A 55,382-nucleotide genomic window follows, 5' to 3' on the forward strand; every position below is an offset into this window, starting at 1 on the left:
AGGACTAAACAGGGTTGCTTTCTTTTTTTCCCACTGGAAATGGCTGGTGCTGCTGTGCCTGTGTCCGTTGAAGCGCAGTGATGGAGAACCCAGAAGAGTCCGGGGTCCCCGAGCTCAGGGCACTGCCTGGTTATCAGTGCTGTATTCAGTCAAGCCAAAGACAAACACAGCACGGGGCATCGGCTCCCAGGAGTCTTTAATTTTTATTCTGCAACTTGGTCGTACGTCAAGAGGATTAAAACAGCCGATCTCAGAGTTGTTTTCTTACTTCGAAGTTCAATGCTCTCCCTGAGGCCCCGCGCCCTCAGCAACAGCCTCCAGCGGCGCCGCGAGAGCTGCGCACGCCCGGCCCCGGGTCCCGCCCGGCCCGGCGCACGCGCCGTCCACCCGCGCGCGACCCCGCCTTTCCCGTGCCGCCCCGCCCGGCCCCCGCCCCCAGCGGCGCCGCATCGCGGCGGCCATTTTGTGCGGCTGCGGTTGGTGGCGCGGGGCTCGGCGCGCCGCGGGCCCGGGCGGGGTGGCTCCATTCTAACCCCTTTTTCCCGTACAGATCCCTCGGTAAGAGCGCGGCGGCGCCCGGGCAGGCCGGGCTGCCTGCCCAGTCCCGCGCTGCGAGCCCGCGGCTCGGCGGGGAGATGCGGGGAGGGAGGCCGGGCGGGCGCGTCACCGCTCACAAAGGGCCGGGCCGGGCCGGGCCGGGCGGCGCCTCCCGCCTCGGGGCGCCGAGCGGGGCCGCTCGTGCCTCGCTGCGGCCCGGCGCGCTGAGGCCCGCGGCTCGGGCCGGCCTCGGCCGCTCCCCCGTCCGTGGCTCCCCCTCGCCGCCCGCGCACGCCGAGCTGCGCGGGCAGGTGAGTCTGTGCGGGCCGAACGCAGTCGCCACGGGCCCGTCCGGCGGGGACGGCCGAGTGACCTTGCGGCGGTACCGGGGCCCGAGGCGGGGATTTGACGGGTCCGGAGCGGCGTCCGGCGGGCCGGGTGCGGGGTGCTCTGCGGTCCCGTTGTCGGCGCGGGGCCCTGGCGTGTCTCCATCCCTGGGGTGCTCAGGCGGGGCAGCTGCGCCTTGCCCCGCCCCACCCCAGGGGACGAAGCGATGCAAGCACTCCGCACTTCGCGGGGAGGAAGGTCCCCAGTGTTTGCGGCGCTGTCAACGCTCGTCGGTGGTACCCTATAAACACCTGCAGAGTTGCTGTTCAGTAGTCTCTTCTGCTAGTAAAAGTTAGCTCCGCTAAAAAAACCCCAAAACAACCAACACCAACAACCAACCAACCAAAGTATCGCCCCGCTCCCCCAAAATCTCTAAACTAAAAAAAAAAACAAACAAGCCAAAACAAACTTAAAGCCACCCTTCCCAGAAAAGAAAAAAGAAACAAAACAACTAATTAGTGTTCAAATGAGCTCCGGAAATACACAGTGTGAGTTTTCTTTCCAAAAAATCTCATGGCTCTGGTTTTACTCAAACTTACCTGTTATTCTTAGTGGTTTACTTCCCCACCTTGATTTACTGGGGTTAGGCAGGCAAATCGGATGGTTGTTTCCTTGGTGGATTCCTCTGGTTTAATAATTTGTTGTGTGTCCAATGGATGCTGGACCTTTCTGTATAACGTACAGGGTGTTGTGGAGTTTCTCTGGAGAACTCCCAGAGATGCAGTGCCAGCTCTGTGTGGAAGCACCTGTGCTCTAGCCGATGCTCCTCTAGTTTCTTTGCTTTCGCGTATTCTGTTGATTGGAAAGGTTATTTTTGCCTACAGAAGGCATGGATAGCTTTTCTTAAAGTTGAGAGATGTGACACTTGAAATGAAAAATAGATGGTATTTGGTGGAGAAGTTAAAACATAGCAGAGTGGAGTTTTGCACCTATTCTGAATGCTGCCTGGTTTTGTTTGTGTTGTCTTAGTCCACTGCAGCTCTTCAGATTGTTTTCAGTTGCGAAGAGGAACATGGTTGCTATACTAGAAGTCCATCTAATGATTTAGGCTTTTCTTCTAAAGGGAAGTTCCTTGTGCTTGAAAGATTTATCTGCTGCTTGAAGCAGGTGTGGGTTTGCATGAAACAGTTTTTCAGGTTATTGTGTTTCTTTCTGTCATTGTAAACTTCTGGTTGACACTGCTATACATGAAAGTATATAGTTGAGTTCTTCTAATATAGGATTGCATGTTTCTCTTAAAGGTCTAATAAACAAAAGTCTTATTTTTCTAAATGCATTTGCCATTTTAATATAAGTGTAGTTTTATCTTTCTCACTTCTAAGTCTACCATTAATGACCTAGAAGATATGTGAATAGTTATGTTTGTTTTAGTTCTGTTAGGGAGTTTGTTAGTACTTTTTTTCTCTAAGTTCACTTTGGTAATGATGCTTGTAACTGAAACCAGGTTGTTGGGGTTGTGTGAGAAGGAGGCAGTTATCTGTTCTTAGTGAGATTCATTCCTCAATGGCTTTCCAAAGAATCACAGTTTTAGTGTGAGGTGGTTTGCCAAGTAATGATAGAGCAAAGGTTTTCCATCCCATCTTTAAATACAAAATATTTGTGTTGCCACTTAAAATGCTTCGCTTTTTTGTTGATCTGTGAACCTGTGAAGATATTTTTTATACAGGGATGAAAAAAATGGGCATTTGATGAGGATTTGGGTAATGAAATGGCAGATTACAAATGAAAGTAGAGCATCTTACGGGAGTTCTTGCTGTGTGCTCTGTGGAGTTGACTGCATAGATATGGCTGTGAAATGTCACTTAGTTTCACCCAGCTAGTGTGACTGTGACTCAAGAGTTCTTCAGGTGCAGCTCTAGGATAGTTTTCTTAGGCGTGGCTTACTCTACCTTACTTTGTTCAAGTAAGTAGATGCACAGTTGGAGAAAGGAATACCATTATTGATGGAGCAAGGGTTTGGTAAAATTCAGGACTTTCAAGTATTTAACTTTTGTTCTTTGCCTTTGAAAGAGAAATTTGTTCACTTATTGGTGATGGGAAAATTTGGAAGGCTCTTTAAATGCTTTCTGGCTTTTTCTATATTCTTTGTGGAAGGCATCTTTATGTTTTCAAACCATACAAAAGCTCTACAATGCAATTGCCAGTAAGTCATATAGAGATTATGTATAGAAAATGAACCCTTATGATTCATTTATGTTGCAGTGCCTTGTGGTGTTGCAGGTTTGAAATTCTGTGTATACAGTTCTTTGTGGACTGTTGCTGCTATTGTGTTGCCTGCATTGATTTTTGCCTCCATTTATTCTTTATTGCAGTCTAAAAGTTGGTTTTAATTGGTTGCCCACAGGATTGGCTTGGCTTCTGCTACTTGTTAAGAAAAAACATCTGTCTTTGCAGGTAAGAGCTTTTGAATTGAAGACTTCTTTATATGCATATTGAGTATATCCTAAGAAACACATGGAGCTTTTGGCATCTGTAAATTTATCAAGTCTCAAAAGACATGAGTCAAATAATCTGTAGCTTGTCTACTCACCACTGGTGGTGGTAGTTTTGGCAATGCTTTTCTTGTAAACAGAATTTTTTGCCAAACTAATACATTTTGTTGTTTCATCAGCATGTGGTAGTCTGGAGCACTCTGCCGTTTATTTTGCACTGTTGGAAAATGCAGTTACTTTGCTACAAGCCACAGGTCTGTGTGTTTGTAACTGTTGGAGTATAGAAGTGTACATCAATTGGTTATAATTAGGTTTTGCAGAACTTAAAGGGGTCAGATAGTTTTGAATTGGCTCCAAGATGACTGTAACAGGTTGATTTTAGCCTCAAGTAAAAGACAAAACTGTAGTTTGCAGTTTTAACTTTTGTGAGACAGTCTCATGCTTAAAATTCCTCCTACAGTACCAATGTTTCTGAGGTTCTTAGTCTTCATCCAAGAATTGCCAAATATGTTTTTAGCGTGTGTGTGTATCATGTGGGTATTGTGGGTATTCATCCCAGGGGCAAGGATGAATTTTCTGAACTTTTCTATTGCACAATCCATACATCTTAAAAGGCTAATCTGGTGTGCTCATGAATTTATATGTAGGACCCAAATTATTACTATTTTAGTAACTAGCACATTGATGAGATAAATTAAATAGTATTGTCATCTTTTACATCTTTTAGTATTTTGATACTATGACAATATTTTTTATATTGTCATCTTTTAGTATTGTCACCTTTTCTTCCAGTGTAACATCAACATTTTAAAAGATATTTCTGTCAATACATGTTAAAATTCATCAAATGAGTTGAATCACGTTGGTTGTCAGCAGCCTGTAAATCTCCAGCTTTGATAACAACTTGCTAATGGGGATGGATTGTCCATAGTACGCTCCTAGGATGTTGTCTTTCCACAAATATACGAAACACACAAAATGGCAATGAAACTCACTTTTGCCTTGAAGTACCTTTTTGTACTAGGAGAAAAACAGGCAGTCTGAGAACTGACAGCCCAACAAAAAAAGCTTTCAGTGCCTGTAGAACTGATGTGTGGCCTGTTTTGTGTCTGAAGTTAATGTTGCCTCTGCATGTGCTGGTCTTTGCAAGTGAACAGTGAAATATTTGAACAGGCTTTGCATTTTCATTACTTGGAAAATTTGAGCAAGTGGATTATTACCTCCTAAGTTAATTTTGGAAAAAATGTAGTTTGTGAGTGTTTAGAAATTTAAAATTTGGCCCTTTTAGTCCTTGAGATTTTTCTGTAAATAACAGAACAGACACTACTACTTTGTCTAAGTATTGAAATTCTGAAAAAATGAAGCAGCTGTGTTATGTGTTCCTTTGTTAAAAATATTTGATTAGTCAAGTCCTTAAAATTCTTTTTATTCAGACCATGTTATTATCAGCTCTTGCTTAATATTAAGTAAGCATTTGCTTAATACTCTGCATGGAATTAACTACACTGAAGTAATTGCAGATAGTTTTTTTAGTAACTATATGCCTAAGTGGCTCTTTAGATTTTCTTGTCAGTAGTGATTTAGTGGATCTGAATAGAGTACTTAGGAACAAGACTGCAGGTACTCTCTTAGCATTTATTATGAAGTTTTGAATTTAATGCAAAACTGAAAGATTTGCATTATCCCAGAAGTTTTGTAAATGTTCAAATGCGTGAACTCTCCTGTGGCTTCATTTGTTGGTTTGTCCTCTGAGCTGAAATAATTCATAAATGCAGTTATCTAGCATGTGTCAGTTCTGCTAAAGAATGTAAGGTGTTCCAAACCAGCTGACTTTAGTACAAGGTCTTCCCACACCTTCCCAGTTGCCTTTGTTCAACCAATGGCTATATCAGATTGTCAGCCCTTTTGCATTAAGGAAATAGCTAAAAGTAGTCTCCTGCTTAACACAAGATGCTTCAAATGTCTTTAACTTCTGATACATAAAATTTCTGAAACTAATTTCTATGCATAATAGGTAGTAGAAGAAATCTAAACCTCTTGGCAAGATTTGCTTTTAGTAGTATTCCAGTTTTGAAAGCATAGGTGCCAAGCCAGGGATACTTTTATACCACTTGCTTGCCTCAGGATCATCTAATTCAGAAGCAATTCTGTAGCACAACGTAAACCTTGGGTTTACAATATGCTTTAATATAGCTTCTTTAAAGGAGGCAGAAATTTCATTTTATCTTTAATTTCAGAGATTGTTATCAATGCTAGGCAAATTTAAAATAAAACAGAATCATTATAAAACACTGCTTTTTAAAACAGTGCAAAAAGTATTAGATATGTTTTTAGATGCTTTATATAGCATAGGTCGTCCTTACATTGATTTGTGTTTTTTTTCCTTTTTTATATTGGGCAAGTTATTTTGTTGTTGGAAAATGATTGGGCAATGAATTTTATTTTCGGATTAAATGTAATTCCACTATAAGAACTAAAAGCAAGGCTGTTCCTTCTGTTGCCTCACCATAGAGATGAGAAAGTTGCTCTCAAAAAAAAATGTCCCTGAAGCTTAGTATATAGTATAAGCCTTTCTGTTGCTTTCTTTCCTTGGTGGAATAGGGGTTTTCTTAGTGGTGTTATTTCTTTTTATTTTTTTTTTTTTAATCTTCTTACGTTATGAACTGCAAGTTCTAGTCTCTCAGCATGGTGTAGTAAGGAATCTAATATTCATGCACAGTGACTAGAGCAGCAGCGCTGACTTTGTGCAAATGGGCTTATTTGCTGTTTCCTTGAGGGAGAAAAGTCCTCCACATTTTTTCTGGTGTCTGGTAATAGTTGTGGGGCAATGCCCTGTAATACCCCAGGATATTGCTTGAGTTCATTAATGTGTTGAAGAATTTAGCTCTGGTGTGTTGGTCAACAGAACAAAGTACTTAAGGACTCATTTTAGTAATCTGAGATTCCATTACACAAACAAAAGAATTGCTGCTTCTTCACCGCATAGAAGAATTGCTGCTCTTGTTTTCATTAAGTACTGGATTCAGCCTTACCTGATTAAACTGTGGCTTTACCTAGTCATTTAAGACCTGTCTTCTCTGAAGTGTTCGGATGACCTGGCCAAGCAAATGGAGCCAACTTAGAGATTTTGCTGTATGCTGGGATATAGCTGAGTTCCTGGGAGATGGTTATTGATTGTGGTTGGTCAGAGCTTTGGTAGTGGCCGGAAGTCTTTGATGCAGAGCTTTGTGGTATTGCATTGGGGCATCTGGTTGGACTTGGTCTTTAAGGTCTTTTCCAGCCTAAACAGTTGTGTGATTCTGTGATCTGGTTCATCCTTGATTTCAAATGCTGAGTTAACACTTACTGGTATGTGACTTACGGGAGCCTTGGAGATCTTCCATATGGTTACTGAACTGGCTTGTACTTAAGAAGTTTCAGAGATTAAGTGGCTCAAGTGAAGCATGGTGCTGTTCCTGATGGTTTAGGATGAGAGACTGGCTTCTGACATGTTGAATTATGCTAATATTTAATATCATGCTTTAAGCCTTTGCTGAAGGTTTGCATAAGTGACAGGTATCTAGTTTCCTCTTTATCTTCAACTTCTGATATGACCTCAGACTTCTGAGGTCACAAAGTAACTGTTCAGATCTAGCTGTTCAAAATTACCTTAAGCATCTACTAATGCCAGCTGTGGAGATAAAATTCATTTACTTATGTCTGAGACGTAAGAGGTCATGCTAGACAGAATATCTGCAACTTATTTAAAAAATAACCTTGTTTTTGAAAATTGTAAAGGTCATATAGCTATCTAGATATGCATAGATGTTAATTTAATTTAGATGAGGTCTCTATTGTCACAAAATGTCTGGGGCTAGTTTATAATAGCAAGCTTCAGGTCACCTAGACCTCTTCTAGGACGGGTCCTTTTCTAGGAGAAAAAACATCAGGTCATCATAATATAGATGCTCCCTGTCAGGATGTCTTATGGATTTCATGGTTGCTAGTTGTCCATAATGGGTTTTTGTTCTTTACCAACCCACTGTTATGTTTCTTGTTGTCTTCAGGAGGTAAAATCCTTCCCCAAATTAAAAGGAATTGTTTGTTTCCTATAGCTGTGCAGAATTTTTCAGCCATGTTGTGAGGTACAGTGGATACCATATTGGCGTATAGTAAATTACTTTTGGTTTGTGTGGCTAAAATATTCCTTTTGCTTACATTCCATTAATTAGTGATGTAATAGTTCTGATTTTTGATGTTCCTTTGGTTTTTTTAACTGACACTTGTGGATCTTAGTATAACAGCTATTTTGGAATTTCTAGCGCAAAATGTATACTGATTATGTTGGTAAATGTTTAATACTTCAGTCTGTATGAAGTAAGCAAGCATGAATAAGGAACTTGGAATATAAACACGCTTAATCTTTGCAAGATGTTATTAGGTGTATAAAAAGAATTATAGTAGATGGTGTCTCTAGGTAATTGCATGGTGTCATGAACAGTAGTCTGACATAGCCGTTGCCTTTTCTCATCTGCAGGTGTGTGTTGTTTCAGCGCAGCATGGCTGTGGTCATCCGCTTGCAAGGTCTCCCGATTGTGGCGGGGACCATGGACATTCGCCACTTCTTCTCTGGATTGACCATTCCTGATGGGGGCGTGCATATTGTAGGGGGTGAACTGGGTGAGGCTTTCATCGTTTTTGCCACTGATGAAGATGCAAGGCTTGGTATGATGCGCACAGGTGGTACAATTAAAGGGTCAAAAGTAACGTTGTTGCTGAGCAGTAAAACTGAAATGCAGAACATGATAGAGCTCAGTCGTAGGCGTTTTGAAACTGCCAATCTAGATGTGCCACCAGCAAATGCTAGCAGGTCGGGACCACCACCTAGTTCTGGAATGAGTGGAAGGGTTAACTTACCTACTACTGTACCTAACTTTAATAATCCTTCTCCTAGTGTAGTAACTGCTTCTACTACGGTGCATGAAAGCAATAAAAACATATCCACATTTTCTACTGCCAGTATTGGCACTGCACCTCCAAATCTTGGGAGTACTTTTGGTAGTCCAACATTTAGCTCAACTATACCTAGCACAGCATCCCCAATGAACACAGTACCTCCTCCACCAATCCCTCCTATCCCAGCTATGCCATCTTTGCCACCGATGCCTTCTATTCCCCCTATACCTGTTCCACCTCCTGTACCCACACTGCCTCCTGTTCCTCCAGTTCCTCCGATACCCCCTGTGCCCCCTGTACCTCCAATGACGCCTCTGCCTCCCATATCAGGAATGCCTCCTATGAATCCTCCACCTGTAGCACCCTTACCCACTGGAATGAATGGGTCTGGAGCAGCAGTGAATATGAACAGCGGCTTGAATCCATTGTTTATTGGTCCCATGAATCCTGTAAATCCTATCCAGATGAATTCTCAAGGTAGTGTCAAGCCAATTCCAATCAATCCAGATGATTTGTATGTCAGCGTTCATGGAATGCCCTTTACTGCAACAGAATCTGATGTGAAAGACTTTTTCCTTGGGCTCCGTGTGGATGCAGTCCATATGCTGAAGGATCATGTAGGTCGAAATAATGGAAATGGACTAGTTAAGTTTTTTTCTCCTCAAGATACGTTTGAAGCACTGAAGCGAAACAGAATGCTGATGATTCAGCGCTATGTTGAAGTTAGTCCTGCAACAGAGAGACAGTGGGTAGCTGCTGGAGGCCACATAACTTTCAAGCAAACCATGGGTCCCTCTGGGCAGGCACATCCTCCTCCCCAGGCTCATCCTAGGTCCAAATCTCCCACTGGACAGAAAAGGTCACGGTCAAGATCTCCCCATGAGCACGGTTTCTGTGTTTATTTGAAAGGTCTTCCCTTTGAATCGGAGAACAAACATGTGATAGATTTTTTTAAAAAGTTGGATATAGTTGAGGACAGCATTTATATAGCTTATGGACCTAATGGGAAAGCAATTGGGGAGGGGTTTGTTGAGTTCAGGAATGAAGCTGATTATAAAGCAGCTTTGTGTCATCATAAGCAGTATATAGGTAATCGCTTCATTCAGGTACATCCAATTACTAAAAAGGCAATGTTAGAAAAGATAGATATGATTCGTAAAAGATTGCAGAACTTCAGCTATGACCAGAGGGAAATTCTGATGAATGCTGAGGGAGAATCAGGCTTGCCAAAACTGTGTGCACATATATCTAATATTCCATACAATATAACAAAAATGGAAATACTTCAGTTTCTAGAGGGATTGGCTGTAGAAGAAAACTCTGTACAAATTCTTGTTGATAATAATGGGCAAGGTTTAGGACAAGCACTAGTTCAGTTTAAAGCTGAAGATGATGCTCATAAGGCAGAACGCTTGCACCGTAAAAAACTGAATGGAAGAGATGTTAATTTGCGTTTGATAACTGTAGAAGAAATGAGAGATATTGAGAGAAACCCAGCATCTCAAGGAAAAAAGATCCTGAAAATACCAATCCAGGGAAATGCAGCTGTGCCAGGAGCACAGGGCCCTGGTGGAGATGAGCATGCCTTCTTGGGGGGAAATGCTAAAGACACAAACAATGGTCCTCCATTTAATTTCCCTGGTAACTTCAGTGGGTCTAGCACATTTGGTCCCCCTTTACCGCCACCTGGAATAGGTGGCTTTCCTGATTCTAGACCAGGAATACCCACAGTTGCAGCTAGTGGTTTACCTGGTGCAAGTATTGAGGTACCAGGTTTTGCAGGTGGTCCTGCTAATTTGAGTGGACCAGCAGGTTTTGCAGGGGGTCCTCAGACATTTGGTAATGGTCCTGGCAATTTAAGTGGGCCCCCTGCCTTCGGTGCTGGTCCTCCAGCAATTGCTAGTGGTCTTGGACATTTAAGTGGACCTCCAGGGTTTGGACCTGGACCAGGAAACATACATATTGGTGGACCCCCAGGTTTTGGAACAGGGTCTGGGAAGCCAGGGCCAACTGTCATTAAAGTGCAGAATATGCCCTTTACAGTTTCGGTGGATGAAATTTTGGATTTCTTTTATGGTTACCAAGTGATTCCTGGTTCCGTGTGCTTAAAATACAATGAAAAAGGCATGCCCACTGGAGAAGCAATGGTTGCATTTGAGTCTCGTGATGAAGCTATGGCAGCTGTTGTTGATTTAAATGACAGACCTATAGGTTCCAGAAAAGTAAAACTTCTATTAGGGTAGCTGTTCATCAAGTAGTTGTAGAATAGATATTCATAGTGCTGTGACAAACGCATCTGGATTGGTTTTTATAGTATTTCCAGGATAGAACCTGTGGATTGTTTAAATTGTAAAACAGAGGGGTTTTGATAAAACAGAGCACTGGGTTAGCCATTACATGAGAAACACTGCAATGAGAGAGGTGTGGTGGATTTTCCTCTTACAAATATGTGGAGAAGCTGGACAGATTCTTATTCGTCATAAAAGTTTGGTAAACTCTTCTGGATACAGTGCTTTTTGAGAAACTGAGATTGGTTTGACATAGTCTTGGATAAGGGAAATAGATGAAGTCAGTGAAGCTCTTCAGTGGTGTTCTTGTAAGCCATTGTAAATTAGATAGCTATTTTTAGATTTGGTTAAAAGCTGGCTGAATTTGCTTTGTTCACAGGTCAAAGCTTTGTTTAAAGTCCTAATTTTATTCTGCAACTGAATGAATTCTCAGTGTACACAGATCAATTGTTTTGTGTATGTATCTTTCTTTTTTCAAAAATTCTCACTGTATGAACAGTTGAATTATGCCCTTTGCTGATATGTCTACCAAACTAATTCCTATGAGTATGAGCAGAATCGTTCTGTAAAATTCAAGCTGTTCTGTGTGGTATAACCTTTAGTAATTTATATATTGCAATTATAACTGTGCAGAATAAGACTTTTGCCACAAGTATAGCTAACCTCAAATTTAAATCATATGAGTTTTATAGTACATTTTAAATGTTTTCAGTTGAAAATAATAATTATTGTTTAAGTAGCTTGATTTGTTAGGATTACACGAATCAGTTGAGAAAGGATCTTTGACACTAGTTGGATATTAGTGTTTCTCACATGTCTCTTGAACTCCTCACATAGAGTCTCTGCTAAGAGAACAAAAATGGTGATTATTAGTAGAAGATTGGAGTCCAGATAAAGTTTTAAATTAGGTTATAATGGAAGAAACTTGTATCTTCAGCAACTCTGTTGTGAATTACTGCTGTGGGTGAATTCAGAGATAAAATTTATTTTTCTCCAAAACTTGAAAGTACTGAGTTTACTATATATTTTTGCAATAAAGTTGTGCTGTTGTATTCAAAGTCTGTAAAGAATTACCATTTTCTTTGTTGTGCAGTGAAACCTTCCATGGAAAAACAGAGAAATGGAAAGGAAGTAATTACACAAGTGAAAAGTAGAAATTTTTTGGTTCATCCTTGCTTGGCTTATGATAAATTTTAAGATTTGGACATTGCCTGAAAAAAATCCTGCTATTCCCTGCAAATCATTGTACTTAAACACAGTAGACTTCAAAGTATTTTTGGTTTTTTTTTGACAAAGAAGAACAGTGCTTTTTGGTGTTGCATACCATGGAACACTGAAGTGTATGGGCAGGCAAAATTGAGAGGTGCACGTGGCAACAGTTTTATTCATGTGGTGTGTAGGAGAGATTTGCAAACCTGTGCAGCTCTACATCCTGAGAGGATTTCACAGTACAGGAATGCATGGAAGGATTGTATAAAGGTGTACTTCAATAAAGAGGCGGTTGCATTACACAGATGCTTCTGTAATTCATTAGCATAATTTTGTTTTGACAGATTACTAGGTGGTCCCAACTTTTGAAAAGTCATGTGATTTGTATATACTGTTTAAAATTAAGCCTCCTGTTAATAAAGCTGTCTGTTTCTGAAGCTTCATGTTATGCATTTCAACAGTCTTTGGGAGTAATGTTTCAACAGCAGATCTTTGTTTCTTTTTTTAACCCCGACAGTCTGAAAGTACTCTTCCTAATGTCAGAAAGATGTGTGTGATTAGGAGTCAAGTCAGTTTATTTTAAAATTTTGCTCTTTGTTTTTTAAGCAACTTTTATTAAAGTTTCATACTATATTGGAGTTTTTTGGGTGCTTGTTTCTTCATGTTTCATATTAGAATAAAATTACTGAAAAGGAAAACTTGGCTTCATTGTTCACAGAATTGATTTAAGATATTAGTGTGTGTTTACTCACCAAAACTGGTGATAACTGCTGTTTCAAGTTCAAATGCATCACAACAATGCTTGCCTTGTTGTGAAATGTAATTAAACTACAGGTGTCTGGAATTAGATACACAGTTCTGTATTACTGTCTTTTGATTTCACATCGTGATCCTCTTGGTAATGGATCCAAGGCTTCTAGTGTTTGGGTTAGACACAGCATATGCTGTGAAACATGCTTGTGTGCCTGTTCCTTTGGACTTGCTAAAAGTGCAGGTTTGTTTTGGAAAGCTGTTTTCCGATTCTTGATTTTTCGTTATGATCTAAAGATGTTTAAATGCTTATCTGAAAAAAGAGCATGAAACAGAAAGCCATGGGTGTTGGGAACATTGACTTGGATGGAATGTTTAAATGGAGGATTTGGGATGGGGCAGGGGCTCTTTGTTTTGCCGAGCAGTTGATTCTCCTTATAATTTAGCATAAACTAGTAAATATCCACTCTTCCTTAAGAGTAGGCTCTTGGAAAAAAATAGGAAGTCATAGCATGCTTAGGTTTTTTGTATCTATAAGAAACAGTACATCAACTGAAATAGTTACAGTTGATCCTTAAAACATAAACAGAGAAAAGTTCATTATCAAGGGTCAGTACAAAGTGTTTACTGTAACAATGTGATTTCATGTTAGAAGTAGCCTTAAACTGCATGTTACACTAAATTATGAGCAATACCTGTAGACTATATATCTAGAGTTCATAAAATTGCTTACTTAGCACTTGTCTGTATTCGTGAACAGCCTTAAAAATAGGGAGTAGGACCTCTGAGGTCCCATCTCCAATGTGGAACATATGAAACTGCCATTGGATGTAACACCCCAAGCTGATTGCAAGCAAGAGGTAGCCTGCTCAAACCCCCAGTTGTTTTGACCTTGATGCCTTGAGTGTCAGGAAGTTAACACCCTTGATGTCCCGATTTCTCCAAATAATGGCAAAAAGGTACTTTTGTTTATATAACTGGCTAAGCTGGTGTTTTTAGCAGTTCCTTATGCGTGTCTAAGTTTTACTGTTAAAAAAAAGTTGTGAATGTAACATTTTACCACGTCTTGTTTTATGTATGGGTTTTTTTCCCCATCCTAAATAGAAATTAATGCAATTAGTCAATGATAAAATTGTAACTTACATGAAAACATTTCAGTAGTTGGGTGACAGTGTGACTTAATATTACCAAATTTCAGGCAATTACCCGTTAATGTCACAGTCAGATTTTGTTGGCATTCTGCAATATCAGCATTAAAAGCAGTTCTTTACCAATGAATTGTTGCTATGGTCTGAACGTAGATTTATGAGAAGTTTGAGGCTTTGTAGGTTTAAAGAAACCTGAAGGATGCTTTATTTTAAGTAGCATTCCTTTCACAGCATGTAGTATTTTCTTTGAGTGTCTATGTTCTGAATTTGTCTTGAGTGGAGAGAAAGATTGATGCAAAAATGAAGATTATAGTTGTGTAGCAGATGACATTGAAGGTCTGCCTTGTAAAAATATATGTGCTGCTCAGTTCCACATTGCTCATGCTGTCCCTAAAGTCATGATAAAAAGTCAGGCTATACTCAGTGAAATCAGCAGCTTTTTTTGCTGAGAGTATTTTGGAGTGCTGAAGACTGTAGACTCCACAAAAGAGTATGTTTCTAGGCACACCAGTGGTGCATTAAATGTAAATAATTATTTGTTTAATTTATTATTTTGGTTTCTCTGTTTTGTTTCTCCTTAGTCTGCTGCTGTGGTGGTTCCTAAATTGCTGCTTCTCGTAGCAAGTGCTGTTGGCCCTCATTGGGTTTTTCAGCAGCACTGAACTGTGTTGGCCTTGTGATCTGCAAAACTGAAACTACTATGTATTATGGACCATTTAAAACATCTGGCTGGCCAATGGACCACTGTTTGAGAGCAGTTTATGTTCATTATTCAGATACATGGCTTAGACCCTGAAACAGGTTTGCAATTCCTGTTGAATATGGACTCTAGTGGAGAAGACAACTAGTTGCTGTATTTGCTTATTGGTTGGAAAGAAGCAGTTTTGAAACTGGACGTAGTAGGAGACATATAGTTGGAATTCAGGGAAGTTTACAAATTAGTTTTATGTCAGTTTGCTGCTTTAGATGTGCATGTCTTTGAAAAGAAAATTAGATGCTAAATTTTGTTGCTGCAAGGTTTTTCATAAACTCTGCTTTGGTCTGGAGGCAGAGTTGGCCAATACATTTGGTTGTCTTTGCTCTTTTCCAGGTTTGCTAATGCTCCTTGCTGGTCTGTGGCTGTATTTTTTTTCATGTTAGGAAAACTGATCTCGAGTTTGTGTACAGAGGGAAAGGAAGGGAAGCTGTTTCATGCTTCTGCAGGAAGAGTAACTTCAAAGTGGTCTCTTCCTATCTGTTTTTTTGCAGTGAGAATGTGATTGCAGTTCAGAGATTTTTTTTTTCCACAGTCTGGATTTTTCCATGGAATGAAAACTTGTTGGTTGGTAGTACGCACATTGATTTGTGTCTGTGTACTGAAATCCACCTCTCTTTCCCTAACTCATGATCAGGTAGGTCTAACTGTGGCTAGTTTTCTATAAAGATGATGTTAGTAATTTTCTTGGAGCTTTGTTACTATGTGGAATGTTTGGGTGTTGTTTGTGCAAGGAATGTTTCCCACCTCCCTGACTTGGATGCTTTTCACTCCTGGCTATAAACACCAAACGCAAAAAAAAAAGCAGCCCTAAAAGGGTCCAGCCTGAACATGGCTGTCAGATGGTTTAGCTGTGACTCCTTTTCACTTGCTGGTATTCATTTTTGTGCAAATTCCTTTGTTACCCTACTGGGTTTGTTTGTGTATTCACAGCATGACAGCTTCAGAGAGAATTAGCCAGATGAGTTCTACCTGAGTTCCTTTACTGCTTCTGCAGAGGCAAAGCTTATGTCTTTGTGGCTATCTTTCTTGTGTGTTCTCGTGTCTACAGCCTGAAATTCAAATGGTCTTACTAGTTGCTTCCCAAATACCTTTGGTAAGCTTTCAGAAACGGGGAATGTATCTTCTTTCAGCATGAGTCTGAATTCCACAAAATCAGTTTGTAACTCTGTATTTGCTGTTCTCATACCAGCTTCACCATTTTCCTCAACTTTTGAATGCTTTTGCAGTGAATCGCCAGTGAATTAGACCTAGTTGATCATAGCCAGGAAAGACTTTGGGGCCTGGAGTGGGGGTTGCCCTTGCAGTCCACAGTACACAGGGGTGTCAATTTAATTTCCCTGTAAAGTTTAAAACCAAAAAGAAAGGACTTTTAAGGCTTGGACAGGGAAAATAGCAATTAATCATGTCTAAAACTGTCTCTGGCATAGTGTGCCTTTTGTGCTGGTCACTACTTCAGGAAGGCTGGTGACTCTTTCAACTCTTCGTGTTGTAGTTACAGTACAGTTAAACAAGGAATTGGTTGGATTGTATGGCTGTGATTTCTTACCATCTGAAAGAAGGTGGAACTTCCAGCTGGCAATTTGAGAGTTTGGAACAAATAGTTTAATGTCTACTGTTTTCCATTGAATATGAATATGTGGATGTAGCACTGCTCTATGTGATTGTAGAAAGCTTAGAAATGCTTTTTAGTCACTTAGGCAGATTTGGGGAGGAAAACAGTGATATAATCAGAACATAAACTACTTCAATAGTTCCTTTTAAATAATGTTGAGTGTCTTTTATGATGAAATTCATAGGATCTCTGTTACTAAAATGTAAAGCCTCTGTGTAGCACTCATTTGTTAGTGACCTTGCTGTGGTGGCATTTGCTAGAATGTGCTTCCCAATGAGGTTTTTGTGAAACTTCTTTGTTTTCAGCAGTATAACCAAAGCATTGCTACTTGTTTTGACAGGAGGATGGATAGGGATTGTGGAAAGTCCTTGCTTGTTTGATCAGGAAGCTCAGCTCTGAAGGGAAAATGATGGTTGCCAATACTTTTTCATTATTGGGCAAATGTTTCCAATACAAGGGCAGAATTTATAAACCATGTGTGTTTGAGCAACACTAGTGCAACCAGCTATAAAAGTGAAGAGGCTAATTAAAAGTAACATTAGACACTGGCAGTTCACTGACTGAAGTGTATGGGAAACCCTGTTGCTTAAGGAGGGGAGGCAGAGTTATTAAATATCAAAATTCATCTGCTTAGGGTTCCCCCACTACATTTTAGCTTTGCTGCGGAGCCAGGTCCAGTCTTATATGAATACATGAGAGTGTTTTTAATAGCACTTAGAGCTCTCTTCAGATACTGACTTGAGTGCTTTTGGGAGGTATGTGTGCAGAGTGGTGGTGTTATAGCTAATTTGTCTCTCAGTAACTGGTATGCAAGTGGCAGAATGTTTTCATCCTCATTTTAAGGGAACTTCAACTTTATCATGAGAGATGAGGCCTTAGGGGGGAAATTGAAAGACAGAGGCCAAACTGTCAAGCTTTACCTATAGTGAAAACAGCCAAGTGCTGTGATCTAATGAAGAATGGACATGGATTCAGAAAGTTCAGCACTGAGTTTGTGTGAAAAGGAGCACAATAAATCAGGGACTAAATACTTATATTCTTAAACTGATCTGAAATGTAAAATCAGCTGTTATAGAATGTATGAGATAGGTAAATGATCTAAATGAGTTGCTGTTAAACAGTTAAACTTGAGCTCTGCAGAGTCTTATTCTTAGATTGTAAATAAGAATATTTTTGTTGGTAACTCTTTTTAAAGTTTGGGGTTTTTTTAAGACAACTGTAGTTGTTATCACTTACGTCAGTGTGTATATTTTAACTGGATGCATCTCTTAAAAAAGCTTTTCAAGTATATGTGGAAAATTACATGCACAACACCATGACCTACTGCACAAATGTCTTGAATTTTTTGAAGGCCTTTTTTTGTCTTCTGGACACTTAGCCCTACTTTTGGGTAACTGACACTAGTTTTGTTAAGCAAATAACCCAATTGGCACTTTTTCCTTGCAGCGCAGGCACTATATCATGCTACTTCTTTGAATGAATAGGCAGTATTTGGCTACTTTAATGTCTCCAGGAACAAAAGACTTTGTAGTCTTTTCCTTCTGCGTGATAGTTTGTGTTACTTTTTGTATCAAATTTTGCCTTAAGTTAGGTCTGTAAAAAAAAGCTTCAAGCAGAAAAACCAGTAAGTTTTCTGAAACCTAAAATGTTTAGTTTTAAACTAAATAATGAGTGAATGTACTATGAATCCTAATCAATCTGCAAGTAATGTATCTCTATGAAATACCAGCTATTTCAGTGCAGTGACTGGAATGAATATATAACCATAGAATCACTTAATTTTGTTATGAAAGGTGACAGGAATCCCTGTAACTGTGTTCTGTGCCAGCCATGGTGTGGTGATGTAGTATAACCTTCTCTGTCTTGTTTAAGTTTGAAGAAATAATTTAGGTAGGAAGAACCTGCTTTTTGTATTTTTTTTAGGCAGCTCACAGATACTGTTTTAATATTCTTGTGCTTTCCAAATCCCCCTGCTACTGCATTAGGTTCACATAAAAGCTCTGAATCTATGATGGACAAATGACTGTGGTGCCAAATTCAGTCTGATGTTTGTCCTGACTGCTGTCTGCTTGAGACAGGTAGTGCAGTTTGTAATGCAGTTTGTAATGCAAGTTTGCAGGTTCCACCTAATGGTGGTAACTTTGAGTCTCTCTGCTTGGAATGAATATAATTTATTTAATTCTTTTGTAGCTGTTAAATTTACTCTAGGTTTTTCATAGAGAGGTGGCTTGGAGAATTTGGTCTGCTTCAATTCAGTCATGTTTCTTAAAAGTTCATGGAAACTATTCATTTCATTCTGAGAAAATAAAGAGGGTCTCTGGTGGGAGTTGTAGGAGTTTTCAGGTGCTTGGCTTGCAGAGATGTGTTTTCTCAAGGGTGTGGAATACCTTTGTAGCAAATTCAAACCTGATGACAACAGATTTCTTCAGGGTATAGATTAGAAACTATTATAGTGCATATACTGTGGATAGCAAACGTGGAAGAGCATTGAGGAAATAGGTGTCTGCATGCATTTGTGTAGTCTCTTCTCCCTTAATGCAAGAAGATTGTGTCATCATTTGGCCCACTTGTCTCTGACATAAATGGAGTGGCTTGAACCCACTGTTGTAACAGGTTTGTGCTTTTGTGAAGGTGCACTGGCTAGAGAAGCTGGATCTGTAACAGAACAGAAAGAGAACATGAGGTCTGTTTGGTGTTTGTGGCCTTTAAATTGTTCTATTGTTAGTCTGGATGACGAGAAAAAAAACAACTTTTATAATCCCTTGCCATATCCTTCCCTTTATCCTACGTAATGTCAGGCTTTTGTGTGGTAGGATTTTTTTTGTTTGTTTGTTTGTTTGTTTTGAAGTGTCATTATTTTACAGCAGATAAGGATGGAGAAGTTAAGATGTTCATGCTGTAGGTGATAGTAATTAGTGACAGAAAAGTAATACCAGTGTGAATCTCTCTCTTAATAGGAAGCATACACTCAAAAGCAGAAAGAACTGAAAGAGTATTGGCAGTTAGGCTGAACTTGAAATTAATAAGTCAAAGAAATTAATTTCTTAGGAGTACTGCAGTTTGGGATTTTTTCTGGATTGTATTTCGTGAGCCAAATTCAGTAGTAAAGTCCATAAAGAAGAAAGCCTGACATATAATGTGAAGGGGTAATGTTGTTCTTAAAGTGTGAGAAATTGAAAGGTCACTTCTGCTTTATGTCCTTATTAATTTTTTAAGCAAGAGTTGTCACTGTGCCGTAATAACTGCAGGGCGACTGAGAATAGCATAAAGAATTCCTTGGTAGTATTTCAGTCTTTTCTGGTGATTATTCAACAAGTGCAATGAAAAGAAGCAGGTATGACAAGCTTTTCATTGATTAAATGGCTGTTGGTACAGTGTAGCCACCAAAATCCTTCCTATGAATTTGATAATAATAGCAATAGCAAAGATAATGATAACAATAGCAAAGATCAGTAAAATGTATTGCTAGCATATTTGTATTTAAAGTCTTACTTTGAATTCATGCTGTTCACACAGTACAGACTAGTCTAGACAGATGGACTTACTGAGTTTCTGCCTTGAAGTCACCATGCCTAGTTTTGGAGAAATGGGTAAAATTATATTGATGTAGTGTAGTATAGTAGTACTATAGTTTAGATTTCCAGAGTTTGGGAAGGGTAGAGGTTGTGAAGGGGAAAGCAGAATGAATGCTGAGGAATCACTTCAAAAATCATGGGTGCATGTAAGTAAGAATTGGTGTGTGGAGGTACTTGCTGGTGAAACAGAAATGTAGTTGAAGAACCAAAGAGGAGGAATATGGCGTAGTCTTTGATCTCAGCTTAATGAGTTTGGATGGAAAAATGGAAAACTGAGTGATAGCTGGATTTATCTGGGGAATGGGACAGAATGTTTAGGCCTGAAGTAGAAATAGCTGGCGTTTAAGGGAAAGAACAAGACCTTACTGGAGAAAGGCAAAGATGATTTGCAATGTAAAACACACGTTTGGGGTTGCTACAAACATGTGGTTGAGATGTTAAGTCTGTTTTCAATTAAGTTGTTATTCAGGTTTCAGTAATAAATACTTGAGAATCATGGTGAGGAGAAACAAAAAGCAGCTGAATAAATATGAAAGGAATGGGAAAAATGTCTTACTTCTTGGGAGGAGTCAGTGAACACTTCCAGGATTGCAGTTAACTATTGTAGCTTAAATCCAGTGACTGTAGCTTGTGTTTAGTTCTTTTTCAAGGAAATGGGTTTTGCTATTCTGCTGTTAAATACTATGAAGAACTGTGACATTTTTTCTTTGCATGAAGAAATTTGGTTTAGTAACAGGTTTGCGTGATCATTTTTTTGAGTTTATTGGTTGTGATTGAGGGGTATATTGGTGGTGTACAAGTTAATAGTGAACGTTGTACAGGTGGAAAGGTGAATTTGTAGAAGGTGCTTTCTCCCCAGAGTTGGGACTTGTCTCTTGGCTGGGGGGAAGCTGCAGTAAAGAAGATTAACTGATTGAAGTTCTTGTTTGCATTTTTTACTGGAAATTACCAAAATTATCATGCTATTTGTGATTGTTGAGCTTTGTTTCAGCTTTTTTTTTTTTTTTTACTGTTCTAAGCTTGTTATTTTTGTTGTTATAAATGGTAGCTGTACTTAGTCTGTTTTTGGGAGCTTCTTGGAGGTTGGATTGTCACAGCTTGTACCCATCAGCTGACTTTGGACACACCACTGCCACCCTCCCCTCTCCCCCCCGCCCCCCCCCCCACCATTGTCGTGGTGATATTGGAGCTTCAGTATTCATATGGCAACAGCTCAGTGGATAAAACCAGGTTGTACCTTCCTGTTGTTTAGCAGGTCCATAGGTGTGCAGTGGTCAATAAAGTGTTTGATGAGGTCTGCAGTCCAGTTCTGAGCTCAGAGGCTGGGCTGGGTGTCTTACCCTTGGTCATGGCTCAGAGTTTCAGCATCACCACAGCCTCTGCTTCACTGCTTCACCCTGTAGGATATGTGTCTGTCTTCCCTGGCTGCTCTCATCCCTGGAATTAAGGCTGGCTGATGAACCATGGGCACTCTTTATCAGGACTGAATCAAATTGACAGCATTTTGTTTAGAAAGTTGTTCTTCATAGTATTCACCATTCTTTTATAACAGTTAGGAGATGCCTTTTGTTTGAGGTTATATGTAAATTTGTAATAGCAGTTAATTAACCCCTTGTATGTATAGTGACAGCTTGGAACACAGTGTGGACAATAGTGATATATTCCCTGCCTGTAGCAGTAGTGAATTTACCACATTTGCTTCCTCGTTGCAAACTGCCACAAATAATGAAATTATAGAAAAAGTGCAGCCATTTATATTTTCTGCAGAACATCTAGGGCTGTGGAATGAGGTTCTGTAGCCCATGGAAGAGCTAGAGGGCTGGAAAAGCCCTTTATTGACTAATAATTTGTGGACTGTGGTCATTCTCATTAGACTCCCTTACTCTCAGTTTAAAATAAAGGCACATGTTGGTGTATCTGGTGTTACAAACCTAGCTGTATTATTTCTTTTAGAGCCTTATGCTGTTCAGGAAAGAAGGATCAAATTATAGCTTTTATTTTTGTAACATTCAGAAGTGATCCTGACCTCAGCACTAGAATCAGCTTTGTAATATCAAAACTCAAAATGTAACAGGCTGCCCCCTCAAATTGAACTAATAATTAGAGAAAGAATTGCTTCTGCCAGTCTGCATATTTTGAGATCACAGCAGAAAAAGAGAGAAAGAGCTTTGAAAAAAGCTGGGTGATAACTGGAAAACGTGTGATTAAACTAACCAAGAGACAAGGGGGAGAGGGTTTTTGCTAATTGCAAGATTAATTAACTGAGATGCTGTTACATGTGTTGGGTTAATTTCTTGAGTTGTTGGATAGCAAAAGGCCAAGATGGTGGAAATTGCAGTAGGGACATCCTGCAGGCACTATTGTTGACAGTTGTGCTGGGTTTGTAAGCAGAATGTAAGGCAGGAGTTATGGCCAATCCAGTAGAAAGTAAATTCTTTGGAAATCAGCTGTCCTGGACCATATGCATTAAAGCCTCAAGTTTTAGTTAAACAAGATGCTAAATTAATGTGTAAAATTTGGTGTACACTGCAATAGAGTTGGATGGGTATTTTGTACAGTATTTAATGTGAATTTATTAGTGTGTTTAAATACAAAAAACCTGCGGATTTTCCTGGGCTGAATCCTTGCTTATATTTCATTTTATGCACAGCAGCGAAACCAGGCTGACCCACAAGGATTGTATTCAGTGATAGTGCTACTGTTTTCTCTCAAGAAGATACCTCCTCCTGGCACTGCTAAAAATACTGCTGATGGTGTTTGATGCCATGAAGTTATTAGATTTTTTTCTTGTCCTCTGGGTGACTGTGGGTACTGTGACCTGCCATGCTGAGGTGATCGCAATGCCCCTGTTGCCTAGTGCTCACTGTCTTCACCTCATTCTTCCAGCCTGAAAAGGAGCCTCTGGCCTTAAGGCCTACTGAGGGATGGAAGTGTATAAAGCAAACTATGTAATTTTCAGAGTGTTCAGCAGTTGATCCTTAGCTGACTAAATGGTGGCACTCATATAGGAGGGATAAGTAAAGAGGAGTTTATGCTTCAGGCACCCGTATGTGGTGAAATGGGGGAATTTTGGGGAAATGCAAGACCCTGCAAAGCTCTGAACTGGGACACTTAAAGCCTTCAATCACACTTGGAGCTTTCTTCAACCATAAGTGTACAGTGCTTTCTTCTCTTAAAATTGACTTGCTTTAAGCTTTGGTTAAGCTCAATCACTAGAGGAATAATAAATTTAATATTATAGACTTGTCAATGTGTTCATTTTCTTTATGCTATAAATGTTTTTTTCTGTGTGAAAGGAGGTTGTTTTTTCTGCAGAAATGTGCAAAATTTTGGAAGTTCTGAAATACCTATATGAAACTCCATAAAGTAGCAGGTAGTTGCTTATTATTTTGTGCAGCGTAGATGTCCTATGTAATTTTCCTAGAAAGCAGCTTTTTTTTTTTTTTTTTTCATCTTGGTTTGTTTAGGACCAACTTCATTAATGCTGTACTTCATTTCAGTGTAGAAAAGCTCTATTGAAAAGTTGAGATTTATCTTTTTGTCTGTATTGTACAGCTATTGGAGTTTATGATCATCTTTGCAGGTAAAAGCTAGTATGCATAGTAAAAATAATTTTGACCTTTTAAACTGGACTTCATTTTGGTTGTCTGAGCATTTCTTAAAGTGTACCTAGTATGGAGCCAATCTGTGTTTTACTTAAACAACTGGGAATGATACCTGGTTGAGCAGTAAAAGACTTCTCTGGAGTATGTGCTTGAGATCTTGCAGATTTCTATGGATAGTATTTTGGTAGGGATAACATGGGTGATGTATTTTTTTTCTTCAAAATGTGGTGTTATAGCATGCAATTCTAAATAAGAGCAAAAAATAGAGGTACCTGATGGATCTGAAGCTGTATGTTGGAAATTCTTCCCTTGAAGGAATGATTTGCCTCAAGATGAAACTTCACAGGTGATGCCTCTCATCAGATAGATCCCCAGGCTGTGGGAGCAGTGGATCAGATGTTTGTGGCTATTGTCCATATAATAATTGATCATGGGGGTGTAGCACAACCTCAGCTGTATTTTATAAGCTCTTTCAAGCAACAGCACTTACCTGGTGGCTTGCTTGTTGCCTTTTTGTTTGAAACCACAATGATGGGATGTACCCAATAGGTCTGCTTTCTGTATTTTGGAGAGAGTTTGAATTTATTACTGCTTTTGGAGTTCATTTTCACTTGGTAATCTGGATTTCTGTGGCTAGAATAGTTTTGAGACTTCCAGACCATGTTGTACTTTAATTTACTAATAACAGGTGGTGGTTGTTAAACTGTTATTATTGCAAACTGATCAGGATCAATGTATAATAAATTCTTTATAAATTAAATAGCATTGTGATAACATTGTGGAAAGTAGTTTGCTCTAGCAGCTGGTTTTGCTTTGGAAATAGTTACTGTCTTCTGTAAACCAGAAGGTTCAAGTAGTAAGCATCAGTACTAATTATCAAGGATGGTTGTGAGGGGGAAAATAGGAAAACAGTGCATTTTAGAATTTCTGAAACTGTTGGAAAAAAATGTGTTGCAACAAATATAAATAATATTCTGTCATTATAAATACTGTTGCAAGTCTAAAAACTAAGTTTGTGTGGTTTTGAAATGCTGATTCCAGTCTGCAAACAGAATACAATTGGTGCTCTTGAATTCATGCTGAGGAAAAAAAGGAAGACTGTTAATAAACATAATAAAACCCCAAGTTCTTTCAGTGTAATTGCAGCAAACTGTATGCTTAGCCTGAGATCAGAGCCTTTGTACACTGTTTGAGCTTAGTAACCACTAGAAGATCGTTCTCTGATCATGTGGCTATTGCACAGCTCCGGTAAGTGGTGAAGTGTTACTGCTCCAACAGTGTCAGCACTGAGTGATGCCACAGTACCTGTCCCTTGCAGAGAGCTGGCATGTGCCAGCTGGGCAGCTTGGAGTAGTGAAATGCCAAAATGATGTTGCAGCATTGTGTGGAAGAGCAAATCAGAGGAAGCATCACAGGCTCTGGCTTGAAGAGAAACAGGGTGGGGAGTTGTGGTAGGTGTGGCGTGGTTCTAAGTCCAAGCACTAATTGCTGGCATTTTGAAAACTTTTGGAATTGTCACTTCTCTTGTAGGAAAATAACTGAGACTGTGGAAAGAAGTGGAGATGAAAGTCAGCTGATACATTTCACATAAACTTTTCACTTTTTTATAGAGAGATGCAATCACTATAGTTTACTATGAGAAATGAAAGTAAATTCTAGAAATCTTACTTTATGGAGGATAAGAAAATATTTGAGCCAATATTATCATGATGAAATCCTGTTAAAAAAATGAAGTTGGATCTAGTTTTTCTAATTGGTGAAGAACTTCACTATTTTTTCTTCCCATTCAGGTTTCTTTTATATATATGTGTGTCTCTTTGGGGATGAAAATATGTTAAACTTTTGATCTTTCTAAGCGATTACAATGCAGGCAGATTTCCAGAGATTTATGCTGCTCAGTTAACTGCATGAACAGGGTAACTAGGCAAAGTTGCTTACCTGTGGACTAAGCAGGTCTTCAGGCTTGGCTGAAAAATAGATGCTGTGTCTTAGCAGACCGTTCCTCTTGCTGCAGGGGTGTCTATGGCCAGGATTTTCTTCTGCTGCTGTTCAAAGAATCGACTGATACTGGAGAACACCATACAGTTTGCACAGTTTGTACAGTCTTTGGGTAGCCATGAGGTGAAAAGAAGGTTGTATGGGCTCTTTGAGGACATTCATAGGCAGTAATCTATAAATAATTGCTGGCTGAGGTTCAAACTTGTGTTTTCAGGTTATTATTATTTTTATTTAATCTGAATCTGTTAAGGAGCTCTCCCTTCTTTCATAAGGATTCATTCTGTAGTTGTTAAACCTGCTTTTTTGTTATGTCCTTAGTTGGTGAGGAAGGGTGTACAGCCAGTTAGGACAGTTCCTGCTCAGCTACTCCAAACAGCTGGCCTGCTGGTGCTCTGTTGTGTCTTGATTATGTGCATCAGTGAGTGTCCTGTGATCTCCTGATGGAGCAAGAGGATATAGTGGGAAAGGATCCCTTGTAGTTTGTAAATGTCCCCAGTGGTTCAACAGAACAGCTGAGCTTTATTTCAAGGGAAATCCTGTGCTGTTACTAAATTTAAAACAATGAGACAGCCTTCTGGGTATTAGGGTACTGGAAGTCAAATCTTTGAAACAGTGGAGTATTTTCATAATTTCATTGCTGCTGATCTGGAGAAGAGATTCAGGTAGCAGATAAGAGGTGATTGGGTTTGAGGACTTGTGTCCCTTCACCTCCTGGCTTCATTGTGTGATATAATAATTGCTATCTCAAACTCTTCCTTTTTGGTGTCTTTGTGACATGGAATAAATCTATATATGGGCTTATTCTGTATGCAGCTTAAGATCTGCAGTAGTGGTTTCCTCCCAGAAAGGAGCCATTGCTGACTGGGGATGCTAAAAGCTTATGGGGAGCTGTTTCTTTGAGGTTAACTTACTCCTGATGCTTTGAGCTCTAGTGGGGAGGAAAGGTGCCTCCTGTTAGTACAGAACTCTCTGTTGCAGTAGAGAAAAACAGAGGCAAAATATTGGCAAAGGATCTCAGACTGGATGTCCTAGTCTTGTTGTCAAATAGTGAGTGTCAAACAAAGTTTTGCCGTTGTCTGCGCCTATGTGAGTCTATGTGAGATGAAAGCTGGTCTGGTGGAATGATATGTGTCAGTAAAGAAAAAACTTGATAGCTGTGACTTGGAATACAAGAAATGTATTTATTAAAGTCAGTGGTTTCTTTGTGAATCTTACTTGGGGTTGAATTGATGGCTTCTGCCAGTAGTTTTAACAGCTGACCACTAGAGTTCTTCAAACAAGTTTTTTAAAATATGCTGGTGTTAAACCAAGTGATGATGATGACTTTGACTGAAAGCTGCACAATGATTGCCTTTGCCTAAAGCTTTGCTAATTTTCACTGAGTACTGGTTTTTCCTGCCACCATCACTGGAGCACCTGATTGCCACACACTGGTGTACTAAGTGACTTTGTTAACATTTGTCCAGGATAAATTGCTGACTGGGATGCCCAAGGGATTAAATATTGTACAATAAAAGCTGATCTCTTTGAGTTAAATATATTCACCCTGCAAGTATGAGGAAGCCATGGGGTACTTGGGCACTAAAAAGCCAAAGCAAGTATTTCCTTATTTTCCAGACTCAGAAGAAGAAGCTTCTCTATTAAATAATCCCATTTCAAACTCTAGTCATCAACTGTCCAGTCTCTGTAATATTTTGGTGCTTGAAGGTTTATCTTCTAATTCAGTTTTGAGAATTATAGCTGTTCCTCAAACAGAATGTTTGCAGTTTAATGTCTAATAAAATTTAGTTATCCCCTGTTTGCGGGATGATGTTATGGCGTTTTGGAAGCCAGCACGGCAAAAGCACGAGGTCTCCGTGGCTCCCGTGGGTGAGCAGGGGGTGCTTTGGCAGTGCTTTCACCGCGTGGGGCCACTCTTTGGCGCGGGGCGGCGGCTGCGGCTGCGGCGCTGGCGGGACGGAGGTCCCGGTCCCTGTGCAGGGCTGTGAGCGACGGTCCCGGGGCGGGGACAACACGCCCGGCCCCTTTGTAGAAACCTGAGGCAGCAGCGCGCACCGAGGCAGAGGGAAGGGCTCCTGCGAGGGGAGCCGGAGCAGCGGGGATAGCCTGGTAGAATTAGGTGAATTCAAGAGCCGAGGGGCGAGGCGGGCCGCAGTCGGTGCCCGGCTGCGCGGAGGTACCGCGCTCCTCCGCGCCCGCCTGGCCCGGGGCGGGCGGTGCCGCGGAGCGCCGGGGGCCGTGGCGTGGCCCCGCCCCGCCCGCGCGTGCCTCCGCTCCGCCGCGCCGGGGGCACGCGGGGTCCGGGCCGGGCCGTCTGACGGTGTGCTCTGCCCGCAGATGGCCGCCTGCGTATCCCGGATGGAGCTGTCTGTGGCCTGCCGGAGCCTCCTCCACGGGAACTTGAGCTCCAGGTCGGACCCCCTCTGCGTCCTGCTGCGGGACGCGGGCGATGGCCGCTAGGCTGAGGTAAGAGCGGCCTGTGGCCGCGCGCTGCCGATGGCTGTAAACATGCTGAGTCTCCCCTTTTCCATCCCGTAGGTCTTCCTGGCAGGTGTATGACATACTTAATTCAGATTTACGGTTGGTGAGCAGTCCCATTACCCACACTCAAACCTTCAGTGTTTTCTTTAACTGCTGACTTGTTTGCTCATAGTTGCATCCGGAAGCTCATTTGCCTGTAACGATATGACTTGCCCTAAACCACGCACTCCAGAATACATTGTTTCAGCAGTCTTTCCCCCCTAGTTTTCAGAATTTTCCCATACAATAGTGTTTTTCAATGCCATTTCCTTTCTTGGTGAACCATCGGTCAGCCCAGTTTGTCACTGAGCACGAGGCATGGTCCAGGGTATGTAGCCTTGCTGGTGCCCGTGTCCATCTGGTGCAGGTAAAAAGTTGTGTGGGAGAATATGGGCTTCTTACTCATTGTCAACAGCTTTGCTCCCGTGTTTGTGCAGCTAGATCGCACAGAAAAGTTCAAGAACTGCCAAGACCCTGAATTCTGCTGGTTGTGAAAGAAAGAAGCTGGTTGTGGACTACTACTTTGAGAAAGTGTGGAAACTGAAATTCAGCGTGTATGATATTGATAGCAAGTCCTTTGATTTAAATGATGATTACTACCTGGGAGGGATTGAGTGCACACTGGGACAGGTACGTGTAGACATGTTAAGTGATGTACAAAATAGCAGCGAGAGTTGGCTTTATTATGAAAAATTATGTGAAAATCTGCTTTGTCAAAGGCTTCAACAATATTCAAATTTGAAAACACTGTTAAACATGTTTGTTTGTGTTACCGTTGAATGTTGTTAGAAAAATAATTATTTTGATCACAAAGCAAAGGTTAGAAATACATGTATTTTGTAATTAATTGGTTAACTTAGGAGGCACTTGTAGCACTAAAGGCAGTCTAGGAGTAAGGAAGCATGGTGCCTGGAGGTCTCTCATGGAATTTTCTTTGCACAAAGTGACCATCAGGTAGTAAATCGGGGGAAAATAAGGCTACTTGAGATTCTGTGTTCATTTCCTGAGAAGGGGTTTGTATAGCTTTGTAGGAGGAGAAAAGTGGGATTCATATTATTAAAGAAAGACTTGATAAATTAACTAGTATTTTAAGATTTAGTAGCTTTTTGGCTGCTTGTGATGGCAATGCTTCTTGTGTCTAAGAGGTAGCAAAAGCAGGAAGCTAAAGTCAAATTTGGACACATGTTTGTGGGCACTGTTTCCTGGATAGTGAGAGAAGATGATTTTCAGGCTGTTCAGGAACACAAACTAATGGCTGTCACTGTTGGAAATACATTTAAATAGTTTTAGAACTTTTATGAGAGGTTGAAGACTTTGCACCTGAAGAGTAATTCTTTCTTTAATGATAATTTTATTATCTGTCTTCTAATCTGAGGTTGTGTCCAGCTCAGCGTTCACCTGACTGCTGGAATTGAAGCAGGGAAAGCCAACAGGAAAGGGCACTATTACGGTAGGTAAGGTTTTTGTTTGAAAAAAACTCTTTCAATATGTTGTCTGGGATAAAGTGGCTTTTCTGGTTTCTTCTCAGTATATCTTCAAACGCTATATTTATAGAGGAGAGAGTTATTTAAAAGAAACTACAGTTCATGGACAAAATATAGCAAAACTCTGTGACTTCTTTTTTACATTTTTCCCCCCTAAATTTCAGAGATTTCATTAGGTACCAGGGTTGTATACCTGCAAATTGAAGCCCAAAACTTGGACAAAAAGGTAATGATTTAAAAAAAAAAATATCTTGCATGCTTTTCTAGTAGTTACATTTTGTACCTTTGGCCAGGAATCTCTGTGTTTGCAGACATTCAGCTAAGCTGGTAATCTGTTTGTGAGCAAAGGCTTTGCTGTGTTTTGTGTTTTTTACAGTGGAATAAGTTGGAGATACAATTTCATGTTGAAGTCCACAATGTCAAACTAGAAACTCAACTGCCAGGTTTAGGTTTTAAGGTATTATTTTGGCTTTGGAATAGTCTGTATATGAATACAAATCACTTATATAATTGTCTCAAGTGAACTGATACTTCTATATTTTTGTTAAAGAAGAAAAGGTGGAAACTTAGGTGTTCTGACCAGACCAATACAGTGATTTAGTCACCTAACTCTAAGTTAGCAAAATGATGTGATTTATAGGGACAAAAGTTGTTTGAGGAGATCTCGGAATTGGAGCTGATACATGCTGATCACTTACAGAGTGCAGCAGTTTTAAAACGGAAAATAAAAGTGAGGAAAGAAAACTAATGCATAGTTTTTTTGACTTTGTTCTTTTTTGAAGTATTGTCTACTATTTAATTATTTCTTTACTTATTTTGGTGAAATATAAAGGAGGCTGATTACTTCTTGGGTTTTGTGTGAAGGATTTCTTAGGTAAATTTGATCCAGTTCTGGAGTTTGACAAGCAGAGCGATGCTGGAGCATGGCAGCTTGTGTACAGATCAGAGGTAGAGAAGCAGGAACTTCTTATAATATGAGGGGAGCTGGACTGGACAAACGCAGATCGAGCTAATGTGGTTAAAGCTACGTTCTCCATTTATTAGTGAGAAGATGGCAGTTTATATACACTTCCTGTGTATATAACTATATGTTTACAATTTACAAAGGCACTCTCATTGGCAAGCTAACATTGTTTACCTTTGCCTTAAGGTGGTCAGGCTTTTCACACTGCAGCTCTATCCTAATTCACACTCAGATAGCTCATTACTTTGTGGTTACCTTAACATAATTTCTAAGTGCGCTACAACTAATTTCTTACTACGCAAAAGGCTTTCAGGGCCTCACAAGGCCCATATCTGAGGCCTAGGCTGGAGTAGCTCAAATCTCATAACAGACATAAATCATGCCCTCTCTCTCTCAGAAATTCTGCAACAAGGTAGAATTTCCGCACAATGTTTTCCTTGAGTTGGTCAGACAGCTTATTCTTACTCAAAGTGAGAGTCCCACTCCTACTCATGCTTTGCACCAGTTTTTCAGAGAAAGTATCCTATAAAAAGGTATTCTGCTCACTATGGCTGCAGCAAATTGTTTATTTGCTGCCTGGTGACTGGATGGAGCTACCTGAGTAAGGAGTCTGATCACAGGCAGCAAGTGAGAAGAGGGTCTCTCTTTCTTCTCAATGGTGTTGAGCTTGGCTGTAAAATTTAACTTCACTGAGAGCATCAAGCTTTTATTTCTTGCAGAGCTGTTGCTTGGCCATTGATAGGTGCCAGGGTTGAACTGGTTGAGGCTTAACTTGAGGTTCTTAGCTTGCCATGAAGAGCCCCCTTGTCATCATTCCTAGTGAGTTGCATGCTGTATTCCTCATGTGACATTATGCTGTCATGTTTTTAAGGTCATCAAGAACAATTTAAATCCATGCTGGAGGAAGTTCAGTTGTTTCCTTGCAGACTTTCTGTGGTAGAGATTTTAATAAACCTGTCAAGGTACAGCCTTTAGAAATTCTCTTTGTTGTTCCAAGTCATCCATTTTCTGTTGATGCTAACTATGAGTTATCAGGTTGTCTAGTCATATTTAAGTTATTAGATTGCCCTTCTAGAATTGTAGTGCGGCAGATAAGTGATTATATGTCTGTCTTAAAATATTACGAGTTGTCAGATTGAGAAGTCAGCAAATGCAGAAGTGACACAATTTCCAGTGGTTAGGCATAAGGAGAATTGTAACTGTTTTTTTCAGTATTCTGGCCAGGGTTTCAAGTTGAGCTTTGGTGGTGATGTCTTCTTTGATTGGGTGGTTGGTTGGTTTGGGTTTTTTTCATTGTGGCTTTCTAGCACTGTTTCGAAGTTAACTGAGAAACTTGCAGATGTCAGACAAACTTAAGTGCCTTGGGATACTAACACAGAGAGGACTTTGAGGTATCTTGTCAGATTTATCCACTCAAGAGACTGGAAGGTTTTCCCAACTTTTTTTCTATTTGTTTCAAATAGAAATTTAGTTTTGAGTCAGAACTGCATTTCCCTGTATATTATAACTAATTCTCTGTGGCCCTGGCTTGTGGAGGTGTAGCAGAACAACTACATCTTTTAATGTGTTTCTACAAAAGAAAATCTGATAGCAACTTAACATGTTAATTTTTCTTCTAAGCAATACATTGATAATTTAAAGGCATTTTAATCCATAGATTGTTCTGCATGAGTATTAATTTCTATCTACTTTTCTAACACCTAAATGCTTCACATTTGCAGAATTTTACTTCTTCATCCTCTGAAGAAATCTCATGCTGAAAGTTTGATTTGGAAGATTTAGCAAAATGCATGCGTGCTAATGTTATTCTTTGTGCGGTATGGTAGTTCCTAATAATTATTGAGATTATTAACCTGGAAATAGGTGTTCAGGTGTTGTCTTGGCTTACAAGACAAGTGTCTGCCAAGGAAGGTGGGAACCATCCTGGGATGGAAAATATGACCCACTTCCCTCCAAATTATTGTAACTTTGAAATCACAGGGCTTTCAGGCAAAGATACGGGCAAAGGAATAGCAGTTCGTTCCTAGCGTGTGTGTGCATAGCCAGGCAAACAAACACCAAGCCCGGCAGCGACAGCGAGCAGAGGCAGAGACCCGGCGCCAGCCTTCTCCCGGCTCAGCCCCTTCCCCTGCGGCGCAGTTCCGGGCACAGCCAGCAGGGGCGCCGCTGGCTGCCGGCCGGGCAGGGCGGGGCGATGATTCCCCCGCGGCTGCAGGGGGCGCTGTGGCGCAGCTCGGCCGCCTCTCTGCGCACGGCAATGGCGGCGGGCTGGCGGAAGGGATGGAGAAGGGGCTTCCTTTGCAAACTCACAGGAAGCAGCCAGTCCCTGCAGGTGTCTGCCACTCTGGGTGGCAAGCTGGACTGTAGCAGGAACCTCAGAACAGCAGGCTGGAACAGCAGAGGTGAGCAGACCCCTGTGTAACTCCCTGTGACAAACAAAGTGTAGCAAAAAGCCTGAAGCTGTGGCAGAAGCAATGGGGGTACCGCAGTGGCAGCCAGGATCCCACAAGCAGCTGGGAGGTGCTCCCTCCAGAAGGGGAGAGGGGTCCTGGGTTTCCCCTGAGGCACCCAAATACTTGAGAGTCTGTCCCAGTGAGGTCGGTTGTTGAAAAGGTCCCAATTCAATGGCTGCTCTTACGAGCAGAGGCTCACCCAGGGTAAGGAGAAGCAGTGAAGGGTAAAACTCCGCAGTGGTGAAACCTTTGGGCAGCAGCAGTCAAGCACCAAACCACAGCCAGTCCAGCACCAAAACCACAACCATGACCTCTGATCCCAAGAGTGAGAGTACGAGAGAGGGCTGAGCCCAGGCCCTGGCCCCCAGCTAAGTCTTGGTATCTCTATACTTCGCGAGAGAAAATCCCCTCCAGCTACCAAGCTCACTCCCCAGCTAAAAGACTGCAGCCAGCTACACCCCCTGCCCCTTCCTCCCCATCTTGGCCACATCTTTTGTCTCTCTTAGGCAACAAATGGGAGAAAAATTCCTTGAGAGAAAGAAGAAAAAGGAAAAATCCAAACCTCCAACAGGTGTGCTGGGCTTGTTGATAGCTGGCAGTGTTCTAAGTGGTGTTTGTGAGCTCTTACTGGTGGGGAATCAACAGTCTTGGGTCAGAAGGAAGTAATCTTCATTCAAAAGTGTGCAGCAAGCATATAGAGGAGGTGACTAAGAGGTGTATATTGTCATTTGTTAGAACTGACATGACATGGTTTACACATGATGTTTTGTGGGGCTATATTTGCTATAGCCCAAAAATATTTGTTTTATTATTTTGTTTGGTTTGATTTTTAGAAGCTTTCTGTGCTTTGGAATCTGCTTCAGAATGAACTAGTTCAAAAGGATAGCTTTTTTCTGTTAGTTCATTTAAGCCAAAATTCTTGATGCATGGGCAGATGATACCCGTAACATGCTGGGGAAGTTCATCAGAGGAGTCTAGACTGACACTCAGGAGTTTCACTAACAACACTGTTAATATTGCACTACTGTTTTAGTTTTAATTTGGAATTTGTCCCTTGAAACCTATTATTTGAGGCTTCCAAAAATTTACCTAGGAGCCATTTTGGTGTATCTTCTAAACAACTTTGCCAGCTCTGTATGAGGATTACATGCTTAATATGTGTGTGAACATAAATCTTTTGATCAAATGCTACCTAGTATTATGGCAATTCTTTCTTCATTGTGATTCAGAGTGATGTTTTCCTTGTTCTATGTTAGGAACCGCTCATATTTGTGACACAGGCTAATCTTTGTGACAGTTTTATGAAAAATAAGTGAAAGCAGCGGCTCAGCTCCGTAGTTACTTAAATGGAAACAGCAAATGTAGCAAATAGAAGCAGCAAAATAGAAATTTGTAGGTGTTGGTATTCACAGGTTTCATGGCATATACACAAAAGCAAAATAATTTTCTATGGATTTTGGAAGTTTCTCCTGTAGACGAAAGGGGCCTTTTCCTTGCTGACTGTATTTCATGGCTTGTAATGAGTACTGGAGAGTTCATTTGCAAAGAAATAATAAATAATCTATACAGTGTCCTGCAGTATTGGATGGTTTTGTTTGCAGCAGCACCACTCTTTGGGCTGCCTGCAGTGAATCTTGGCCTGTCTTAGAAAAAAACCCTTATAAAGAGAGGTTTGTTTTAAGCCATACCATGTTGTGAACCAATAACTGAACTGGTCCTTGGCATGGGTATGAGGGGAGTTGGGAGCAGGAAGGAGGGGAGACAAGGTGTGTGGAGATGGCAACAGCTGGATTCCCTGAAGTTCTCCAGGTGTACTGGCATAAAGGAGACCCTTCACTGGGAGTCTGCACCCAGGCTTCTGCACAAGAGAAGGCCTTTCTGGCATGATCCAGTCACTTTTGGGTGATGTGCAAACATCAGAATTGTTGAGAGAAGCCGAGTAAAGTTCAGGCAGGAGGGGTGGGAATTGCTTCATGGTGGAGTGTCTAGATGAGAAGAGCAGAAGTGAGGTGGGAAGGATTGGGGAGAAGGGGGAACAGTCTCTGAGGTATCTTTTGCCATTAAGACACTGAAGGATGCCATGGTGCTTCCCATTTAGGTGTCTAGATTAAGCCGTAATTCACCTGACTGTATGTATGGGTTTTCCACTGATACTAGTGGAAGACCCCCAGCAGATCTGAATAGTCCTTTAAAGAACTCTGTGTCAAATTCAGATATCTAGCCATTGAATTTGACATCCTTATCCGGGTGCTACCCATGGGTTCATCTTGTCCCATTGTCCTTAGGAGAAAGCTGTCACTGTGGTTTATACTGGAGTAACATCAACTTCTTGATTTCTAAAGAGAGATCTCAGAGAGTTCCTGAATCTGTGTGGCATGTGAGCTTCAGAGGAGGAGGAGACAGCTGCTTACAACTGTCCCTTAGTTGACTGCTTCTGGAATTACTTGTGTTCTGCAGTTGAACATGTTAGAAATGCTCCTTATTGGTGATTTTGTGGAGAACTATGACACCATGTTGCTGTAAACCAATTATTACTATATTTTTATTTGTAAATGCATTGCTATTTTGCATTATCTAGTTCTGTAGCCTTCATTCTGACATAAAAATTACTGTTTATTAATAAAGTATTTATAATTTGGTTGGTATAAGATGCAGAAAGAGACAGTCTTACTCTTCCATGGAAATTAGAATTTCCTTGTAAATTGGTACTATTGTTGGACAGAAAAAAAGAGCATGGCTTAGATTTAAAGTTTTAATTTGCTTGTTCCCATTACCCCAGTTGCATATCTTGTCCTGAATGACCTCACATTGACACATTTGGATTATGAAATGTTGGGGAGTTTTAATGTTTCTTTTAAATTTTTATTTATTTATTTAACCTCTTACATTTAAATCAGGGGAAGATTTTTTTTTTTTTAAGCTTACACCTGCATACTTAAATGAGTGAGGAAGTGAACATGTTCCTCTCTTGAGATTCACTCTGGCTGTGTGGCTCCTGGGTTTCATAGTGATGTGGCCAACATCCCCAGTCCTGATGGCATGGAGGAGTTCAGCATTGATGCAGAGCTGTCAGACAAGAGATGGGGCAGTGAGCCGTGACCAGTCTCCCTAATGCAGGATGCCTGCCCATTGCCTGCTTCCTCCTCCTTTCAGGTGCAGTGTGCAGATCATGACAGTGATGGCTGACATGACTTGATAGACACTTTGGAAACTACCCTGGCACTTGTGCAGACTTGTGCAAACCAGGTACTGGCTCCCTGGTGAGCTTCCTCAGCCCCTGCTAATTTATTCCAGATTTCAGGCTTTCAATCCCTTTCTAATATTGAGCTCAGACATGCACGTTTAGTTGTTGCCTCCAAATAACGTGTATTTTTGTATTACTAAGCCAACATTTAAAAAGAACAAAAACTGGTGTGGGAATTAGATTTCTTTGTTTTCTTTGGGTTCTGTTACCATTCCTATTTCTAAAAATATCCTTGAGCCTGTTGTCCGCTGAGCTACTTGTCCCAGCTGTTCAGCTTGCTTTGGCCTCTACTGAGTCAAGTGAAAATAGAATTGCTTGTTGGTGCTGTAACAGATGAGTCCAGAAGCACAGCTTGTCTCATATAATGTGTGTGCTGGAGCTGGTCACCCTCCTGAGCATTCTAGTCACCTTGCCAGCTAACAGCAGTCCTTCCAAGGGGCACTTGTCTTGGTCATCCAGTCTAGAGTAAGTTGAGTCACATGCTGGTGGTGCTGGTTTTGGTTTGTTCGCAGTGAAAACCTGATATCTCATTCTCCTGGAGGTTGAGATTCACCTGAATTGAGGCAGCTCTATTTGCACACAGGGCGTAGCCCAGGACTACTCCGGCTGCCAGCCAGCTTGATTAGGCATAGTACAAAAGTGGGTGGAAGGTTCTTGCCTTTTTTCTGTCCCTTGTGAATTCAGAACCAATGCAAATGGATCCAAGCAGGGAAGCACTGGAAACCTATGGCCTAGGCTTTTTTAGCCTCCCCACTCTGAGATTTTTGCTTCCTCTGCCCAGTGCTGGTGGCAAAAGCACCCTGTTTAGTTTGTCAGATCGCAGCCAAAGTAGTTGCAGACCTTTCAAAAATAAATTTCTTAATTCTGCTGGGTATTTTGGTAACTCTGAAATTGTGGGATGTCTGACACTGTCTTTTTCAATAATTTGCTCTCCTATAAAGGCGCGTTTTGGAATTTGCTTCTGTGCTTGCTTTCTGTAGGATGCATTCATCCTGAGAAAAAACAAAATAAAAAAACTACAAAAACTCTGGCATTATTGTTTTAAGCCATAAAATCCTGCAAGGTAAGACAATTTTCGTTGGGATTTTTTGCTTTTTTATTTTCTGATCTTAGTGAAATGAGTACATGTTACAATGTCTTTCTGTTCCTCTAGATTGAGACAGGTTATTAATTTCTGGACTTCTGGATGTGGTGGGAGGCTGCCATATTAACTTTATGGTGAGTTGTTACTCAGTGCTTGTATTGGTAGATGACAGGACAAAAGCAGTGAGGTTGTGTTCAGTACTTTTATTGGCAGCATGAGTGACTGCAAATGCAGTATGAATTTGCAGTGATGAAGTCTGCAAAACACTAAAGGATACTGTATTTTTGCTTTTTGTGATGAAGTAGCACTTTAATGGAGCTAGGGCTTCTTAAAGTTCTTTCAAGCAATTGGTTCAGTTTGTCAGTAGAAAGGATTGCTATGGCTTAAAAATACCTGTACCTAAGTGGCAAAAGGGGTGCAGACTTGTGTGCATGTCCCTGTGTAGGGCTGCTGTGTGCCTGGGAGGAAAGGAACTGCGTGAGCCTGAGCTAACCCCCTGTTTCTGGATATAGTTTGTTCTTCTAATTTGTTTGTGCTGACATACCAGTGACTTGCTGCCATCATGTTGCCTGCTCAGGTGGGTGTAGACTTTACTGCCTCCAATGAAGATCCCATGTCATCAGATGCTCTTCACTACATCATCCAGATGGGATAATTGAGTACCTGATTGCCATTTGGAGTGTGGGAAGTGTAGTCCAGGATTTATGACACATATGTAATGATCTTGACTGATCTAGTCACCATGTCAAAAATGTGACTAGAACAGCTTGTTCTAGCCCTGCACTGTATTAATGATTGAGGGGCTACTTTTCCTTGGGAGATCCCTTTAGGAGCTGCTACTGTTTCCTCTTGCTTCTGTCAGTGCTAGGGAAGGCAATGGCAGCCCTTCATAATTTGGCATATGTGCTTGGCTTGTCCCTTCTGAGTCCCTTGATGCTTCAGCTGGGCGCTGATCCCTTGTTGCAGATGATGCATTGCAAACATGAATGTCCTATTTGGTTCAATGGGAATGGACATTGGCAGCAATGGGAGTAGACATGTTTATCTGCTTTGTCCTGTGGCCAGGCTGGGATTGGTCTGGCTTTTCTCTTGCTTCTTTGAAATCTCCCGAGAGTCCTGTGGGGTGCTGCACTGAGAGAAATTAACTCTTAAGCCTAAGCCTGAAACCATTGGATACCTGCTGCTAGGCCATGGGCAGCTAGATGATGTACCAATTTTTTGTGGCAGGAATTCTGCCTTGTTCTCAGCTACTTTTGGTGAATAAAACTGAAGAGTGAGTTTATCACAGAGTTGCTCTTTCTCATTTTTGTTGTTTCTCATTTTTGTTTACCAGCAGCAAGCTGTTTTCCTGCATTTGGGTTTGGAGCTCAGGTTCCTCCTAGCTGGCAGGTAGGGTCTTCACAATGCTCTGCCCTTGCTCTGTCCATGTCTGTTTGTAATGTCCCATTTCTCAAGGTATCTCATGAGTTTGAACTTCAACCCCAGCAACCCTTATTGCTAAGATGAGAACACCTCTTTATAAATAATGTCACTGATTGGGGAAGATGTTTGAAATGCTGTGTTTATTTCATGACTGGTGGAAATCAAATGCAGCACCGAGACATGGGGCAAATATAGCTTTACTCTCACCTTGATGCTGACAAAAGCAGATGTGTGTTGATGCAGATTCCTGTGCAAGCTCCATAACCTTCAGTGAAGGGGTCTAGATTTAATTGATTGTTAATCTGTACTAAAATTTTTAGTACTTTGCTTCAACTTGGTTATTTCTGCTGGGTTACAAGTGCCAGTGGATTCAGCTCAGCCCTGTGCCTGTGCTTTTTAAGATTCCTCTGGAATCTGCCACCATCTGCCGAGACTGTTAGAAACCAGGGTTTCTTCACCAGCAATGTGGATATGTTTGACTGCTCTCTTTTAAAGTTTGTCTTAAAAGCTTGCTTTTTTTTCATAGCCATCTTCTTCAGAGGAGGTGGTTTCAGGTTATATTTGGTTTGTAGGGCAACATTTTGGCAGTGGGGGCTACAGGAGTGGTTTCTCTAACAAGCTGCCAGAGGCCTCCCTGGTATCTAATGGAGCCGATGTTTGCCAGCTCCAAGACAGACTCATCACTGACAAAGACCGAGCCCATCAGTGATGGTGGGGTAATAGATTTTAGAAGTGGGGAAAAAAGCCCTGTGTGGCAGCAGTCAGAGGGAAGGAGTGAGAATATGTCAGAGGATCAATACTAGAGACACCAAGGCTGGTAAAGAAGAAGGAGGAGGAAATGTCTCAAGCAGATATTCCCTTGCAGGCTGTGGTGAAGACCATGGTGACACAGCTGTGCCTCTTGAGTCCATGGGGGAGAAAATACCCACCACCAGCCCATGGACGCCCTTCCCTGGAGCAGTCTGTTTCTGAATGAATGCATCTTGTGGGAGGGACCTACACAGACAGTTCATTAAGATCTCCAGTTTGTGGGAAGGACTCATGGGAGAAGTTTATTGAGCATTGTTTCCTGTGGAGGTGACCCTCTGCTGGAGCAGGGGAGGAGTGAGGAGAGACTTTCCTCTGAGTCAGGAAGGAGCAGCAGAGATGACATGTGAACTGACCACAGTCCCCATTTGCTGTGTCACTGCGGGGGAAGAAGAGAGAGAATTTTTGGGAGTGAATTTGAGCCTCAGGGGAAGATGTTTTCAAGGTTTAGTTTTTACTTTTCTTCATCCTATTCTGATTTGATTAGCAACAAATTCAATTGATGTCCCCATGTTAAATCTGTTTTGACTATGACAGTGGGTGCTGAGCAATCTCCCTGTCCTTATCTTGACCCATGAGTATATTGTATTTTCTCCCCCTTCTCCAGCTGAAGGGTGGGGTGATAAATGGCTTTGATGGTTATCTCATATCCAGCCATGGTCACCCCTGCTATATTTAAGGGCAGCTCCCAATGCTAGATCATGACCTTTAAAGGCTGAGATATCTCAGCATGCTGTCACACAGAATTGTTTTTGAACAAGCTTTTTTCTCTGATCTTAGGCCAACAAAAAGTGGTATTAGATATTCAGTGCCAAAATCCAAGCATTTCTTCTCAGTTCAGCCTTGTCTGCCTCACTGAGATCTGGGTCTGTGGTCTTTTAGGGTCCTTGTGCAGCAGTTTTGAGTTGGTACCATGCTAAAACCTGATGATGGACAATGTAAACGACAGTGGCAAATGAAGCTGCATTGATACAAGCCAGGAATAGGCCAATTTAGATGGATCCATGGAAGAGTATGTACCATCTAAAATAGGACTTTCTATTTTTTTTTTTTTTTTGTTAACCTGAAGAAAGCTTTTTGCATTAAAAAAGCCCTTAGAGATTGCCATTTCTTTTACAGAAATGGTTGAGTCTTCAATCAGGGATTGTTTTCTAACTTCTGCAAAAGAAAATGAAAAGTTAGTGTTCCCAAGAGCATCTGACCTTGTCTAATTAGAACATAACCAATTAAACAAGTTAAATTGACAAGGAAAAATAAACACAGTCTTAAGCATATCTTTGCTAGGTTATTTTTCCTGCAACTTCATAGAATCATAGAATGGTTTGAATTGGAAAGGATATTGAAGATCATCTAGTTTCAAACCCCTGCCATGGGCAGGGAGACCTTTCGCTACATCAGGGTTGCTCAGAGTTCTATCCAGCCTGGCCTTGAACACTTCCAAGCAAAGGGCAGCCACAATTACTCTGGGCGACTTGTTCCAGTGCCTCACCACCCTTACAGCAAAGAAGTACCTAATCTAAACCTACTCTCAGTTTGAATCCATTCCTCTTTGTCCTGTCACTACATGCTCTTGTAAAAAGTTCCTGTCCATCTTTCTTGTAAGCACCCCTTAGGAACTGGAAGGCTGCAATTATGCCACCCCTAAGCCTCCTATTTTCCAGGCTGAACAAGCCCAATTCTCTCAGCCTTTCCTCCTAAGAGAGTTGCTCCATCCCCCTGAACTACCTGGTGGGCTCCTCTGGACTGGCTCCACCAGGTTCATGTCTGTCTGGCACTGAGGACTCCAGAGCTGGATGCAGCACTGGATGCAGGTGGGACCCCCACCTGAGGGGACTAGAGGGGCAGAATCCCCTCCCTTGACCTGCTGCCCACACTTCCTTTGATGCAGCCCAGGACATGGTTGGTTTCTGGGTGCCAGCACACACGGCTGGACGTGTGCAGCCTCTCATCCACCAGCACCCCCAAATCGTTCTCATCAGGGCTGCCCTCGATCTGTTCCTGCCCTAGTCTGGATCAGTACTGGGACTGATACCCAGCCCAGGTGCAGCACCAACATCTGTCCTTGTTAAACCTCAGGAGATTCTCATGGGCCACTTCTCAAGCTTGTCCAGGTCCCTCTGGATGGCCCTGTCCTTCAGGTGTGTCATCTGCAAACCTGCTGAGGGTACACTTGTTCCCTTCATGTACAACACTGGTCCCAGTACGGACCCCTGAGGGACCCCACTTTTCATGAATGTCCATTGGGACTCTGAGCTATTGAGCACTACTCTCTGGATGCAACTGTCCAACCACTTTCTTATCCATCTAACAGTCCACTCATGTCTTGGTTAGACAAGACAGGAGTCTGTGAAAGAGGGCAAAGCCTCCTGTACAATGGAGAACGGCAAACCCCCCTCCCCCTGAATTACCAGGATCTTTAAATTAAAAGGCTCTCAGGCAAAGATATGGGAGTGGGAGTAACAATTCTTTACTAGGAGAAAACTGGACAACAATTTAAAAAAGGCAAATGCAATCGGTACAAACAAAACCAGTGAAAGAAAAAGTCTAGAACCTGAGGATTGCCAGTATCAGGTTTGCTGGGACAATTGCTTTCCCTTGCAATAGTTGATGAGTTGCAGCTGAAGTGGTGATCTTTAGAAGGGTATAATTTTCCTCTGAAGATCTGGTGGCAGTGGGGGCCGGTCTTCCTCTGCGCCGGGGTTGCCTCTGAGCTCCGCTGCCGTCGCCTCCGCGCGCCGGCTGCTTCGCTGCGAGTGCCGCCGAAGAGAGAGCGAGAGAGAGCTGCTTTCCTCGGGAATCCCGCGCAGAGAGAGAGAGAGAGCTGCTTCTCTCGGAGTCCCGCGAAAAAGAGCGAGAGCTGCTTCCCCCCTCTGGGTGGGACCCCTCACGGTGTTACATTTTTTCAGCCCTTCATTAAATCAGTCAATGGTGTATAAACAAACCATTGCCTCTACAGGACAAACCATTGTCTCTGAGAGAGATAACAAAAACCTGTCCAACCGGTTCGCCTTCGACAGATGGCAAATGGAATACAAGCTTATCTTACAACCCAGGACATTATCCACCCCTTATTCTATTTCCATCTGCACACCATGAAATCTTACACCCAGTTCTCTCTTAAGACCAAGTTTCCCTGTGGTACACAGCGGGTCTCCCCATCTTCCTGCATTACCCACCAAGTGTAACCAGGTCCTTGAGCAAAGACAATCCCACGAATGGGTTGGTCTTTGCCTGAGGTGGGATTAATCCAAACAGTTTTCCCTAAAATACCTTTCATATGTACTACAGGGACCTTATCTCCATCTACTGCGTGTAAGGGTTCTGACTGAGCAGGGCCAGCTCGATTGACAGACCCCCGGGTGTTGACCATCCAGGTTGCTTTTGCCAGGTTAATTTCCCAGTTTCTAAATGTTCCCCCACCAAGTGCCTTTAGGGTAGTCTTAAGGAGTCCGTTGCACCGTTCAACTTTGCCGGCAGCTGGAGCATGATAGGGAATATGATATATCCATTCTATACCATGTTCTCTGGCCCAGGTGTTGATAAGGCTGTTCTTGAAATGGGTGCCGTTGTCAGACTCAATTCTCTCAGGGGTGCCGTGTCTCCACAGGACTTGTTTTTCCAAGCCTAAGATGGTGTTCCGGGCAGTGGCATGAGGTACAGGGAAAGTCTCCAGCCATCCAGTGGTGGCTTCTACCATGGTCAGCACGTAGCGCTTGCCTTGGCGTGTCTGGGGCAGTGTGATGTAGTCAATCTGCCAGGCCTCCCCATACTTGTACTTGGACCACCGCCCACCATACCATAGGGGCTTCACTCTCTTGGCCTGTTTGATGGCAGCACACGTCTCACAGTCATGGATAACCTGGGAAACACTGTCCATGATCCACCCCTCGGTCTCGTGCCCACTTGTAGGTGGCATCTCTGCCCTGATGACCTGAGGCATCATGAGCCCATCGAGCCAGGAACAACTCCCCCTTATGGTGCCAATCTAAGTCTATCTTTGACACTTCTATTTTTGCTGCCTGATCTACCTGCTCGTTGTTCCGGTGCTCCTCATTAGCCCGACTTTTGGGGACATGGGCATCTACATGACGGACTTTCACCGTCAGCTTTTCCACCCGAGAGGCAATGTCTTTCCATATATCAGCAGCCCAGATTGGCTTTCCTCTACGTTGCCAGTTGGCCTTCCTCCACCTTCCCAGCCAGCCCCACAGAGCATTGGCTACCATCCATGAATCAGTATAAAGGTAGAGCTTTGGCCACTTCTTTCTTTCAGCAATGTCCAGAGCCAGCTGAACGGCCTTGAGTTCAGCGAGTTGGCTCGATCCACCTTCTCCTTCGGTAGCTTGTGCAACTTGGCGTGTGGGGCTCCATACGGCTGCTTTCCACTTCCGGTTCATCCCTACGATGCGACAGGAACCGTCAGTGAAAAGAGCGTAGCAGGTCTCCTCTGCTGGTAGTTGGTTGTATGGTGGAGCTTCTTCAGCCCTTGCCACTTGTACTTGCTCCTCATCATCAGTGAGACCAAAGTTTTCACCTTCTGGCCAGTTCGTAATTATCTCCAAAATCCCAGGGCGATTCAGGTTTCCAATACGGGCGCGTTGAGTGATGAGGGCAATCCATTTGCTCCATGTGGCGTCAGTGGCATGGTGGGTAGAGGGAACCTTTCCTTTAAACATCCACCCCAGCACCGGTAGTCGGGGTGCCAGGAGGAGTTGTGTTTCTGTGCCAATTACCTCCGAGGCGGCTTGAACTCCTTCAAAGGCAGCCAAGATTTCCTTCTCTGTGGGAGTGTAGTTGGCTTCAGACCCTCTGTAACTTCGGCTCCAGAATCCCAGTGGTCGGCCTCGAGTCTCCCCAGGCACTTTCTGCCAAAGGCTCCAAGACAACCCATGGTTCCCGGCTGCAGAGTAGAGCACATTCTTGACCTCTGGTCCCGTTCTGACTGGGCCAAGGGCTACAGCATGAGCGATCTCCTGCTTGATCTGGGTGAAGGCTTGTTGCTGCTCAGGGCCCCAGTGGAAATCATTCTTCTTTCGGGTAACCAGATAAAGAGGGCTCACAATCTGGCTATACTCAGGAATGTGCATTCTCCAGAAACCTATGGCACCCAGGAAAGCTTGTGTTTCCTTTTTGCTGGTTGGTGGGGACATAGCTGTGATCTTGTTGATGACCTCAGTGGGAATCTGGCGCCGTCCATCTTGCCATTTCACTCCCAGGAACTGGATCTCTTGGGCAGGTCCCTTGACTTTGCTCTTCTTGATGGCAAAGCCAGCTTCTAGTAGTATCTGGATGATCCTCTCACCTTTCTCAAACACTTCTGCCGCTGTGCTCCCCCACACAATGATGTCATCAATGTATTGCAGGTGTTCTGGAGCCTCACCCTTTTCTAGTGCAGCCTGGATCAGTCCATGGCAGATGGTGGGGCTGTGTTTCCACCCCTGGGGCAGTCGGTTCCAGGTGTACTGCACGCCCCTCCAGGTGAAAGCGAACTGAGGCCTGCATTCTGCTGCCAGAGGAATGGAGAAAAACGCATTAGCAATATCAATGGTGGCATACCACTTTGCTGCCTTGGACTCCAGCTCGTACTGGAGTTCCAGCATGTCCGGCACAGCAGCGCTCAGCGGTGGAGTCACTTCATTTAAGCCACGATAGTCCACAGTCAATCTCCATTCTTTGTCAGATTTGCGCACAGGCCACATGGGGCTGTTGAAGGGTGAGTGGGTTTTGCTGACCACCCCTTGGCTCTCCAGCTCCCGAATCATTTTGTGGATGGGGATCACGGCATCTCGATCCGTCCGATACTGCCGGCGGTGCACTGTCGAGGTCGCAATTGGCACGCGTTGTTCTTCCACCCTTAGGAGTCCTACTGCAGAGGGGTTTTCTGACAGTCCAGGCAAGGTGTTCAATTGCTTAATGTCTTCTGCCTCTACAGCGGCTATTCCAAAAGCCCACCTGAGTCCCTTTGGGTCTTTGTAATATCCGTTCCGGAGGAAGTCTATGCCTAGGATACACGGAGCATCTGGGCCAGTCACTATAGGGTGTTTCTTCCACTCCTTCCCAGTCAGGCTCACCTCAGCTTCCACCAGAGTCAATTGTTGTGATCCCCCTGTCACACCAGCAATGGAAACAGGCTCTGCCCCCACATGTCCCGATGGTATCAGAGTACACTGTGCACCAGTATCAACTAAAGCATCATATTTTTGTGGCTCTGATGTGCCAGGCCATCGGATCCACACTGTCCAGAAGATCCGGTTTTCTCGTGCCTCTCCCTGGCTAGAGACAGGGCCCCTCTAACACTGGTTATCATTCCTTCCCTGGGCATACATACTAGAGGTCCCTTCAAGGGGGTCTGACAGATCGTACCCACAAGCTTGGTCACGGGAGGTTGAGGCTACCTTCACTTTGGTGGAACTCCCCCGGTTAGAGTTTCCCTCCTTGAGTTGACGGACCCGTGCTGCCAGGACAGAAGTGGGTTTCCCATCCCACCTCCCCATGTCTTCCCCATGGTCACGCAGGAAGAACCACAGATTAGCCCTTGGGGTGTACCCTCTCTCTCTAGCTGGGGATTGTTGGGTGCTGATTCTGGGGCCTGTGACTCTCACGGGTGCTGTATTAACCTTCCTTATCTCCTCCCTCATCTCCTCTTTAAACTCCTTAATCACAGCTGAGATATGAGCCTGCATTGGGCCATTAATCATACTCTCATAATTCCTAAGTTTGTTGGCAACAGAACCTATTGTCTCCCGGTGGGTGTCAGCATTGATCGTTGCAATGAAGGTGGCGTATTGAGATGGCCCAAGATTTGCCAGACTCCACAGCATTTGTCCCGTACACCTGACCTTGTCAGGATCATTATTGTGTCGTCCATCCCTCCCAAAGAGTACCTCCAATACTGCCACTTCTCTCAGCTGTTGGATCCCTTCCTCGAGGGTCTTCCAGCGCATTCTATGATGGTGCTCTTGCATTCTCTCTCTGTGGATAAACCTCTCCCTGACACTCATTAAGAGCCGCTCCCAGAGAGAAAGGGACCCTGGTTCCCTTACAAAAACCTGATTTATACCCGAGTCCTGGGTCAAGGGTCCCAAGTTCCTTGCCTCACCACCGTCCAGCTGCACGCCTGTACCCATAAGATCCCAAACCCGGAGTAGCCAGGTAGCATAAGCCTCACGCCCTCGTCGCACAATGTCTTTATGCAGATTGCGAAGACTTTCGTACGTCAGGGACTCGGTGATGATAGCAATCTCTGGCTCCCCTGTGGGTTGTGAGGTTCCTCCATTCCTGTCCCTATCTGCAGGGTGCTCTGCTTTCACCTTAGACTTCCTTGTTTCTACCGGGGCCACTGCTGCTGACCGTGACTGCCCTTGTGGTTCAGCTGGAACCTGGACAGTTGTAACATTAGTGGGTTCCACAGCTGTACTATTAGACTGTCCCTCCTCAAGGCAAAGGGCCGGTTTCTCACCAGCTGGGGAAATGCACTCCTTCAGCATCTCTCGTATCTCCTTAACCAGAACCCTCACCCAATCTGGGCGGTTCATTTCTGAGGTGGGCTGTGGGGCAGGGTCAGGCTCTGGAGCAGCAGCATCTCGAGTCTGTGGTGTAGGTGTGAGGGTAGTTATCCAGGTTAATCTTCCCTTATCTCTGAATGCTAAATATAACAGGACTATCAGCAACACCACCCATTGTATGGTATCATTAGCACTTATAAAGGATCTTAACCCTTTGAGAACTGGTGGAGCAGACCCAAAAAGATGGTTAAAAGGTTGAGAGAAAGTTTGCCCAGGTGCTATTTCCTCGCAGTAGGTACCGTTATTAAAGTAACCCCAAAAACATACAGTTAACGTGTGATAGCTATGAATCCATGTACCTGCCTTCCAGAGGAAATTAAAGATCCATGAATTCCTCACCCAATTAACCCAGAAGCCAAACTTGATAACAGACACCGTAGCCTTAGTTATAGGACCCATTTTTAGATAAGGGTCTGCAAATGGGAAAAGTATAGCTACGATCACATGCCACCCAAACCAAGGTAAACTAGACCACATGGTGATGCTGAAGATGTTTTTACACACAACAAAACCAAATTACTTAAGAACTGTTAATCCTTTTTCCCTCTCAATGCCCTCGGGCCTCACGTTGATGCGCCAAATTCTGTCTTGGTTAGACAAGACAGGAGTCTGTGAAAGAGGGCAAAGCCTCCTGTACAATGGAGAACGGCAAACCCCCCTCCCCCTGAATTACCAGGATCTTTAAATTAAAAGGCTCTCAGGCAAAGATATGGGAGTGGGAGTAACAATTCTTTACTAGGAGAAAACTGGACAACAATTTAAAAAAGGCAAATGCAATCGGTACAAACAAAACCAGTGAAAGAAAAAGTCTAGAACCTGAGGATTGCCAGTATCAGGTTTGCTGGGACAATTGCTTTCCCTTGCAATAGTTGATGAGTTGCAGCTGAAGTGGTGATCTTTAGAAGGGTATAATTTTCCTCTGAAGATCTGGTGGCAGTGGGGGCCGGTCTTCCTCTGCGCCGGGGTTGCCTCTGAGCTCCGCTGCCGTCGCCTCCGCGCGCCGGCTGCTTCGCTGCGAGTGCCGCCGAAGAGAGAGCGAGAGAGAGCTGCTTTCCTCGGGAATCCCGCGCAGAGAGAGAGAGAGAGCTGCTTCTCTCGGAGTCCCGCGAAAAAGAGCGAGAGCTGCTTCCCCCCTCTGGGTGGGACCCCTCACGGTGTTACATTTTTTCAGCCCTTCATTAAATCAGTCAATGGTGTATAAACAAACCATTGCCTCTACAGGACAAACCATTGTCTCTGAGAGAGATAACAAAAACCTGTCCAACCGGTTCGCCTTCGACAGATGGCAAATGGAATACAAGCTTATCTTACAACCCAGGACAACTCATCAAGTACATTTCTCTCCAGTTTAGAGAGCAGGATGTAGTGGGGATCTGTGTCAAAGGCTTTATGGAAGTCCATATAAATGACATCTCTGTCCCTTCCCTTGTCTATTGAGCTATGCCATTGTGCAAGGCCACTGGGTTGGTCAGGGAGGACTTGCCCTTGGTAAAGCCATCTATGGGTCCCATAGACTTAAGTACATTCACATACCTCAGGTGATCACACACCTGATCTTTACTTACAGTGGGAGGGACTTTGCTCCTCCAGTCCTCATCCTGCTGTCCATCCACTCAAGAGTTATGGAAAGAATTTGCCATTGAAGACTAAGGCAAAAAAGCTATTGGGTACCTCACCCTTCTCATCTGTTGTTACCAGTTTTCCAGCATTGTCAATCAGAGGCTAACAGCTTTGAATTTTCTTTTCTGGTTAATGGGCCTGTAGAAGCCCTTCCTTTTACTCTTTGCCTTCTTTGTCAGGTTCAGTTCCAGCTTCACCTTGGTCATCCCTACACAACCAAAGTTTATATTCTTCCTGGGTGATCTGCCTTAACTTCAGCTGTCTATACATTTGTTTCTTTCCCTTTAGTTTGACCAGCAGTTCCCTACTCAGCTATACTGGTCTCTTGCCTTCCTTGCCTGATTTCTTGCTCCTGAGATTGCTAGCTCTTATGTTCTATAGAAGACTTCCTTACAAATCAGCCAAGCTTTATTCTTCTCCCTTGTCCCTGAGGGCAGTATCCTAGAGGATCCTACTGACTGTCTCCCTGAAGAGTTGGAAGTCTGCTTTCCTAACCTTCAGGGGCCTAATTTTACTCTTACCTGACCCATATTCCTCAAGATTGCCAATTTCACCAATGCATGATCACTGCAGTGCAGGTTGCCTCTGATCTTGATGTTCCCAGTTAGCTGCCTTGTGTTGGTGACCAACAGATCCAGTAATGCATCCTCTCTGGCAGGGCTGTTGATTACCAGGGTCAAGAAGTTGTCTTCCATGCATTCCTGGAGTCTCCTGGATTGCCTACAGCTCACTGTGCTACTTTCCCAGCAGACATCAGGACAATTGAAGTCCTCCAGCAGGACAAGACCCTCCTGTAGCTGGAGCAAAAGGTTTCATCATCAGGCTCCAGGCAGCCTGTAGTGGACCCCAACCATGAAGTTCCCTTTCTTGCCTTGGTCACTTAATTTTTACCTTCAGGCTTCCTGTCAGATTTTTACCCACATGGCTGCTCTTCACACTCAGTCCACCTTTTGCTATAGAGGGCAACCTCTCCACCTCTCCTTACTCTCCTGTTCCTTCCTGACAGCCTGTAGCCATCAATAGCTGTGCTCTAGTGACAGGATTCCCCTGGGTGTCCCACCAACTTTCAATAAGGGCACAAAGTTGTAGCTTTCTAGGAGCACCAATGGCTTCCAGGTCCTCCTGTTTGGTGCTTGTGCTCTTTACATTGGTGTAAAGCACTTAGCTGGGCTGTTGGCTTTATTGCCTTCCTGGAGGAGCACTCATCATTCCTTTGAGATAATTTTCTGCTGTTTCCCTTTTGGCTTTTATTACCATAGGAATCCCTGGCTTGGCTCTGTAAGTGTGCAAGTGTGTTCCGGTGATAACTCACACACTTCAAAGTCAGCAGGGTCTAGATGCACTTTAGCTGGGTTTTTGATTTCATGCCCAATGCTGGCATGCCAGCCCTAGGCTCATGTCTGCCAAGTCTGGTCTTGTTGCCTTCCCCCTTCAAACCTAGTTTGAAGCCTTCTCAGTCAGCCCTGCCAGCTCAAAAGCTAAAATCATGAGCTTTGTGATGTTAAAGGCACAAAGACTGATGTGAAGAATTGTAGAATGGGGAAGAAATGTGCAAATCCAATCTCTGCAGCTGTCCACTGTTTTCATCTCTGTGCTTCCTGTATTTCCTGTTGTGCTGCTGCTTATTTTTCCTTCGGGAGTTCACAGCTGTGTGAGTTGTTTCTGGCTATGCTGTTTAGTAATGCTTATAAAATAATGACTGGAGGAATTGTGGGCTCTTGTGGCAGCTTTCCTTCCTTGTGTTGTAGGGATCCAAGGAATAGTGTATGCCTACTGCCATATTCTGCCACAGATCCAACTCTACGGGCCAACCAACTTCTCTCCTATTATAAACCACATGGCAAGGTTTGCAGCACACTTGCTGCAACAAGGAATGGCTGCAGTGAGTGCAAGGTCTTTACTGTGGATCTGCTTTGGGCTGATGTTTCTGTTTTCCATGTTGATGGTTGAATAGAATGGAATAGTAAATTGACGTTATCTTCCCTCCTTTGAATCACAACTTTTTTCTTCTGTTTTCAGCCTACAGAGAGCATGTTGATGCTCTCTTGGTACATACTGATATGAACCTATACTGGGTAGACACATTAGTTTCATTGCTCAAGTGATACTAATTTCTCTCGCAGTTTGCTGGAACTGTACTTAACTGTTGCATTGTTTAGGGGTACTGTGTTGGCTGTTCAACCAGTTGGACTGAGGCAGCAGTTGCCTCACCCTAATCTCTCTTACCAAGCTCTGTCGTCTGTAGGGCATGCACATAGAACAGAGTTTTGTGCCAAATAATTTTGCTCTCAAGAATGTTAAGAAAAAACTTCTAAGATGCTACCAGAGGGCTTGACTATTCGTCCCACTATAGTGGCATGGAGTCTGAGAACTCTTCAATCGGTGTGCTAATTGCAGAACATCTGTGCTTCCCTATGGTCATGGACTCGCTTGCGTGCTGCTGTGGCCATGGTTGCTGTTGAAATTTTACTTCATTTCTTTAAACTTCATTAATTTTGCTTAAGAATGAAGGACTTGGTGTCCTGATAGATTTTAGCTGATTTCATTTTGACAGACCAATCAGAAAGAATTTTGATATACACTGTGCTACTTGTTTTATCACCTAGCTGTGTCAGTATTTTTGGTGCTACTTAATGTTTGTGTGTATATCAAATACATTTCCCACACTGTGAGGCACTTGGGCTAAGGAGATCGATTTCCTGCATTTCTGAGGGTATTTTTTAACCTTCCCAGCACTTTGGGGAAATCTTCCTAATTCTCGTAATGTGTTAAATATCTCTACTTTTTCTTTCAGATTTAAACCTACCCATTTAAATAAAGAATCAGCAATCAGGTACAGTAATTTGTGTTGACTGTGTAACTGCATTGGAATTGGAAATTCAGTTTTTTCTTCTTTTCATTGTGTTTGCCTCCTTTTAAGTCTGTAAATAGCTGTTATAAAACAGCAGTTGGTCATTTCAGGACCAGATATGAAACTTCAGCTTCTGGAAAATGATAGACATTTTAAACATTTAACCACACTCTAAGGCATTGGTTTGAGGTACTCCTTTCTTTCTGGGAAAGCCATTCTTCCCTTCATGTTATCTCTAGAATGTCTCATGTTATTTATCACTGTTGTGTTTTGAGATTTCTAATACTTCTCATGCTTCTAATTTAAATTGTTGATAAAAAAAGAACAAAGGCTTTTTGAGTTATACTGCGGGGATATTAAATATCTCTAGCCTTTGTGAATGCCAGTCAGTAAAACAGCACTGATTCACAGTAAATCAGTGAATTTCGTTTGCAGCTGTGTTTCTTTAGTAGTACTTTTTGTCTCTGGTACTTTTTGCCAATTGATGTAATTCTTTATAAATTGAACTTAATCCTTTCTCTTTTTTCTAGTACAGAGAATATTGGATGTGCACAATGAAAATCATTAGGCATAGGAAAAAATGTGAATGAAAGTAAGTTTCTTTGATGTTCTGGTTTTGTCTCATGCACAGCAACATTTGATTTCTTTCTTAGCATAAGGGAGTGCTCTATCTGCCTTCAGTGAGCTCTGGTGTTGAAATACCTAACTGTATGCTTTCTCATGTTTTTTAGCAATACTTTATCTTGGTGATCATCACAGGTGGAGGGATCACTGATCTAGACCAAACTAGGCAAGCCATTCTTAATGCCTCTAAGCTGCCCATGTCCATTATCATTGTTGGTGTTGGTGAAGCCAATTTTAAAGTAATGGAGTTTCTTAATGGAGACAGCAGTGTTCTAAAGCCTGTGACAGGAGAGCCAGCTGCATGGGACATTGTCCAGTTTGCCAGTTTGCCTTACCAAAAGTTAAAAAATGTATGTTTTTTTATTATTTTTAATTCAGAAGAGTCCAGTTGCCAGGATGTATGCATCCTAAAAATGACCATGATCTTGACAAGGCAGCAAGCAGCTGTTGGCTTCTGTGTTCAAAGCTGTGTCTTGCTGTCTTGCAGTTCTTGAGAGCCTTCATTGTATAATTGATTTCGCCTACTGTCTCTTGGCTATTGCAGGATTAAAGGGGATGTTCTCTGTCCTGGGATACAAGCATTTAGGCAAAGAACTGAGATCATACTGTCAAGTCTCTGATGTTGAGGTCCATGAGTGATTGAAGTTGAGGTCAGTCTTCCCTGCTGTTGAAAGCAGTCCAGTCACTCAACTCCCCAACTTCCCCTGTTTGCATTGGTGTTCATGTACTTTACATGGTCAATTGGGTTGAATGATTCAAATGAAAACCCAAAATGAGAGACATTGCTAATGGCTGGGGCAGTTTTTCACTCAGACTGGGGCCACATAAAGACTATGTGAATCTGAGGTTGAGGTGAGAACAAATGGTTTTCATCAGCAGTGCTCAGAGACTGACTGGAAGTGCTCCAAAAGCTGTAGCAAGCAATTCTTAAAACAGAATGAGCAGGGCAGGTGTTCCAAATTCCCTAACAGAGTGTTTCACTAGCCTACCAAATCTGTTCTTTGTGGTATTTCTGATTTATTCTCCCCATTCTCTTTTCAGGCTCCCCAGGAAGCACTTTACCAGATGCGGTGCTGTGTCTTTAATATCTGTTTCCCCCCCCAATCCCTATCTCCTCATCTCCAAGTTGTCAATCCTCCTTTACCCTGCCCCTTTCCCTGGAACCTTCCCTGTCATTCATCCTAGCCCCTTCCTCTGCTTCCAGAGCATTCCCTGTCTGTTTGGTGAGACTTGAAACCCTATTGCTTATTTTGTGTTATTTCACTTCCCTGCTTCCCCTGATAGGTTTGTGATGGGTTAATTCTGCCCTAAACTCCTCCCCTGCTATTCCCTCATTGGTTGCTGTTCCTACACCCGTCTCCCTGAATTCTTGTATAAAAGCTCTGCTCCTGCTCCCGAGGGGGTCTTGGGGCTCACTGAATAAAACCATCCTGTTCACCCCCAAGTCCCGTGTCGCCTCCGTCTGTTCCTGCACCACCGACTGGGACAGCAGAGCTTCGCAGGGGGAGCGGCCGCCCGTTCTCTTCCCTCTCGCCACCCAGCACGGCTTCCACTCGGGGTGGCGCGGCGAGGGGAGTGCATGCCGCGCTACAACAACCAGATGGTTCTGGCTGAAGTGCCTAAGCCCCTAGTGTCATACTATAAATGGCAGCAGTGGTCCCCCCGAAACTGCCAGAAATCAAGGTGATGTAGATTCAGGCTAGCCCTGGCTACCTGTAGCACTGGGGTGAAGGAGAGCTGCCTGCAGCCACACTGTCTCTTTACACACTGTGGATGCTCAGAGCCTTGAGATTGCACCAGTCACACCACTTCTTTCACCTGCTTGCACTGAGTCTTTGATCTTTCCTATTTCTATTGGAAGAAATGTAAATACAGAAAAGCCTCCAAGTGCTGGAAGTTTTTGTCATAGAAAGATTGACCTTGTTGGTTTTCTACCTTGCAATAGCGACACACTGTAACACATCACACCACACAGTTGATTGATACAGCCCATCTGCTGCTCGCTATCAGTGTGGGCCCCTGTACTGAGCTGCTCTACTGCTGAGCCTGGTGAGAGAAGTGTTGCACCCGTGTTTGCTGTTATGTTACTTACCATGTGCTCCTTTGACAGGTGTCTTTTATAAAGCTGCCTTGAAATGGGTGTGACCAAAGACTGTTGGTTGGATGCCTGTGGTAGTTCCTGTTGTCTTCATAAAATGCCAGTATATTTTTTTTAATGTTTCAGTGACCATACCTTTCTGTGTTATTTTTAATCACATTTTTCTATTAGCAAAATTTCTTTCTGTGATGAACTCCAGCTTGAAGCCATTGTTATAGTTCAAGAATGCTGCACTTTTCTTATTTGTGGGGGTTAAATGAGAATCATTAATTAATGGGATTGGGGTGAGATTAATGAATCACATTAATGTGACTTTAAAAATCCTGCAGTTGGAAACACTGAAATGAAGGTACTTTGAACTCTTTATATCACACAAGTTACAAAATGAAGAAGTAACTTATCTGTGGAACTCCAAGGAGGTGCCCCCTTATTCTCAGTAGTGTGAAATGTGCATTACGTGGTCTGGGGACTGTAGAACAGGCACATGATAGCAAAGCATAAATGTTTTGAGGAAGATGGTTCATTTCCAAGTAGACATAAAGAAACTTGGGCTTGTCATTGCACTACAAGTATCAACACTTACAGTTACTGAAATAAATATTCTACTTTGACTTAGATAACATGTCTGGACTATTTTTTCCTTCCTGGACTTTCCCCTTTGTTTTGCAGCAATGTGGATGGTGGTGTTTCAGTATCTGAGTGAGCCTAGGTTCAGTGGAATTAAAAAAAAAAAAAAAAAAAAGCAGAGCCAGTTGTCCATCATTGTTAATCACTAAATTTAATCACTAAGACTGCTGAATCCCACAGCCCTTTCCTGCAACAAGATAAGATGTTCCTTTACTGTGAAGTTGCAAAAGAATTTGTGTGTTCTACCTGACAAATCAGAAGATGGTGAGAATACATTGGCAGACTGCATTTGTGATCCAGGCCCTGAAACTTAAGTTACAAGCTTGAATGAAAGCAGAACTTGGGGTTGAATTCACAGAATGACTGAGTTGGAAGAGACCTTCATCGTTGAGTCCAACCTATGCCCTAACACCTCAATTAAACCATTGCTCCAAGTGCCACATCGAGTCTTTTGTTAAACACATCCAGGGATAGTGACTCCACCACCTCCCTGGGCAGGCCATCCCAATACTTTATCACTCTTTCTGTAAAAAACTTTTTCCTAATACCCAACCTGTATTTCCCTTGGCACAGCTTAAGACTGTGTCCTCTGGTTCTGTCAGTTCTTGGCTAGAGAAAGAGACCAAACCCCACCTGACTACAACCACCTTTCATGGAGCTGTAGAGAGTGATAAGGTCACCCCTCAGTCTCCTTTTCTCCAGGCTAAACAACTCCAGCTCCTTCAGTCATTCCTCACAAGGCTTGTGTTCCAAGCCTCTCACCTGCCTCGTTGCCCTCTGGACATG

General features: G+C 42.6%; 2 protein-coding genes across 3 annotated transcripts; both read left to right on the forward strand.

Moving 5' to 3' along the window:
• The first annotated feature begins 434 nt into the window (after positions 1–434).
• RBM12 (RNA binding motif protein 12) lies at positions 435–12,486 on the forward strand. Of its 2 annotated transcripts, none has more exons than XM_021536657.1 (3): positions 435–558; positions 3,237–3,318; positions 7,873–12,486. In XM_021536657.1, exon 3 carries the CDS (start codon positions 7,895–7,897, stop codon positions 10,532–10,534), a length of 2,640 nt encoding a protein of 879 aa, XP_021392332.1. In that variant the 5' UTR covers positions 435–558; positions 3,237–3,318; positions 7,873–7,894; the 3' UTR covers positions 10,535–12,486. The 2 variants fall into 2 exon arrangements, with proteins under 2 accessions (XP_021392332.1, XP_021392333.1); XM_021536658.1 differs by having other exon boundaries at positions 3,269–3,318.
• Positions 12,487–27,303: 14,817 nt separating this feature from the next.
• Positions 27,304–52,478, forward strand: LOC110473801 (copine-1). Its single transcript, XM_077787062.1, is given in 13 exon segments — positions 27,304–27,352; positions 27,571–27,699; positions 28,191–28,235; positions 28,237–28,383; positions 29,140–29,203; positions 36,879–36,961; positions 37,052–37,081; positions 37,084–37,116; positions 38,319–38,371; positions 50,145–50,278; positions 51,191–51,229; positions 51,778–51,839; positions 52,416–52,478. Coding segments are annotated over 10 exon segments (738 nt in total). The 5' UTR covers positions 27,304–27,352; the 3' UTR covers positions 51,211–51,229; positions 51,778–51,839; positions 52,416–52,478.
• The last annotated feature ends 2,904 nt before the right edge of the window (positions 52,479–55,382 follow it).

The sequence above is a fragment of the Lonchura striata genome, chromosome 17, assembly GCF_046129695.1.
Source record: "Lonchura striata isolate bLonStr1 chromosome 17, bLonStr1.mat, whole genome shotgun sequence".
Classification (NCBI taxonomy): domain Eukaryota; kingdom Metazoa; phylum Chordata; class Aves; order Passeriformes; family Estrildidae; genus Lonchura; species Lonchura striata.

Excerpts from the sequence above, each read along its gene's own strand:
- RBM12 (XM_021536657.1), top strand. The coding sequence starts at position 7,895 with ATGGCTGTGGTCATCCGCTTGCAAGGTCTCCCGATTGTGGCGGGGACC.